The following is a 72,089-nucleotide window of genomic DNA, read 5'->3' on the forward strand; positions in this document are numbered from 1 at the left end:
ACAGAAGTGCCCGTGTTTCTGTGAAATCTGGAAGGTCTCAGCCTGCTCGTGGGTCTTCTTTATTTACTTAAGTTGCTTTAAGGTTCTTAAGTGGTGACTGCCAGCCTTGGGTAGCCATTCCGTTTGGGAAACAGAAATACGCTTGCTGATGGAGAACACTTTGTGTATTAGGAGAGCTGGCTGGCTATGTGACAAGCCAGTTTTATTTTCTGGTGAACTCGAGCTGTTTCAAGCTTTGCTTCAGTGGCCCTTTTGACAGCAGGGCTGCTGTAGAGGATGCTTTTGGTTTTGGCCCACCCTGGAGTTTCGAACATCCTTTGCAGAAAGTCACCTTTTTGGCCACATGGGCCATTAGCTTTCCTCTTGTGGTTTCAGCTTTTCTTCTTGCTTTTCCACTTGGGAATCTTTTCTTTTTCTTCTTCCAGTAGTTCTTTTCTGTTTTCAGTGGGCAGTTTCTGCAAATCTCTGGGTGATTTTATATAAACACCTTCCTTTGATTAACTTGGTCATTTATTTTTCAGTCCCCGTTTTTAAGATTACTATCACAGGGCTGCGGTAGTTTGAGGGGTGTTGGTTGCTGTTTTTATTGGAACAGGGAGGGGAAATGGGAGATGGAAGAAATTATATCTCCCAGGGAAGTTTTCTTACTAATTATGCCTGGGAGATTATTTCTCAGTGGCTCAGACGTAATTGCTATTTGATCAGATTTGTGTGTGCTATTTAGGATAAAATAAAGCATATCCTTCTGTATGACCCAAAGAAACCAGCAGTTACTTCAAATATTCAGTTTTAGGGGGTCAGGAAATTACATCTGTAATTCTTGTGCATCCTACAGACTCTGAACTTCTTCACACAGAGGCACCCCCGCAGCCACAGAACAGAGATGCAAAGGACGTCTTTTCAGGCAGCTGGTTGTGACTTTTGAGAACTGGTTAGAAATGTTATGTTGTAGGATGGGATTTTTAACCTTGTCCAGTGTCTTGGCTTGAGCTTCTGACATAAGTTTGGAAGAGATGGAGGTAGAAGGTATTGCTAAATAGGTCATGAAGGTAATAGAGACATGGCCAGAAAGGCAGAGAAGTTCTGGGAGAATGACAAGAAGGCCCCTTGGTTATTTTTTTCCTCCTCTAATGCTCACACTTTCACCACTTCAGATCCAGTACTGGTAGCAATACCACGTACCTCCTGGTGATGAGTGCTTGCTATGTGAGCTGGTCAGGCGATACAAATGTTGAGTCAAAATCCTCTAAGCTGGTAAGACTCATTCCCAGGTCTTCAGAGAGGAGCAGGTCTCCACAAGGGATGCAGGCTGAGTTTAGACAGTGTGTGCCCAAACCCCCATGCAGTCCCCCACATCCTCACACAGCTGCTAGATGCTGGATGGTTACCCAGACATCTGAAGCTCTGCCTTTGAGCGTGCCCAGAGACATGTCAGCCTCGACAGAGCCGCGCATCTTGGTGCCAGCCTCCTGCCCACGTTCTGTCCTGCAGCAGCAGATGCAGCGCCCTTCCAGATTGCACTCTGTAAAGGGGCTATTGTAGGCTACTCCCTTCACTTGAAATACAGCCAGTACAGGGATGTTGCTGCAATTCCCACTCTCCTTATCCAGCTGCCCGGGATGAGGATGCTTCCTCCCTGCACTTTGTTATTGGCTGAAGTCCCCTCTTTCACCCTAACCGACTCAAAGGACCTCTCCCCTTCTCTGGAGAGTGCCCAAGCTACTAGGGCTGTGTAACTCTTTTGCAATGGGTGACTTGTAGAGTTGGAGGGATTAGCACAGCGAGCAGAACCTGTGTGTGAAAGGTGGCTGTTTGTTCCAGAAATCATCCAGGTGGCTGATGCGTAACTTGTACGGGAGATACAAACAGACCTTGGGGTGAGCGTCACTGCCCAAAGGCTCCGGCGCGGCCTGCGTGTCCCCGTGGCGTTGTGTACAGGAAATGCACAGGAAGCATGGCTTTTGCCTCTCTGTCCCGGTCTGATCCTTCAGAAGGACATCACAAAGCCCACAGGGAATCTGGCTTCCAAGTCACTGTAAGGTAAATTATAAGAATGTGGAGTCAGCTGCTTAAATAAGCCATTGGCAGGGGGAGTTTTGCTCGACGTGCTATTTCTCAAGGGTTCAGGAAGCACTGGGCCAAACCAGGGCACTGACGTGGAACATCTCCTCCTTTGCTAAAGTGGAGGTCATAATTCTCAATTTACAAAGCTCGTGGCAAAGGCTCACCTAACACTGGAAAGGAGGTTCTGGTACTTGTTTCCCAGCTCTCTGTTTTTGTACAGCCTGGTACAAGAGATGAAGCATGATAAACAAAAACATTCTTGGTTGTTAGCAAAAATATTTGGTTGATTGTGCTTCACCCTGGGTTTCATTAACAAAAGCCCATTTAACGTAAGAAGAACAAGGCTTGTGCCTATTAGCTGCTGTCACTTGTGCACATAAGACTGATGAGAGCCATTGACTCCACATCACCAGTTACGACACACCTTCCAGAAAGGCACAATTTGAAGAAGTGAGTTATTCTCTGTTTACGTTCTTAATTCCAAATATAAAACCACCATAATGCCATGTGTGTTATTTCGAAGGATTAAGAATCACCCACAGAGTGTTTTATAAATTATTTCTCTTCAGCATAGCCTCATGTTGTCAGGGCAATTGCTTCTGCAGTCATAGTTCCAGTTGTCTCACCTTTTCCTGAGCCCACCTTTTTGAAATTCCCAGAATTTCCTCTTTAGTAAGGTTATTTTGAGACCCCACACTGCTTCTGTTGCCCCCATGCAAGAACTGCTGTTCAGGCACACTGCTAGAGGCTTTTTCCACTGTTTTGAGAGTGGGTGCCTGCATTTTGGTCCTAAACTAGAAGGCAGATCCCCATGAGATTGCCTACCCGTCCCCACCACATTTGCCCTGCCACCTGGTGAAGGCTGCAGCCTTAGACAGAGGGCAGGGGAGGCAAACACCGCACAGCCTGCCCTCCACTGTTGTGGAGGGCAGCAGTGGCCTGAGGGTTTCATGCAATTTACAGCTCTAATTGTTTGGGTGGATTTCCGACCACAGGAGCACTCCTCCGTGTGGGTGGGTTCACTCCTTCACACCCTTCTGTGAGCACGCAGGGGTTACCAGCATCTGAAGATGAGAAAGGATTTGGTCCAACCAATAATTATATTTAAATATCCTTAGTTCTGTCCCCTTTGTGTCATCTTGATGCATTAGTCATGAAACTGATGACCTGACATATAGCGTGTGGGCAGTGTATGTGTGTGTTTATAGTATCCTTTCAGAGGCATCTCCTTCTCCTGGGACAAGAGAATCAAGAGAAGCTGTCTTGTAAAACCGCTGTCCCTTGGGATATACATTGGATCACAGCCCAAATTCAGACAGCCCCTATTACCCTTGCTTACCCGGTGCCCAACTCCCACTAAGTATTGACCAAGCAGACCTGGCCTGCATCTCTGCTCATGAGGGTCTATTGCTGCAGGTTTACCAGATCTAGATGGAGGAATGACTGTGCACAGTTACCAACTTATTTTGGTAGGATGAGGTGGGAAACACTTTCTTGCTGTGTGTTGGTAGGCAGCTGCCTTCAGAAATTCCAAAACCTAGTGCTGAGAAATTTCTTGCGTGTGACCTGCGCTGAAACAGAACTCCCTGCACGAGGGGCATCTGGTCTCCTTTTACACACACTATGCTTTGGACCTGCCTGTGGCAGGGGGGGTTGGAGCTCTATGATCCTTGGGGTCCCTTCCAACCCAGACCATTCTATGATTCTATGATTCTATGACTCAAGGCTTGCAGAGAAAAGGGATGATGCTCATGTGCTGAGTGGTGTTAGCAGATTTTAACTGGTTGCTTCATTTGAGAGAAGAGTAATTTTTGTGTTCCAGATTTGGGACACTGGAGAAGACTTCAGATAGTCCATGAACCAGATGCAGTTTTCTGGGGTCCTCTGCTGGCGGGGGGGGTACTGGAGTAAAGTCACAGAGCCACAGCAGACAGGATGCAAAAGCAACTGGTGGAAGGTCTTGCCCAGAGGAGAACGTGCTGGCAAACAGTGACCACAGCCAGCCCCCAAACCACCTTACTGTCTAGTACACTAGCACTATGATTTTGGGGTAGAGATTATTGATTTTGGGCTACAGTATCAGAGAAAATGATGCTGTATACTTAGCACATGTGATCTCATAGGTCATAAACTGTGTGCAATTACACAAGCACTACTTACCAGTAGTTTCAACAGTGTTTGGTAGTTATTATCTCCCCCAAGAGATTACTGCTATTTCTGTCCATAGGCTGTGATTTACAGTAGTGTAATCATCTGAAAAGACTGGATTTGTTAAGCTTCTAAGATAATACAAACCCAAGTCAAGCAATCCTTATAGATACCCAATGGACTTAAACAAAATGTTTTTCTTGCCTGAAGATTATTATTCTATTATGTCCCACCCACTCACTCTCCAATGGGGAGAGAAAAGTGGTTTTTAATTGGGGGACACATAGTAAGAAGAGAAAAATACGAAGGGATTTCTGTGAATTCTGGTATGGGTGGTATCATCATCTCAGTGTGACTCGTGTTCCGTGGCAATACTAATGCCGCTTGACTCTTGTTCGAAAGATTACCGACTCAGGGTTTTTCCTGCAGAACCTGACATCAAGCCTGTGAAAGTCTTCTTCCCTGAAGTGATGCAGAAAAAATGACCTGTGTGCTATTCTGTCTTGACTACGTGAACCGCTGTACATTGTTAGGGACTGTCAGAAGCCTCAAAACCTGTTGGTTAGTTTCCTAGTAATAAATTATTGTTATTGTAGTAAGATTACTTGACCTTTCAGGAAAAAGATTGTAATCATGCAGGGACCTTGGGCTTTTTTCTTAAGAGAGTGGACTTACAGAAGCTTTTTAACCTTACACACATTAATTTCACTTTGATTAATTTCACCAGTAAAAAGGCCTCCCCTTTGCTTACCTCCACTGCCGTGTGCTTTGGTGGGGTTTGACACAGGCCTCTGTCACACATAATCACACAATTACAAGGTTGGAAAAGACCATCATCAAGTCCAACTGTTCCCATCCTAAGCTAAACCATATCCCTAAGTACCTCATCTACACCTTTTTTAAATACATCCAGGGATGGTGACTCAACCCCCTCCCTGGGCAGCCTGTTCCAGGCCCTGACAACTCTTTCAGTGAAAAATTTTTTCCTGACATCTAATCTGAACCTGCCCTGGTGCAGTTTTGTGCCAGTTCCCCTTGACAGCAGAGATCAAGGCACAGCTCCCTACTGCTGTCCTCAAATGTAACAACTCCATAAGGATCCCAAACACTATAGTGGGAGAAAGCGGGAAACACAGGAGAGTGAAATGCAGGTGCTCTGCCTGAAAGGAGCTGCCCAAGGACTCTCTGGATTGAATTTTGTTGTTTTCCAGGACATGGGGCCAAGGTCATTCCCAGTACACATGCAGCAGAGGGCAGGACGGTGGCAGGCAGTTTCCAGGGGTCCAGACCTGCTGCACTAACCAGCAGTGAATAATCAAGGCAAGAGCCCTGGCGCTTCAGCACCCCACTCTCCCACCCATTAGAGGGACTAGGAAGGGTGGAGGCAGCAGCTTCACTCCCCTTATCACCCCCAGCAGACCCCTTCCCTCCGGAGCAGCCATCCCCACGTCCTACAGCCTTTGTCCCAGCTGCAGCTCAGCGTCCTGCAGCACCAAGGCCTTGGCTGTATGAGGCAGTTCTGCTGCCCTGGGGCCCACTGCTGCACAGGCAGCTGCCTGCTCTGTCCAGGCACTCAATAGCAAGCAGATCCACCCAAAGCGTAAGATAAATACAAAACTACTGCAGTCTTAAAAAACCCCACACCAACCAAACAAGAAAAACCCAGTAAACCCCTTAGTAAGCTGGAGGTGATCCTCCCACTTCCAGTGTTTGCTGGCCCTGCAGCGTGTGGGGCAGGTGGCTGTACAGAAAAACAGGAGCTTAGTTTCTGGTGGATGTCCTCATTCTTTCTGAGGGACAGGACAGGTGAGGCAAGAAAAACATGCTTTCTACTCATGAAAAAGACTACTGGTAAAGCTTTGCCAGTTGGACTGTATCTTGTGAGTTGCTGAACAAGCTCACTTTCCATTAATCCTGGGGTGATTTCTATGGGATCTTAGCAACTGATGTGCTGTAAGCTGTTACACGGGGAACAGAAGGGGATGACAGGGGAATGAATTAATGCTGAAGCCATCCATGGTCTGTATTAAGTAACGCACCCAGGTGATGCTTCACAGATAGCAATGGTTGTACTTGAACAAATTAGTCCTTACCCTGACTGCTGGCTTTCTACTTTATGGATGTGGCAGTACTATCAGTCAAAATACATTCTCCTCAAGTCTGCAATGGTTATTGTTGCCACCTCTCTCTTCAAATGCCTTTCTTTTGTCCTCTTTGCACTTTGAATTAAAGATATTTATGTTTATCTAGGTAACATCCCACAAGTACCTTTAAATATGAATGTTTTCCTCAATCGTCACTCCTAAGCTGGCAATAATACACACTTTAAAGCTACTGCACAGCATGGCCTATCTCTTCACTTAGCCACTTCTTATATGCAGCAGGGTAGGTTCTGCTCCAGTCTCTTGTAGAAGGCACTGATGAGAGCAGCAGGACCATGTGCTGTTCCCAAAAAAGAACTCAAGTCTGCCTGAACAATGTCGTACATGTTGGCTGCTAGATCTCTTCTGTCCTCGGCTTCCTGCTAAAAGAAATTTGTTTTGATTGTTGGACATAGTGAACCGTTGTTGATCGATGTAAGGCTGAATGGTTCTGGTGGCTGACTCACCACTCTTGGCTTCCCTAACTGCACAGCCTAATGAGTAACAGTGAGGTACTACCGACTCAGGAAAAAGAGGTAGGAGCTAACAAAGGAAGAAACAAGGAAAGGAAAGGGAATCTGGCAGCTGTCATATGAAGAGAAAACATTGAGAGAACAGTCCCTAATGTTTTTGCTAAACCTAAGCTGTATTTACTTTCTGATGCCCATTGATTCAGTAGGACACTTAGGTTTTGCACATGGAATGCATAAACACTGCGTGGTAGAAATTAACTAAGAAGCAACATCTTCATATACAGCACAAGCCTGTGTGGAGCACTTCTGATGGTGAGGGAGCCTGGGTTCCTAAGCAGCCATTCCCAAAGAGCGTTAAAAGTATTTGTGAGAAGACGAGAAGCTGTTGAAAGAAAATTTTCTGAGCTGTTGTCTGCTTATTTAAAGCATAAATGGTCTTGCAGCATTATCTATGTGTTTTCTTTTCGTATCAATGTTAAGCTTATCTTATAAACACATCTTCAGCACGTAGAGTAAGCTGAAAACATCCATTCTAAAACTCGGATGCAGAGAGAATGTGGCTTGGATGCTTACTGGCATCAAGAGAGATATCCTGTCTTTTTTTTGTTCTGTGATACAGTTGTAGCATTATCTGGTATCCAGGGCTTTGAAGGATCTATTGTAAGCATGTCAAAGACTTTTTAAATGACTTTGGTTTTGTAAATATTAGATCACAGAAACTGAGGAGTGAGTCCCACGGACTTTCACTGAACAATGTGTCCCATTATTGTTTTTCCTGTTTTGGAGTCAAAATTAAACTAGCATTAATAAGACTCTGCATATTTATTCTTTCAGTGAGGAAAAAAAAATCCATTCTGGTAATTATCATGCCTACAGAAAGGTGCATTTAGGGTGCAGCTTCAACACTGACTAGTCAGCACTGTGTGCTGCTTGTGCATTTGCAGATAAGTGGTGCCTTGCACAAGATCCTTGTGTCTGTGATGGGGCTGGGGTGAGCCAGGACTGCTGCATTCACTTGTGAGGTGTGTCTCACTTCCTCAGTGGCTGGGCAGCCCAGGACTAACATGCTATGGGATGAGTCCTTGCACTGGGTAGTTTTGCACACAGGAGAGCATTCCCACGGTGCCTAGCCACCTTGCTGGCCAACACCCACCTGCTCAGAGAGCTGCAGGAGGCAAGTGCCACCTGAATATGGGAGTGAAGGCTGGCTGGAGCCTAGGAATGGTTGAACTTGGAGCCCAGATTGAAAACTTGCCAAGAATCTAAGGCTGGGACAAAGATACAGAAGTAGGAAGACAACAAATCAGTAGCTTGTCATGAGCAATGGGACAAAAAGACAGAATGGGCAGAAAACCCTCTGTCCCTTTGCCCCTAGACTTAGTTTCAGGAAATCATGGTCAGTCTGATGCTGGCATATACTTGTCAGTACCCCCCAGCAAGACTCCAAACACTCCTCAGTCTCCTTCCTTGAAAAGGTGACAATGTTGCAATCTGTTCTTCTTCTGGCACATCATGGTGCAAACATCAGTGTCCTGACCTAGGAGGTCTTGCCTTGCTGAAGAGCACCTGGGTGTCGGAATCTCACTGGACAGTGCAATTCCTCCTTTTTTTAGCATAATTTTAAAAAAATCTGGGCAATTAGTACTTTTTGGTACTAATAGTGTACTAACTAGCAAAGGTAGAAGAACAGTTGTGAAATGAAGCACTCAAAAATGACAAAGTGTCATGATTGAGTTACCTGTGATTTGATCCTGTTACACATATTCATCAAGATATTTTAAAATAACAAGTGTAAGTCCAACTTTATTTATGCTGACAGTTCTTCAGTGCAGCTACTTGCGTGAAACTGTTCATTTCCATGGTGCTCAGCACCATGAACAGCCATCACAGCAGCAGCACTCGCTAGCAAGGGATTTTACTTTCATTTTACAGACAGGACAAACTCCTTCACTGCAAGTGGCAGGCACATCTGCAAACAGGCTTAGAAGTTGGGGCATGTTTGTACCTCGTCCTTAATTCAAATGACTCCTTCTTCTGAGTCAGAGCAGTATGTAAAATACACAGGGTGGAGATGAAATCTTGTCTCTACAGAAATGAATGTAACTCTGACATTATGGTGCAGATAGGCCTCCTTAAGGCCTACGTTACTCTGTTCACCAAACCAAATTGCATACAAATTGGCAAACTAACAAATATCAGCATTTATCTAAATTAAATCAATCTGTTCTTCGAATCTACTTATTGTCAACTACTTCCAGATGTAAATATCCATGGAATAGTTTTCAGGAGCCTCAGACTCGCAGTCAGTTTCCATCATGACTCTCTAAAAGAGCACTCTTCACAAGCACATCAGTATCTGGTCTCTTCAGGAAACAATACTCGTCGCTTTCCTCAGAGCCAGGTATCCTGTAACCACATCTGAAGGGAGCATCCGAATATAGGCAAATTCTTCAATAGTACTAAATCTCAGCTTGCTCTGGGGATCTGTGTAATTTGCCTGAAAAAGAAACAATGGCTGAGACACTGTTTGAAGAACATCTTGAAACAGAATACTGAAAAAAGTATCTAATTAAAAGACCACAAAATAGTGATTTTCTTTTCCCAGTAACAGCACTGCTGTTCTACCATGTGACCAGAAGTTTGTATTTTTTTTCTTTCTCCTTGTCTCAGAACTTATGAGAAGTTAACAGATCCCTACAAAATCACATTAGAAATGCATTAAACATAACAGAGGGCTGAAATAGTTTCATACAAAACACGGTGCAAAAGAAATTCCTCAACTCTCTAAACTCACCCTAGCAACTCTGTGCCTCGTGCGGTCTCTCACAAGGCAGCTCTCCAAAGAGTCAGGCTGCTGCCAATAAATTACCCACAAAGAGGCTGAATTATGGGTGCTCTGATAGCTTTGGACCAATACTCGCTTCCTGCATACAACTTAGCTTTTAATTTACTTTAAAGTGGTTGTTAAGGCACGGGAGTCTCAGCTTATGGTTCTGTGACTGAACTGATAAGAAATTTGAAGGCGGTGCTGCGCTCTGCTTCAGACGCCTGCTTTCAGGGTAGCAGCCTGGCCAGCTGACCCCGGGCTACGCTGGTATCCTCTGCTATATTTGGACCCTGGGTGCCTGGGAGCAGTGCCAGTTTCCTTCCATCCTCTCCCCGTCCCTGTTGCTACAGAAACCTTGAGCTGGGACGAGGCTGGGCTGGAAGAAGGCAGGCTTCAGGGCATCGCCTCTCCACCTTCAGCCTCTAGGACAATCCCTGCCGGCTCAGCACTGGATTACCAAGCGCCTGCCGAGGCTCTGGAAGTGTCTTCCATACCTCTCTCTCACAGGAAGAGGTGGCAGCAGGCTGCAAGGCACAGGCGGTTGAGATCCCTCAAGACACTGCTACTGACAAAGAAAAGGCCAAGAAGAGCTGGAGCATTCCCCCCATCCAGACTGTTGAAGAGCAGAGCCCTCTACCATTTTTATACTGGAAAGGATCTGTCAAATGTGGTAACAAACCAGTTAATTGACTGGCCGGATAAGGCTTAGCAGAAAATTGTTATTTGTAGCTTGATTCTTCACAAAGAAATGCCACTAGGTTAATTAAATGTAGTCAGCTAACAGTCAAGCCATCGATTCATTTTCAAACAAATGGCAAAGTTAGGACATTGGGAGTAAATTTATCCCTGGTGGTAACTTCATGGTTACAGCAGGTTTACATTTATTTTTATTTCACACTTTAAATGTGGCCTCGTGTAAGAAAAAGCTAACCAAGCAGCCTGCTTCTGAAATGGGCATGATTCTCTAACAAGCCAGCCAGGAAAGATCTGCAGTTTGTGTTGCAGACCAACCCAGGTTAAAAATGTTACGGCAGTTCCTCATCCCTCTGATGCTTCGGACTGGGCTGTGCTGCTTGCACATGCTGATGTATGGGAACTACTCATTTATGCCATGACTTCAGTCTGAAAACGAGCTTTACTGCTACTTCAGCAGTAATTAGATGGGAAAAGTGAAGTAAGATGATTTTGCAGAGAAAAAACTCTGTCATGTTGAGAAACTAAGTCAAAGGCCACAGATACGTGTTCTTCAAATGCAATAAATTAGTTATCTCAATCTGTTTCTATAGTAACAAGGCTGATCCATTTTCAGAAAAGGAAGAGAAATATAAACATTTGAAGGTTTGTGTTTTTTTGTTTATCTGCTTTACAGTAAAATACTCTGTTTTCCCTGTTAAAATATCTAAATACTCATCTTGCAAGTTTGGAAATAAGAGTTTTATTTTTCAGTGTCAATATAGTAGATAATAGCTTTTGAATTCTAGGCTGCCTTACAAATATAAATTGGCTGCTCTGCCTAGACCACTGGTAAATTTAATTCCATTTGTGTTACACAGAGAAAGAGAAGAGGCTCAGTAGAATTTAATTGTGGCATTTAATATAACTGCAGGTATGCTGATGAGAGTTTTAATACACTTCTCTTTTTTTTGTACCTGCTAGACCATTTAATTCTTCCCTAAATGGGTACTGCTAAGGAATTTATTTTACTTTTTCTTTTTCCCATGGGGAATCCAGCATTCCCCCCCCCCAGAATATATATTCTTACACAAAAGCTTTCAGATTTTACACAGAAAATACAGGGCCATTTCCTTATACTAGATATCTAAAATATCGTATTACCCCACATATCTTCCTAATAGGAAATGATATTGAAAATATATTTAGCTCTTCTTGCGAACCGTTTCTAGCTTAGTATTTTTACCACAGTCTGGAGGACCCTTGCAGGCCAGGTAAAATAGGAAACGTGACTCATGATGTAATTAGAGGAAGAAAATTAAGAAGGGAAAAAAAAAAGAAAGTAGAAAGGAAAAAAAAAAGGGAAACAAAAGCAGCTCTGAATGGATTCACAGAGTGTTTATACTGAGCTAAAATGGCTACAGTACATAAAGCACTGGTGGGAAGGAGGTGTTGGTAAAGAAAAACCAAGCAACAGAGAGGAAGACTCTTACTTCCTATGGCAAAACTGACCCTTGGCTGGTAGGAACATGGACTTCACTTACACCTATAACCTGCATCATCATCTTGCTATAGGAGCGGCAACTGACTAGTTTTGAAATGTATCAAAGGCTGGTGCTGGAAAGCATTAGCTGGTTCTGGGGAGGTGGGGCAGTGGAAGGGACTTACACCTTCTGCCCCCCATAAATCCCTCACAGGTCAGAGATGTTGCAGCAGCCCTCATAACTCCTGGTGTGAATGCTACCAATACTTGGAAAGCAACGCTAAGGGGAGAGGATGGGAAACAGATGAACATTATTAAGTGACCCAGCATAGAATTTTTGCTATTTTGGTGAAATCTACTCATTGCACAAGTCCACCTTCCCCTCCTTTCCTCCATCTACTGCCTCTTTACATAGAGCAAGTTGCTATTATACCAAAGCAATTCCCATACACGACTGTCAGACTGCCTGGCCAGAGGGAATTGTTCTCACTGGATTTGTGAGCAGTCTCTTCTATTTGCTGTCTGCCAGTTCATCTGCGGGGGAGATGTTGCTTTCCCATCCCCTTTTGAACACCAAGGGTTACCAGCCTTGATCAGAGCAACCCAATCCATTTCCAAATCACGCTCAGGGGCACAGGCTGGAAACATGCCACCTCCTAGGTGCCTTATTTAAATGTGCTACTTAAAAAATAAAAGAGTCAAAGAAAACATATGCTACCAAATCAAGAACTCAAACGTCAAGATGTGCAGGGTTACAGTTGGCACTACAGTTATTCTTTGATGCCTTGCACTGTGTATCCAAAATAAGGCAGTCCTTAATTAAGTGCTCAGGGTTTTTTTTTATTCCCCAATGGGGACTTTGACTTTATGCAGCATACAGAATGTGAGGTGCTGTGTTATCCTGCATCAATGTAACAAATCTGTGTATTTACAGGCATCTCTACGATGTGATATCAAGCCTGTTAAGGTGGGCTAGCACCCTATGGATGAGAAACGGTTTAAACTGGGGGAAGGGACCCAGAAATTCTGTCTAAGGCTCTCTGACAAGTTTTTTTTGTTGCAGTTATGTATTGTAACCATTAGTTAGCTCTTTTTATAGTCCAAAATACAACATTCTCATTCATTTCAATTGTAATAAATGCATAGGGCTCTGCAAAATAAATCACTCCGGGCTGAAGGTGAAAAGTGAAAAGATATGCTGTTACTAACACCTGTTTTGTTTTAAGTAAAATTATTCATGTCACATAGGAACAGTGTCAGCAGCAGATACAAAATTTTTCTTGGGCAGAATTCAATGACTTTACTCCTGTTTTGTGCCAACAGAATCTCTGGGGATTTCAGGTGCCAAATTGTAACTACCGAGACTTTCTGGAGCATGTGCAAACCGTATCTAAGTCAAATGTGGTGGGGTTTTTTTCCCCTTTCCTTTTTCTGTTTGCTTTAACAAAACCATGTAAGAGAGACCATCTGTGACACACGGGCTCTACATCTGCCAAACTCCAAGATCCAGCTCTGAAGCATGGAGGTATTTGAAATTCTCCAAAGTCCGTGCCAAGTGTCTGTCTAAGGCTGATTTGTTTGAGGGGGAGTTTGGGAGCAACGAGAACAACTTCTTCGGTTGGTTGGTTGTTTTTAAGCCAGGCCAGTCAATATCATTTTGCCCAATCTCATTCTTAGAAGTTGCTGAGCTGTCTTTTTGAATCTTTCTCTAAAAGATACAGTGAAGTAAATCAGCCTCAGGCAAACACTCAGCATGGAAAGTTTTAGTGTGCATGGCTAAAGCTTGGCAAAGTTAGCAGTCATGGAGATTGCGGGCTACCAGCTAACAGTCCAGAGAATCAGAAGTTTTGGGGACCAGGGCAGACTCTACAGCCGGGACAGTGGTCTGATAGGATCCACTTGGCAGGATAAGGTATTTAATCTGTCCTGATGTCTATTAACAACCTAAGGATTTTGTGATGTAGCAACAGCATTTGGGACTTGTCCTTAAATCCCTGGACAGCTATTAAGCTCAAGGCTGACCAGGAACCTCGTAAAGTCCATCTTTTCCAAAAACATACACAAGCTTTATTTCTTTGTGGAAAGTGAGGGGTCAGGTTTGAAGAGAAAAATAAAATACTCACCGGGAGTCCTGAAATATCTGAATATTTCTTCGCAGGCTTAAAGGAAGGAGGAGCATCAATATTAAAATCTAGAGAGAAACAAACGGAAAAATTTTAGTGTGCTACATGTATTTTAAAACGTAAACCCAAAATGTAAATGGGCAACAACACTTCTTTGAAATGCTGCCTTTACTTTCTGAGGGGTCTACTAACTAGCAGCACTAAGGCAAAGAAATACGAAACAGAATTACCTCTGAAAACACTGAGCCTGTTGGCACTGTAAACAGCAGCCTGACTTCCTGCTCACCTCTCTAATACGAGTTCAGCAAACAGAAAAGATGCTACAGCGATTTGAAAAGTGTTGATTTCTTCTGAGTCTTAATGAGTTCCCCTCAGCTGGTTATTTGCAAAGAATAGCCGTTACCACACGCGCGCTATGTTAAGGCCACGAAATGTTGCTCAGGATCGCAGCTCTGAAATACTATAAGCCAGAAACACAAAGTAATCTTTTAAATCAGCTAAATCTTTAAGCATGTACCACTTTAAGCCCATTCAATGACCTAGAAAATTGTCTGAATGTTTAAATTAAATGATGGAAATTGCTGTTGTGGGGTGCCCTTTCGATAGCAACTCTCACTCAAAACCATAAAAACCGTGTCTTAAAAACGATTAAGCAGTTAAATCCCCAATTCTGGATGTTTACAAAAATATCTTGTACCTGACTCATTTCTTTCCTCCTTCCTGATCTCCCTTGCACCTCATTCAGACGCTATGATCAACACAAATGCCCCCTCCATATCAAATTTCTAACTCATCATCTCAGCTGAAAAGACACTAATGCCACAGACAGCTGGTTTTAAATATGCCACTGAATTTCTTTTCCCACCTTCTTAAGAAAAAAAATCCTGTAAACTTACTGTTGCAAACAGAACGCAATAGAAATAGCAACATCAGCAGATTGTCAGTTACAATAGCCGGGAACACACGGTAGTCTGCATTTTTCTGTAACAGTTGTGTCTAAAACACTTCAAAAAATGGCAGGCTATTTTTGGGTAAAGCACCCAGCCTGACAAAAAGTATATGCATATGCTCAGTTCTGAAATGCCTCCACGCCGGTAAGTACAGTCTGAGGACAGCGTTCTGCCTCCAGCTATGTGCTGATATTACCAGTAGACTTGCAGCGTATCTAGATTAGGACCACTGCTGTAGCTGTGCTCCTGTAGATGTAGACCAGCTAGGACCACTAATCAGGGCCGCTAATAGTATCGTTTCAGCTGTGCTGAACTAAATAGGGGATGTAGGATTTAAATCTCCCAGGAATCTAGGATAAGGAGCTGGATAGGAAGCTTGGGCTGAGGTCTAAGCTACTGCAGGTACGTGGCTTAGCAGAATCTATTTGAAAATAGTTCAAATACAGCTAATCGAGCAGCAGCCACCCCCCCCCCACCCCCCGTCAGAAGGCGTTTGGGCTGTGTGCAGAGGAGGAGGCTCCTCAGCGATGAAGAGGTGACAAAAACCTGCTGGGAATAAGGAGGTTCTGACCTGGTTTGGATAAACACAGTTCCTTTATTAAACTCTGCCCAAATGTATTTGAACTTTGTCACAATACTCCAAATTACTTGCTTCCCCCTACTTTCCACTTAGGGCTGCTGAGTGTGATTGTGCTGGTCTTAAATACACTACTGGGCCCTGTTCGGGCAGAGTGCTGCATGCACTGCTGAAATAATTTAGGTCTGTTTTAAAAGAAAGTTATTTGTGTGGATTTTATTATTTATAAATACATGCAAAGCGTCTAAGCAGCTTACAGCTAGGATCATTTAGTTGCCATGGCAATGCCCTTTCAGAAGCAAGAATTTGTTTTAGGTTCTTCCAAGTTCTGTTCTTCTTGCCAGCTGCTGCTCCACCAATGCCGGAGTGCTAGAATCAAAAAATACGGTGTTTAGAGGAAAAATAAATGGAGAATACTACTTCAGAGCATGACACTTCTATTTCATAGTCTTTCTGATACGTCTCATCTTGTCATGAGCCATTTGTTATCCTCACTTATTTCATCAGCAGGCTAATATACTGTACACTTTAATCTTGGCTGCAAGGAAAACAAAGCTTTTTGGACTGTGTCAAAGCTACTACATTTAGGATTAAGTGGAGGAAATGAAAATCTGCTTTTTACATGGAAATAGAAAATCAGTGTGGTTGGGTTTAGCCTGAGATTACAGGATTCTGTATGTACTTCCCGTCATATTAGAACTTATTACTACGAAGTTGTGTCTGAAATTGCGATTACACGGCTAGATTTCCTCTCTCCTTTTCGTGGCACGTCACAGGTGCAGCTCTAGCTCCTCTACAAATGATCCCTGGCTGCAGAAAATACAATGGCTCTTGCAACATGTAATGAATGCTACAGGAAACTTTCTGGAAATTTTATTTTTCTTTCAAAGGACAGAAGAACAGAAGGAGAATAATAAATAGAACGTTGGCTGCCAAGACGATTTTGCATTTTGAAAGGAACACTAATGGAAGGCTTGCCACAGGTACTGTAATGGTAGTTTCAGTTATCAAATGTGATTGCTACAGAGTAATTTATTTATGTCCCTCCAGAGACAGAAGCTGCACAACATACTGTACTGCTTCTCAGTGATCAAAGGACACAGATTTACAGCTTTACTTCAGGAAAGAAAATGTTCTTACGATTGGGGAGTTGTTGTTATTTCTGTTAATAATTACAACCTGCCACATCAGTCTCATCAACACTCAGCAAAGTTCTGCTAGCACGCTTCTCCTGTGATTGGCTTATAAATTAGTCTGTTAAATTGCTGGGAATGGTAGGAGGAAGGATTCAATGAGAAAGCTTTTTTCTGTAGATGTAAGACACATTCAGAAAAGATGCTCATGAGCTGATGACACAGCGGGTTTTGGCAGTGGGTGCCCAACATAGAAAGTACATGCAAATATTTGCTCCGAGGGTTAACACCTCAGTGATCTAGAGATCATTGTAAAATAGGGACTGCTGGAGTAGGCGATGAAAATACATCCACAGTACATGTGTGGGACACCTCACTGCAGCCTTCCAGTACCTGAAAGGAGCATATAAACAGGAGGGGAATCAACTTTTTAAAAGGGTAGACAATGGCAGGACAAGGGGGAATGGATTAAAGCTAAAGGAGGGAAGGTTCAAATTAGACATTAGGGGGAAGATTTTTACAGAGAGTGTGGTGAGGTGCTGGAACAGGCCGCCCAGAGAGGTTGTAGATGCCCCATCCCTGGAGGTGTTCAAGGCCAGGTAGGATGGGGCCCTGGGCAACCTTGTCTAGATCCAGGCCTGGAGGTTGGTGGCCCTGCCTGTGGCAGGAGGGCTGGAACAATATGTTCCTTGGGGTCCCTTCCAACCCAGACCATTCTATGATTCTATGATTACTAATTCAAATTCAACTACAGGAATTTTCCCTCAAATCACTGCATAATGAGATATAGGGTTTTTTTGGTAATCTGGTTTCTCAAAAGCAACTATTGAGTTCATGTGAATTTATGACTCCTAGGAATGGGGCTGAGCATCAGCTCACATGCCGACAATCAAAAGGCAACAGCTCTCAAACATGAATGTACCAAACTACCTCTGCACTAGTGAAGTTCAGGGAAAACTGAAGCCAGGACAAGTGGAGCTATTCGTTGCCCTACACAATTGTCATAAGGTCTTTTTTCCCTTCCCCACTGCCAAGGGATGCCAATTCCACTCAGGAAGTTTAGAAAAGGTAAATTCTTCCTTCTTTTCTGCTTTTAAGTCTATCCTCTGCAGTGAGCTAACTGCTCAAGCTTGGGCATATTTATGAGAGACAGACATTATTTGATGTCTTTTCTTCCTCTTAAGGCAAATTACACTGGAAGGCTTGGGCATATTTATGAGAGACAGACATTATTTGATGTCTTTTCTTCCTCTTAAGGCAAATTACACTGGAAGGACGCAAAAAGTCATCCAAATTGTTACTAGCAGTTCATTCTGACAAAAAGCTAGTTAAAACTCAATACATTTATTCCCAAATTAGTTAAACAATTCCATGTTTTTATTGTAACTGCCTATTATTTCTGCACCGGTTGCCGCAGTCCATGTACATTCACCATTATTTCAAGCACACAGGCATCAGTATTGCCTCTTTGGAAGTGGTCGTGTCCCTCTAAAACCTGAAGGATCAGCACAAGGCTTCATGGATATTTAAATCATATATGGAAGCTAGATGGAATGCCTCTGGGACAAGTGGAGCTTTCCCAGTATCTCCCATTTCTCTGAGACGCTGGTGCTCACTGGAGGATTAGAGTGAGTGAAGTATACAGTCGTTTGAACGCCCCTCTGGTGACAGAAGCCATCTGCAAAGCAGACACACAGAGCGACTTGGAAGTCAGGGATTAATTTTATACCCCCTGGCGAACGTGTGCTTAGTGAGCTGTGCGACGCCCAATTACTCGGGTTTTATGCTGTGGGATATTGTGTCTTATTCATACAGAAAGCAGCCTGGGATAAATCCTTCTTTCTAAGCACGGGCTTAGGACCAGCAGTCTGAGAAGTCTGCTTGTCTAGAAAGCATTTGTAGAGTGTGCCAATGAGCTGGCCCTGGCACACCAAGATAAAAAGATATTTAAAAAACCCCAGCAGTGACAGCATTACTAGCTGTAGTCTTCCTTCACCTTCTCCCCTAATTTAAGCCTCACAGTGTTTTTAGCAGCCTGTATTTCATCAACTGTCAGAGTTTACATGACTTCTGAACGCCAGCAGGCCAGGCTTCTGGGGAGCACAGAGCGTTTGCTTCTAAATCTAGCAATTACTGGAAGCACAGACACGGCGGGTCTGTTCGAGTTTCAGGGACCAGGAGAGGAGCGGAATGCCAGTGGCTAATGGCTCTCCGGCTGATTCCTAGTTCAATCGCCTCGCAGCCTGCCTCTGCCAGGAACTGGGAGATGGGATTCCTACACTCACTGCAGAATAAATCGTTCCTATCTAGCCGTGGCAGTCTGCGAGATACCGCACCATAAAAACTTCTGCACTTACCTTGATCCAGCAGGTTTTCTGGCTCTGTTCCAGAGCTTAATCAAATAGTTCTGCCTCTGGACCAGTGCCATTTCCATGCTGTAATTTAGCGTGCACTCTGGACCACAGCACGGCATGGAATTCAGCTGCGTTCCTTAAAAACTGCCCACCTTTTATTTGGCTGTTAAGCTGACTTTCTTAATATTTACATTAGCAATATGGTTCAATAGAACCCTAGTTAATGTTTTATTTGAAGAGTTTAGAATTTCAATTTGTTAAAATAATATACTTACGATGAAGTTCGGATCTTTAAATGGTAATGGCTTGACAGTTGTTTCCACTGACCCTGTGCTGGAGTCTGTATTCAGAAATTTGTTTTCACTCATGGCCTCTCCACCTGCACCCTGAAGAAAAAAACCACAATCTTAACTGCTTGTTACTCCAAGCAAGTTTAACCAGAGACCGAGCTGTCTGCTGTATTAGGTACCTGTTGCCTTTTTAGCCTTTCTATCTCTTCAGAATCTTTAAAGGTCTCTCATGGCAGCAGTGGGGAAGCATGAAAGATAATATTTGTCAAGCAGTTTACAACTGACACATAAAGGGGAGGAGGGGAAGAGTGGCCAAAGCCTACTGAGTAGAAACAGCATGGGGATTTTTCTTTCAGTATTAATGAAAGCCATCTCTATAAAGTGCAAAACAGCATGTGAAACCAGAAACAGCAGAAATGTGCATTGGATTTGTTTCAGAAGGCTCAGGATTAGAGCGTTAACGGGAATATATAAAATTTATAAGAAGTTTTTGTCAAGGTTCTAAAGAATAATTGATTAATCAGTTTATTGTTGGCTTATATTTGGCTTCAATCATGTGTGAGTGAGGACTGAGGGGAAAAAAGATTTTTATACATATCTATAATTTTTATACACGAGCCTCACAAAATCTGCATTGGTACTAGTTGCTGTTTTCTAGGCTTTTATCTTTATGGCTTGTTTATTTACTTAGCAGGAAGAGCAGCTGGCGTAGGTGTGTGTGTGATTGGAAAGCTAAAAAAGTTGCGTGGCAGTCTAAACAATTTCTGATAGTTCTGCATGGCTGAGCCTATGTCGGGTTTTTATTAATTTTGTGAGCTCCCTGTAAGTCTCCACACGACCAGAACTAGCCCCCACACTACATACATAAATGTTCCTCTGAAATACCCATCCGTACTGAAGCCAGTGAGAAATTTGCCATTGAGTTTGGTAGTTCAGTCAATCGGCTTTCATATTCTGGATTCTTTTTTTCTGAAGAACAAAAAGCTTGGCTAAAAGCTAAATCAATATTTACTGAACGGGCGGTTAAATTTTTTTTTCACTTTACCTCCAGACAGATAATACTTGGAACAAAAAAATATTTTCCTGTGAAAAGCTGCACTGCAAAACCTTCTGTGTTGAAGCAATGCTCTCTTAAGTAGGAGAAAAAAGGATCTTTATTATTACTGAATTATTGGAGCACCTCTAGAAAAGGAGACTATATAGCAAAGGCCATGACTCAGCATCTCCTCCATGTGATTACAAGGGAAGTGTTTGTATTCTTAACTACATGCATAAGTAATTACAGGATTAGGAACAAGGGGAGTTGAACTCTTCTTTGGGGAAATACATCGGTTATTCAACAGTGCCTGTTTTTAACACAGCAGAGAGACACCTTAAATATTCAAAGTATGGTATAAAGGTAAACCACATTTCTAGTGTCTTACTAAAGTATATGAATAGAGATCTTCAAAACCACAGCCAGTGCACTGTAACCTCGCAGCACAGAGGACCCTGCCACAACATCACCAGCGGAAGCAGCGCTGCATGTAGCTTAAGCTCGATCCTTCCCTTGCTGAGGACACTAAAAGGCAGCGACCGTCACAGAAATGCACACGGATGTTTAGAAACGTGCATTGTGCGACAGTGAGCAGAGGAAATAGTATCTTCAGCAATCCTGAGTAAGGTGGCTTTGTACAACGAGTTGCTAGGTTTCAAACTACATCCTTACATAGGCACATGCTTCCAGCACTTTGGATTTCAGCAGCAAACATTTAAGTCAATCTTGAGGAAGATAAGGGTTGAGATACAAGATTGTTTTTGATGAATAAACTATTGCTGATACTTCTCGTTATCAGTGTAAATTCTGTAAGTGGAGGAACCGGCACTCAAAGTATTCATGTCCCCTGCACAGTGGCAGAGACAGCAGGATCCGGAGCTGCAGCAGGATCCGGAGCTGCAGCAGGATCTTTTCTGGGCCATGGTGACACCCAAGCCACCCTCCAGCCCCACCCAGATGTAATGCCAACAGGAGCTTCAGGATCTGTCACGGACTATTTGAGAGGAGTGGTTTCCTCTCCAAGGCAAAGGATGCAGGCTGGTGTGTGGAACTGTAAAGCAGCTTGCATACCACAGTGGTATACAATTGATATTGTGACTTCAGAGCTCTGTGACAGACTGGGAAGCAAATGGGCCTGAGTACTAGGATCATCCCAGTTAAATGCTGGGAGCTGAGATGAAGTCATACTGTAGAGGCATACCAGTTCCCTCACTCAGCACTGCTTGCATGAAAACTCTGATTTTTAGCAGTAGCACTACGGAAGAGAGATACTCAGCTAATGTGCTTTTTTCTTTTTGGAAAAACATTAAAGAGTTGAGTAGGAGCACTGCTCCCAGAATAATGTGCTACTGCACAGAGGAGCGAACTCTGGCAAGTACAGAGCTTTGAACTGCTCTTTCTGTGCAGCCTGCAGAAGTCTCAGCTGATATCCTCAGCAGTTGTTCTGTCACAAACTGAAAGCGTCTCGACCATCTACAGATCTGTCCAGCCTGTTTTAAAATGCCGGGATTGAAAGCATAAGAAACATCATTTAAACTTTCCTGTTTGTTTTTTAAAAACTTTTTTAAAGGGAAGGGACAGATGCCAACTGAATTTTAACCAATATGGATCTACCTTTGCACTGCGAACCCCATGTTTCCTGAGAGTGAACAGTACAGCGACAATACAAAACATTATTTACAGCCTGACAGAAGATTCCTCAGTGGACAGTTACTGTACAGTAAAGGTAATCTTTAACTTTCAACAGCAGTTGAACAAATCTCTCCCAAATGTGCTCGTTTGCCTGGTTGTTCTGTTCGGAGGATAGTTCGTTCTTCACTGTCACGTGCTGGGGCAAACCCAGGGGAACGCATTCGGATCCCCTCTGGAGCCCTGCGAAGCGACGGCGGCTGTCTCGTGAGCACCGTGAGGAAGCGCCCGTCACCAGGGAACGCGCACAGCTCAATGTTTGCTGTAACCCCGGTCATGTGTGGGGCAACTTCCCCTTCCTGCCACATTCACCACCCGTCGTCCCCAGCACGTTTTTCTGACCCCAGACAGTCTCTTAGCTGCCTCCCTCATGCCCAGCGTCCTAGGGTAATCCCAAATGCTCTGCAGCAGGACTAGAAAGGAAGTGCAACCACGAGCTGAAATTCTCGATGGCTTCTTTAAAGCTTCTTTTTTATAACTGATCTTGTAATGTAAACATCCTTTACAGGGAGCTCAATATACACTTCAAGGAGAGAGATGTTGGAGTGGCTTTTAATGTGCACTTTATAACTATTGGCTGTTGCACGGTGGTTTATGTAACTCGGGCTACAGGGAATTTGTGCTGTGACAGTCACTAAGCAGCCTGTATTCCTCCAAAGGCCCTTGAAGATTATAGCAACACAGACTTTGGAGTGGCTTTACATTTACAAGGCACATCTGCACTGGCAAATGAAGGTGTGATTTCAGTACGGCTGAACATGCTTACACTAGTTTTACCCCAAATAATAATAAAAACATTAAAAAAATAATAATAAAGTCTTTACTGCAGCTAAGCCATCAGAAACTATATTCATCGTTTCCCACTGACTCTTCCCCTGGCTGTTAACCTCCACAGAAGTCCATGCTGCCACCACTTCTTACCATACTTCTCTCTGCCCTCCTCCTCCTCCAAGCATCCTCCTTAGCCAGGTGTAAAGTGACCTTGACTGGAATGGCATGTTTTAAAGTTTGTAGACAGTGGGTCAAAGGCTCCTTATGGGACTCCTTGTGCAATTTTATCCCCTCTATAAAGCTGTGTTTATGTGCTTTAGCTGAATTTTAACTACAACCACAATGAGACAGGTTGGTCACCACTATCCCTCCTGGGATAGACAGGAGCAACGCGAGGGGTGCTGCTGCTTTTTTGCATTTCTTTTCACAAGTCCACCTCTCGAGTACTCAGTGTATCCCAGCTGGGTGGGACACTGTCTTCCCCGCTACATACTAGGGCTGGGTGACAGCTGCCGAACGAGGAAGCTGGCTGAGGACTTCACTTGGTTAGGAGACAGCAAAAATTCGAGAGCTAAGGCCTGCTGCAAACACTTGGGAGTCCGAAAAGGTTTGCTGTAAGAGCAGCCAAGTCTGGGGAAGGGACCTGAGCTAAGTTTTGCTACCTTAACACTGGCTTCTTTTGAGTAAAGCCAAACCCCAGGAATGAGCCTAGTTTGGACCTTTCTGTGTATGCTGTCTGTACTGGGAGAAAACACACGCTGGGAGGCTGCCTATTCACATACTAGTTTCAATCTTAGGTTTTGGTAAGTCTACTACCTCTTTCAATATATTCTGTTCCAAATTCCCTACCGCAGATGCATTGGTTTTCACATGATTTCCAAAGATTTCTCCATCCGTCTGGTTTTATTTAGGGAGAGGACAAGCAATACTTGTAGACCATGGAAGCCGAATTCTTTGGTTTGGCTGTTTCTAGGTGGAATCAGCATTATGGGGTTGGGGATGGGTGTCTGTGATGGGACTAAATACCAGGTGGAATTAGCTTATTATGAAAGTGCTTGTCTGCATCATCTCTTTTTCTTCTTTTTTTTTCCTTCCACAATGAGGATTAAAACCAACAGGATTACTTGTTTATGTTGAAGTATCATTTCTTATCTATTTACTTTTGGGTGATATTCTAGATTACTTTAGACTAATATGATTTTACAAAGTAAAAGAAACATAGAAGCCAAAGATGTACATTTGTGCATTTCTGGCATCCCATCAGTGCATACCACGCATGTCATGGCTTAGAAAAAAAGGATTTGCATATCACTGAAGGCACACTAAAATTGTCAGTGGCCATTTTCATTAGTCGTTACAGCTTTACACAGTAAAACAAAATTTAAAAATAGAAGGTGTGCTAGTTTTGGCTGGGATAGAGTTAATGTTCTTCGTAGTACCAGGGGTTAAACCACGACAGAAGGTAAACTGAACAGCCTGTTGGTAAAGCAAAGCTGGAATGCATAAATAAATTCTCTAAGAACTGGAAAGGGATTTTCTAGTTTAAGGGAGCAAAACCAATAATGTAAACATTGATTTTTTCTCTGTTTTGTTTTCTGCAAATCATTCATTAGTTAGCCAGTTTTAACATGATATTGAGTACAGCAATTGTAGATGAAGGTGATTACAGATGTAGTTTTTCGGTTTGGTTTTGTTTCTGTGCTCAGTATTTCTGATCCTCTGGCTTTGTCTTAAAGTGATGACTAGGAGGCTGTATGTCACTATTGAAAAATTAGCGATAAGAGGGATTTGGTTCTAAATCACACCTTCACACTTAGTGATAACTTTGCCTGAAGTACCAAATTGGGCTTGCTGAGGAACCCCCTTATCTCCAGCCTTTGTATGTGAAGCTCAATAAATAGCTTAAATTATTTTTACTTGCTTCTGGCAGATGATTTCCATAATCACAACAATACCACAACGACATCCTGAGTTTCCTTGACACCATAGTTTTAACTCGACCTCAATAATGGTATTTGTCTAATTATTCCTGCAGCACATCGCTTCTAAAGCAGCAATATCCAACTCGAATCAACTTACCTAGCTAAGTTCTGTGTCATCCTGACAAAACTGCGGCATGCAGCCAGGGAAGAAAATGGTAATTTCTGAAATAGATGGATAATACCTGTATTTTCTCTAGCAGCCAATTACAGAGAGTGAGAATGACATGTGGAAACAGAGCACGGATGTCACTAGATGACAGCACCAATGATACGAGCAGACTTTTCAAAATTGGGAGTAGACTCTGAATGTCAGCAATTTAATGGAGTCCCAGCTAATGCTGCTCATACTGGAACATATATTAAGCTGTTTGATTAATACATTAGCTCTCACTGTATAACAAGCCTGGTACAGGCTCTTACACATTCTGAATATTTAATTCATTTAACTTTGCATGATGACATGACAGACGACATTAAAACTTGAACGCATACATTCTGGCAGGCAAAAATGCAGCCCTACATTGCTGGGAACAACTCACAGGGAAAGGTGTCAGAATTTAGAGCTGCTTACGCTCAAAATGATAGCTAAGAAATTTCTCATCACCAACATTATTAGCATAGCGCATTTCTGAAAGCAAACTCGGAGAAGACTCAACATAAGACTGAAGAAACAGCACTCTGGTGGAAAAGATTAACTCTCTCCAGGGCTGTGATAAAAAGCTTTGCTGGAAAGACTTAGTTACATGTCTTCCCCATCTGGTTATATTTTACCCGCAGGAAGAGTCCGCAGGAAGAACTTTTTCCCTCTTCCTTTCCACTCACTCAAATGAAGCCGGATAAAATTCCCCAGCCTTTCCTCCCCGAGCACTCTGGCACACGGCAGCACTTTAGGAACATTTCCGCCTCACAGGATGCATCAGAAGAAGTATGACTGGCAGGTCACAGGAGGCGATTCTACCTCTCTACGCTGGTGAGACCTCACCAGGAGTACTGGGTCCAGCTCTGGGGTCCCCAGTACAAGACAGACGTGGGCCTGTTGGATCAGGTCCAGAGGAAGGTCACAAAGGTAATCAGAGTGCTGGAGCACCTCTGTGTAGACAGGCTGAGAGAGTTGGGCTTGTTCAGCCTGGAGAAGGCTCTGGGGAGACCTTATAGCAGCCTTCCGGTACCTGAAGGTGCCTACAGGAAAGCTGGGGCAGGGCTGTTAGAAGGGCAGGGAATGGTAGGACAAGGGGTGATGGCCTTAAGCTGAAAGAGTGCAGATTTAGATTGGATACTATGATTAGATGTGAGAGCGATGAGGCCCTGGCACAGGTTCCTCAGAGAAACTGTGGCTGCCCCCTTCCTGGCAGTGTTCAAGGACAGGTTGGATGGGACTTTGGGCAACCTGGTCTAGTGGAGGGTGTCCCTGCTTATGGCACGGGGATGGAACTAGTTCATCTTCGAGGTCCCTTCCAACCCAAACCTTTCTGTGACTCTGTGACTCACAGGAGGTCCTACCTTATTTTGAGGTGGGTCACAAAAACATTTCAGCTTCCAGGAAGGAAGAAAAGAAATCTTGCATATTCACAGCAAATTTTGTTCCACGGGGTACTGAAATCTCAATTTATGAAACAAAAAACCTGATAATAGCCAGCTGAAAACAGGTATTAAGTACAGTGCAGATCACTGTCCTTGATTTAAAGCAGCTAGTACGGTCGGCAACACAGTCATGCATACAGTGTAAATTGGGAATATTGCCATTTAAGTAAATGGGTTTTGTCACTGCCAACTCATCTAAAAAGAAGAGGTTCCTGGTATTGGTTTCTGCTTCCATTGGTATCAAAATTAAATCTCCCAAATGCCTAACTACAAAAATATTTTAGTTTAATTGTGACATAGTCCTCAGTTGCTGCTGTTGCTTTCATTTATAAAGAAAGCTGAAGGAGAGTTGTTTAAAACAAACATAACAACACAAAGCTTGAAATGAGATTGTTGAATTATTATGATATTAGCTTTGAATCCGCATGTCACTAAATGTACTTCAGCTTTTTCTAAGTATTCCCCAGAGATCTTCGGAGTCACGTGTCAAACCACTTTTCTGTGCCAGACTTACACAATCTGCCTTTGTTAAAGCAGCAGTGTTTTCCCTCTAACTTGCCAAGTACTACGCTGAGCATCAAGAGTTAATCAGCTATGAAATTAACTCCAAACATATGACTAAAGCATAGAAACAATCTCTCCTGTTGGGTACAGAGAAGGGAGGAGGAGGTGCCTGAAGCAGGACAGGGAAGGTGTTTCCCTTGCAATCCTAATAAAGATAACACATGAAGACACATAAGCCACCCTGAAAACAATCTGTACATTATGCTTTCAGACTTTTACACTGCTGTTTTGAGGTGAATCAAGACATCTTGTACTCCAACCGCCTTAGAAAGGCTGCATAAAATTTTACTCATGCACTAAAAGATTGGACTGTCATGCAGTGATGGATGGCTTTTCTATGTTCTCTGTAGGGCATTTCAATACCATAGGCTCCAAGTGCTCTTGATTAAAAGGCGACATTCTCATTTAGGGTCCCGTCACTGCCTGAGCTTCAAACCATTATCATTCACCTGCACTGGTGCTTCCAGTGACAAAATACTTACCAAAATGTATAAAATACTAATTACTTCGGTCACTTTGATAGAGGTATAAAACACCCTCAAGCAAAGCTCTATTACACCGTGTGAGGGTTAGAATTCAAAATTAAAAATGCAGCCAAAGGGAGAATAAGATTTTAATTACATTCCCACCTCTCAAACATTTACTGAGAACCTACAGGAAAAGGACCTAGCAATTTCATGACATAAAAACTTCCTTATTGCTGGTACTTCCCACTTAAGATTAAAAAAAAAAAATCCAGAAAAACTCAAATTTACTTCGCTCTCTTCAAAATTATTAAACTTGCAAACACAGAAAGAGTCTAACAAGCTTCAATAAAAAACTCTTGATTTCTTCTCAAGGGATTTCAGATGCCAAACATGTTTTTCCATTTAAAGACTTTCAAGCACTGTGATAGACAAAGTTTTATAACTTACAGATAATATCAAGGAAAAAAAACCCCAACCCGATTTTCTACGGGGAAAAGCCTCAAATAAAATGTAATTGGGACGCCACAGTGAATAGCTTTACACTATCCCAGAAAAGGCTGGTTTAATTTGCATTTGCCACAAAGCTCCCTTCGGCTTAAATAATTGCAAAGGATCTCTCACTTTTAGATTTCATTTGGTGGATTGGGACTATTCCTTGTTTATAACATTTGACAGTTCTCTTTATTAAGAAAATTGTAACTTGGACAAATTCATGAGCTGAACAGCATGCTGAAGCAGCTCTGGAACTAAAAACTTTCGGTATATACAGAATGAAAAAGCACGTGTTAGTTCATACTTTCACCAAGGGTAAAACTGAGCCCAGCTAACAGAATATTTTGATTCCCCAAAAGAAAAAAGTCTTCTAAATTGATGGGCCCTAAGACTGAAAATGGATGGAAGCGTAGTAGGAAAAGAGACTAGAGTGAATCACAATTGAATTTTCCTAAAAGCTGAAGTACGTTGCTTTCTCTATCAGGAGGAATTCAGTTCAGTCAAGGACTTTGGCTAAACTGCTGCCTGAAGTTTAAAATCCATTATTTGATACAGAACAGTTAAGGTCAAAGTATTTCAGGAGAAAAGACTGGAGGAGTGCAGTATGCTCGTGAGCTGTTAACACCGTAACGCTGCTGGGGGAGCAGAGCAAAACCCCTCTGCTGAGCATCGGGCTTCAGCCAAGGGAGGAGAAGTATCCACGTCCATTCATCTGCACGTGACTGAGCCAGGGAGGAGGGAAGCAAAAAGCCATCGGCTCCCACGGCTGATGTGAAAAGGAATTCCATTCTGCAAAAATGACTCAGTTTCCCCATTCTAGTTTGTTCTGTAAAGCGTTACCCATTTTGACAGGAAACTACGTTTGAGTAGCAAACAAAACCAGAACATGTATTCAAGGAAAGCCAATTAATTAGTTTCAAGTAAAGACAGGGTGTGTCTCTCTTCCAGAGCTCCTATTACATCTATTTTTCTTAGCAAAAATCGACCTGAATTAGAATAGCCAAATGTTAATTTCAGGTGTTACGGACGAACTGGTAAGCTGATAGAGAAAACAGTACTTGTGCATTTTCCTGATTTCTTTGCACGTTTTAGCGCTTTCTTCTGCCTTGCCACTTTAAGTAGATAAAAATTCAGTGGCTGTTAGGTTTCTGCTAATGACAGGTAGTGCTGCAATGATGCGCTGGTAAACACCAGCAGCCGTACTGCAAAGGCTTAGTGCTACAGTCTAAAGTTACTCAGAAGGCGGCTTTCCCACTCACGTACAGGTACCTGAGGCTGTCATACCCCAGCACAGTGTCAGAAGAACTAACGTTAGGTACAGTGACATACAGAATATGCCACTTCTAAAGCAACTGAGAATAAAAAAAAAACATTCTTTCTACAAACCTTCAAAAAGCTATCAAAGGCATACCGTATCAGAGAGTAGTAATTCTATCAGATGCTCCAAAGGTCTTGGAAAAAGGACAAGAAAAAACTCTATACCTTAGTTTTTCAAAATCTGAAGACTGCAAATTGCTTATTGCTTGTCTCGTATTATGGGGCCAAGAAAGTCTGGCTGTACATGTCCTGAATATTATATCCGCTTTCCTTCATCTAGCAAACTCAACACTAAGCACTCCTGCACTGAACAGCACGCCAGGTCTTCCTGCACTCAGCAGAACTGTAGGTACATTATCCTATAGATACATCCATTTAACTGGATAATGAAAAAAACCCTGATGACTGAACCAAAATAAACATACAGCAAATTCTAATTTAGATGAAAATAAGGTAATACAAGTATCCATTGTAGACTTTTGAGGCTGCTCAGGAGGAAAAGGGAGGAGAGAGTTATATAGTGATGCCAATTTCAAGGCAAATTTGTGAAATATTTCTGCAGAAACATTTGTACAAGTAGGTGGTTGTTTACTCAACTGTGTAAGTTCTGTGGCCGTACATGTCACCCTGATACTATATATTGAAGTTGAGGAACTGCAGAACATCTGAAGAGTGCCAGACAGTTCAGTGTTTTGCATGTAAACTTGCATCCAGACTGCCTTTTTTTCTGGACTTGAAACAGAACAGAACTATTGAAAGACTCGATTTTTCCACTAGATTAGAATTAGTGAACTTTTGGTATCACATCCCCAATCATAAGTCAGAGAGAAACACAGGATCTAAATGGGGTATTTTAAACAGGGTATTTTAAGAAGTTTCCCACAATGAATTATTTAGCAGATAAAAAGATACCTTTTGGCCAGGTGGGAAGGAGGATGATAAAAGGGCAATTCTGTGGCTTCAACAAAAGGCAGTCCTGGCTGCAACAATTAGTTTTAATGAAAAATAAGGAGAAAATGGCAGTTCTGACTTGGAAAAGTTTAAGTACTTTAAGATGAGACTCAAACTAGCATTGCTAGTTCTAGACTATGGAAACAAAGATAATCAATTTAAGGAATAAGGAGTTTCCAGCATACTACCTTGCTTTGAGGACCCTGAAGACACTGGGTATGTGTCAAGGAAAAATGGCCTACTCCTATTCCAGTCTGCTAATTTTAAGAGTTAATTTTGCTATAAAAACACTGTGCTGTTCCACGTCAAAAGGAGTTCCACTAAAACATAGTCACTGTTACAGTGTAGGGAGAATTAATACTGTCTAAATAAAATCACCTGGTTTTGGGCTTCATTAACACACGACAGGGAAAGGGACCCAACTGAGGTACCCTGACCTGCCTACACACGACTGTTCCATCTTAATCTCATAAATCAGACATCTGAAATGAGACGTGGGAACACTGATTCACTGAGTCTGGGAGGGGTCTCAGGAGGTCAGTAGCCCACCTCCTGCTCAAAGCAGAGCCAACACTAACCTTGGACCAGGCTGCTTACAGCTCTGTCCCAGCAGGTCTTGAACACCTCCAAGGACAGAGATTCCACGGCTCTCTGGGCAACTATCCATCTCCCTAGTTAGAAATCAATATCCTATAAAATAGAAAATACTGGTTTTACGAACAAAAAGCTCCTTTGGTCATGAGCAGTCATATAACTCATGTTAATTACTGCCCTAATTTCTTCATGTTCCATTTAAGCAGTATTTTGCAGTAGTCCTGACAGCTTCAGGGCATAAATGTAACAAAGATTCTAGGCAGAGGGGTCATCTTTTATCAAATGTATATGTTTATCTGAAAAATTAAGTCAAGCCTCTGGATGGACTGCATACCAATATACCACTGACTCAACAGAAAGGCTGTTTTCACAGCACATAACTTTCAAGCAGTTTCCTACAGGGTTTTAACTCCCTCCCCCTTTCTCCTAGATGATGAGTATCTTCATAACAGTCTCTCCCTTCCCTGATTAACACACCCTGTACTCCTGGGATGCCACTAACCTTTTCTTTAAAGATGGTCTACTTGATACAAACCTAATCAAACTCTAAGCAGTTGTTCTGTATTTAGCTTAGGAAGTTGCTAATTCATTTTGAGATTTGAAAGAAGAGTTGTATGCTTGAAAGCTAATTTGATTTTTCCAGCTGTACCACTTAACTGATGCTATCCATACCTGTAAACCTTGCCTTAATTTATGCAGAAACAATCACAGGCATCTCAGCCTTCTCTGCCCTTCTTCTCGTTCCTCCACCAACTCAGAAAAGCACAAGCCTGAGGAAGCAGTAAGTACGTCTGTGGTGATAAGCACGTGGCATCCTTACAGACACAGGGGTAAGCAGTGCTACAAGCATGACCACATTGCAAGGGCAGAAAAGTGAAAAAGTAACTTGCTTAAAACTCTGCAGAAGGTTTCTCCTCTAGGCCAGTGGATGTTTGCAAAATCAGGTATCTTTTTAAATACCTCTGGTATTATGGAATTCATATATTAGGCAGGTTGTGCACCGAAGCACGTGAAAAGCGATCATTCTGTCTGTTTAATCAAAATTAAGGACATGCAATTTCCCACAAATAATTTTTCTCTGTTTAATAAATGATAAAAAGGTCACATATGATACTAGAAGTCTCTCTCCGTGTGGTAAATCCTAGCAATGTCCTGCAGTGTTTTACAGAAGGGTTTTTCTTTGAGTTCCCCAAAATGCTTGTTATCCACAGCAGGGTCTTTGAATCGAGAGGGACGTGTTTTTTTCCCTGAGTCAGTCAGCACTCACATCCCGGGGCAGGATGATTACAAACCATGTAAGTACAGCTATTCACCCCTCCCAGAATGATGGACTCACTTACAGATTAATTGCATATTACTCACAAAATAGTTTCCTTCTATCCATTTCCAATTTGTTTCTTAACAGTGATGCACTTTTATTACAACATAAATGCATGTTATTAGATGGCATGACTATATAGCTCTTGGCGTGAGTCTTGGAGGGAAAGGATTTCTGATCCCTGTTCGCACGACTGTGTATTCTGCAGTGAAATTATCATCAGGCAAAACACGTAACAGAAACGAGCACCTGGAAGACTTGCTTTGGCAAGGGGGTTGGACCCGATGGTCTCTCGAGGTCCCTTCCAACCCCTAAGATTCTGTGATAAGCAGACCATTCTGACAATATGCGCAACACCCGACCTCAGAGTCCTTCTCCTTGAAACAGACAGGACTTCCCTCCATCCTCAGCTGCTGAGGAGAAAACATTTCCACCCTCGCCTCCCAACACGCCAGGCTGGCTTCCAGCCGGGTGGTTGGGGGGGGAGTGTGAGGAAAAGAGGCTTTGAATCCCCTCAGGCACTGGCAGGAACAGGACTAACTTCAAATGGAGGACATGGCAAGCACTTGTAAGGACACATGATATAAAAAGCAAGTCTCAGTGCCGTAAGTGTGACTTCTGTTCTAGTTCTGAAAGAAAGGATTTAATAGCTGCTTTCAGAGAGGCAGATGTTCATGGTTCTGAATCCCAAGTGGAAAGAGTTGCCTAAATATTCAGGGAGCGGTAGAATTAGGACTAGCCCTTAGTATTTCCTGCTAGCTTATTTTGGTGGCATCTCACAGAGCTTGCTGGAGTTTGTGGTATCAGTTCTAAGGTACTTAGAGACTGACAGGCAGGCAGTGTGACAGCTGAAGCTGTTACTCCACAGGTCTTCCCACAGGCAGGGACACTGGACCTACTAATGAATCAGATCTGTTCCTGTTTTCATTCAGTTTGCTATGGTAAACTAATGAAACCTGCAGCTAAGAGTGTGAAGAAGCTTGCTTGCAGTGGAAAAGTGGTTATCCTTCCCACATCACATGGTCCTGCTTCTTCCTTGTGCTACCTCAGATGCCTGTTAGGCCTCCCTGTGAATCAGTCCAGTTTCACCAGCGCAGATTCCTGGGAGAGGAGGGAGGTTTGGAAAGTTAGTCTGGTGACCTCTATCAGTGCCTGAGCAGGTCTGGTGAGTACCAAAGCTGACGTGATGCCGGCAGCATGCACAAAGAGATTTGTGGAGGTGGGTAAGAGTGCAGATGGGAGGAGACTGGGACTCTTTCCTGCACTCTTTCCTCCTTGATCCTGAGAAGCTAAGATGCCTGACTGTGCCTCTTGAAGTTGCAGGTGTGTCTGCAGTGAGGTGTTGTTCACGTATGTGAACTCTGCCAGGAGGGCCAGGTATATTGCACAACAGGCAGTGCCACAACTTTTATGGCATTCTGTAGGTCTAAATGAATAGCCAATGTCTCCGTTCTGCTTTCTTGGAATGCTTAAAAATTGTGTTCTAAACCCTCCCAGGCTACCAAATTAATATTTCTACTAGCCTTTCTAATCCAAAATTACTATTTATATAATGCCTTGCTAAGGCAAGAACTGAAGTTATTACCTAATACAAGCATCACACTTTAGAAAAAAGTAGAAAACATCCAGACACCTCTCTGAATCTGCAATATCTAGACAGTTAAATTATTCCAAGTTTTCTTTTGTTACTCTGAACCTGTCAATGTGCTAACTGGATCCTGAGATCCCTTTTAAGGAGCCCTGCCTCTCAGACAAAACGTAATGCTAAAGTATTTTAGCTTGCTCTTTCTCTTTCAAAAAACAACCTGTCCTATACAGAACCAGTGAACCATCTTTATTATCTCTCCTAACCTCCTTGCATGTGTTTATTATGAATCTTGGAATTAAGCATGATCAGAGTAAGGCTCTCCATTTTCTGTTAGCTAAAGGAAAAAATAAAATTCTCTACTAGGATAAGGGAAGAAGGGTATAAAAACCATGACACCAGCATACTGACGCCCACACTAAAAGTCAATACACATATGCTTTTGCCTTTCTACGACATAACACATCTGTGTTTACTCTAAATCTAAAATCTAATTACATTTGGTTGGGGTGCTGGTAATTCTCTGAGACTGGCATAGACTGGTTTGGAAATTCACATACTTTTTATGATTACAGATCATCTAAAGCCTTCAATATGCGACAAATGTCAAGCAAAGTCAATCCTTAACTCTCAGTTTTGACAGTTTCCCTTTTAATCTAGATTGCTCTATAAAAGCAATTAAAACACAGATAACTTTTGCCAGATTTCCCTACAAAATCTGCTAATTGTCTTTTAATTATATTTTTCCCCCATCAGGGACTGGAGGGATTCTGGTTCTTAACAGCTTTGGCTTCAAATGTGCAAGTAACAAAACTGGTACCTTGGGATAATCCTGGCTGTCATTAGTGGACTGCCTCAAAATAAGATGTTTTTGGGGAAGAGTACAAAAAAACTCCACAGAAGAAGAGATGCTTAACGTTTCAGCTGTTCGCTGTCTGCTTTGCTCCAGAAAGTATCTTTGTGTTCACGTGTCTGAAAGGATTAGGAGATGTAAGCGGTGACCCTCTGAGTGCTTCATACAGCAAACTGCACATTCAGGGGATTTGCAGTGCTCTGTGATCTGGTGACACGCAGCGTGACGCCAGAGCTCGTTACTTCTCTGTGGGACAGCTACCCCGACATAAACACTACCTGCTAAAACTCTTGTTAAGCCATGGCAATTCGATTTACACTGACTGAGTTGGCTTTCTAAGAGTCAAGACTCTCGGGTAGGGTTGTGAATAAGCGTGCAAGTGGCTGAACTTGAAGAGCTCACCTCAGCAGTTCTTACCAGTAACTGGCAACCAACTCCGCCCTATCACGATACCTATTACTTTACCCAATGAAAGTGTCACTTAAATAAATTAAATTAGGTTTGAGTTAACAGCCCCTGGGAGCACGTTACATCTTTTGAAGACCTCATTCCAGGCAGGCACTGTCATCAGACTGGCCATGCTTCATTGGTTAAATTCATGCATTTTCAGTTACTGTCATAACCTTAAGGGCTGAGAGATGGTTAAAAAAACCCCTAGTCTAGAGCATAACGACGTGATAGCTTTTCAATAAACTGGCAAATGCTTATGCACAGAGAGCTCCCTACTATCATGCTGTCTCAGGGTACTGCTGTCTCTTTCAGGGTAGGAAGACTGGTAGAAACAGCCATTTGTTTATTAAATTTCTAACTACAAAGGAAAACCATGCTTTTCTGTCACAGGAAGTCTTACATGGAATAGTGTTACAATAATTAGAGTAAGTTTAGTGTTAAACCATTGGAGTAAGTCTCCTAACAAGGTCTGAATTTCTTAGTAGGTAACTCTTAATTTCAGCTCAGAAAGTGATTATACTGTGAGGTACTAGAGGAGGTATTCACCCCAGAATATGATGAGAGCAGCAATTCGGCGCAGTAGCTGAAGCAGTGCTCACCAGTTCTGCAGTTAAACTCATTCTCCCTAACCTCATTTTTCAGGAAATTACAGCCAGATCAAATGGACTCTCTAAAACAAAGTTATTTTAAAATTGATTTGATAGTTTCCTACTTACAGTGACAGGCTTGGTAAAATAGCAGAACGGGAGAATTGATTAAATTTACTGATGGCGTACGGGCAACTCCATGCTATTTATGTGCTAGGGTAAGCTCTCTGTCTTCCAGGGACAGATTCTGAATATGTAACAGTAACAATGTTAATACCTATATTTTTAACTCCTTTTCTTCAATGTACAGCTGTCTATAAGAACACTACTCTGATGATCTTCAGTTTATCAAATAAACCATCATTTGGTTACACTGAAAATAAGAGTTCTACCTATCTTAGTTGCTCCTTTTATTTTCATGTTGTGCATGAGGAGCCTATTTAAGAGGATGGTAACTTGAAACTATTTTGAGTTTTATATTTCTAATACAGATGTACAGCTTCTGTTTTCAAGCACATTACAAGAAATACCAAAGGTGCTAAGAGCTAGTTACATAGAAAGACGGTGGCCAGTAGCATTGCTGCAATATTCACAATTAGAGATAAAAATCAATATATTTAATAATCTAACTCTCAAATACCATTGCAGAAGAGGAAGTGCAGTCTTTATTTTCTAAATTGTACCAAGACCTGATGCTACAATGACGAAGAGGAAGGAAGCAAAAAGCATTCTCTGTGCATTGCTGTAGTTTACAAGGCAGTTTACATGAATGCAAAACATAAGATGAGCCATGATGCAATTCTCAAAGGTGTTTACCATGCTTCATCACATATGTCTGAAGTTGTTTCACAAATATTGTAAGCAAATACGCATTTACCATGATATTTACCCTATTTTCTCTCTTTAATTGTCCTCTGACAAATTCACACCCACCCACCCATGCCATTCTCTTCTTATCTCGCTTCAAATTCTGTCTTTTAAGCTTGCCAGGTGTCACGGGCAAGCATTATCTCTCACCAATTACATCTTCATGTAGAATATAAAAGCTTCCTGTTGCTGAATAATCTATAAAAATAACTGTGAACGTTAAGGTAGAGGAACTGGTGGCATTTGAAGATCAGTGTCAAAGATTCTATCCCAGGTTAAGTGATAGCAGTTAAGAAGACAGGACTCCTGGAGACAGATCTGCACAAGAGACAGCGATGGAGCTGAACCTGCACAGCAGCTGTTGGGAGCCACTGGGCAAGGACATCTAACCGAACAGTGCCTTGTGAACCAGGAAACAGCGCTGGTTTTGACACATGAATGTTACCATTTAAGATAGGAAACCATCCTCAGCGTTAAAAATCTGCTGCTGCAGCAAAGACTGATGCTTATTTCAGTGGCAGAACTGCATGGGAGGAATAATTGTGTAAGGCTAACGAAAGTGATGTAATCAATTTGCAATCATGCTTTCCTGTAAGCTCGCTTTTAATTTTACATTTGGTAAATACAGGCATTCTATCCAAAAAGCTTATGTCTCCTCCCGTAGACATGACTGACAAGCCCTACGTGCAATGTGCTTCCAAGACAAACATGACTCAATACCTTTGGGTCGGTAATTCATACAAACGATGAAGAATGGTTTTGGTAATGTTCCTAAAGTGTATCTTGGAGAAAGCAGCAATACATGTGTCACAGAAACGTCATCAAAGTTGGGTTCATACAAATCTGTATGCTGTGTGACAACCTTGCCTTCTTGTGGGATACACACAGCTACTCAAACTGGATGATTACATTGTTATACTTAAGCATATTTGTCATATGAAAAAATAAACAGATTTCTGAAATCTAGGGGTTTAATAGACTGGCGTGTCTTTCAGGGCAGGCACTGTGATAGCTACTCCCATCATAAAGCCTATGAAAGAAAAACAGCTTTGTGGAACTTAAAAATAGCCCTTTTAGTTCAATTTCACAGTGATGGAGTCGCAGATGTGGGCAAGTTCACAGTTGGCACCACATGAAGCGTATTTTCACGTGGGCCAGACACCAGGTTCTCAGCAGAAGTTACCAGCTAATACAGCGGGGAGTCCCCAGGTCCTGAACTGACAAACCTCTCGGCAGGGAACCTTGTAACTACCATTTGCTAACTAGGCAAGGAAACAATGCACTGTTTCTCTATCAGAGAAGTTTCAGGATGCCAGTTTGCGTAAAACAGAAACCATTTTGTGCTGAGCTGTGGCACAATATACTTGACTTCTGAAAGACTGAAAATAGGCTGTAAAAGGCTGTTATAAAATATTGAAGGGGTTGGTTAAAAAAGTGAAGAGTCAAAAGTGCTGCCTCCAAACCTGTGCTGAACGCGGTGTGCGTTAAAGGCGTGTGCCTATCACACTGACAGGTGGCTGTTACTTCTTTGGAGTTAAAAAATTAAAATAAAAAATAATAATCCCACCATAATGGGTTACTCAGCATACAATATATTCAGAAAAAGTATTCATGGATGACCTAGTCCCTGATTGGCTGAGCCACTTAAAGATTGGATAAGTTATAGAGCGTTAAGTGTTTGTTGACTGGCAATATTCTGAATAGCTCAGCAGACTGGAATTATTAAGTGTTTCATCGTGTCACCAGTTTCTTTATCCAGAAAAAGTACATTACTCAGCAATTAACTAAGGACTTTATAGGGACTTCTGGAGATTAAGATTAAATAAGGTACCTCAGAAGAAAGTGCCCAATGATCAATGTTTCTAACTTACAAAATGCAAAGCCCCCACTTCATTTCTGTTTCAACTGGCTCAACCCAGAGCTAGTCAGCAACATTGCTAGAAGATCAACGAGCTGTTTCTCGTCCCATTCCTGAGGTTACACATTTTCTGAGACTCATTTTTTTTCTTTTCCTTATGGGATTGATCTGCACTGCTGAAGTCGGTGAACATGTACGCTGACTTGGACATAATGTTGAGAAATTACTCCTTTCTCCACTGAAATCACTTGTGAGAAGAACTGCAAAAACCATTTATCACACTCTATCAAAACCCAGTTTGGGTAAGAAATCGTGGATTGTCTCATAATGCCTGGAAGCTGTCCACAGGTTTAAGTTGAGCGTGAACTTCAGAGAACAGTTTTAGAGGCTGAAGGGTTTGTGGAGGTTTTTTTAAATATAAAAGATTTTATATTCATTTAAGTTATATATATAAAGTACACACACACACAAGCCCACATGCAGACACACACAGAGCAGTCCTCTCTCCATGATGGCAAACCCAGGCTGTTATCTCTAGCAGACCTTGAAAAAGTTGTCAAACGTGATCATGCCAGGCAGTAATTTTTCACAGCTGTGAAGCAGTTTGTTAGCTACCTTAAGCACTACAGTTCATGTGCTCTATCTCCTAGGGATAAGCCCACCAGAAATAGACAAGAAACCATGTAAATGCCACAGGGTGAAAACAAGTGTTACAGGAGCATCACTCAGGAGGAGGGCAGGCTTGTGTCTGTGCCCTGGTGCATGCACAATGGCTTTCAACTGTCTGGAGAAAAGATCTGCTGAAAAATGCAGAAACGTTCCCCTGATCTGATGGCTCATGTGAAAATATGCATCCTAACCAGCAGTGGGGCATACTTTGTAGCTATGCTGGTTTTGAAATGGAGAGGAATCTTCTGGCGGGTGGAGGGGAAAGGCAATTGTTTTTTCCAACCCTATTTTGACCACTTTAGCTACTGAAATCCCTCTAAAACAAGAAATCCAGAACATACTGCATCTCAACCCTATAGCGTTTTATAGACTGACTCTGAACCTCTTCCAGGGATTAGTTTTAGAGCATGATCAAGGGGCATATGTCATCAGCTGGGTATGAGCTTGGGGAGCTACACAGTTGTGCCACACCATGCAGAAGTAGAGGCTGCACCCTACCCACTGCAGCTGAGGGTAGGAGGATAGGAGATACTCAAAGAAATAGCATTTCTCCTTCCCCCTGACCCTGTTCCCCAAAGCTCAGGCTTTGAGGTTACATCTTCATTTAACTTCCAGGTCCACTTGGCTCAACTGTGAGAAGGCCATAACACAACACCCTATTTGAGCTGAGCCAAACACAACCAGCAGCTGTTAAATTGTGCTCTGCGATGCATCAACTACCTCACATTAAAACCATCATCACACACATGTAAGTTTAAGCGTGTAGGTGTACATACAGCACCCAGGTATGGTGCGACATCAGTCATGAAGTCATGAGGCAAGCACAGGGAAAAATGAACTGCAAGATGGCTTGATCGGAACGTGTCAACACACACGACACTGGTTTTAAGGACGAGTGAATTTAAAGACAACTTTACGTGAATCACGCCTGAGTCACAGACCGGACTAGAGAAGGCGCGGGAGCTGCACTCCCGGCCCAGCTGCATATACAGAGGGGGCACACCCTCCGGGCGACTGGGGGACGAAAGAAGAGGCCTGAAACTCGGCATTCACACCGCCTGTCTGAAGGCCACCGGAGCCCCCCGGCCCAGCGGGACACACCCAGAGGCCAGCTCTTCCCTGGGGCTGGGCTGGGCTGGCGAGGAGGAGGCAGAGGGGCCCGGGGCCGCTGAGCCGCGGCAGGCCCCACGGACACACCGGCACGCTCCCGGGCACGCGCCGGCCGCCCTCCACAAGCGCACGCGCCCACCTCCCTCGCCTCCCGCGAGCATGCGCAGGAAGGGGTTGGGGGGGGGGGGGGAAGACACGGTCATCTCCGCGCATGCGCGCTGGCTGCGCCGCGCCCGTTACCTGCGAGCCGCCCGTCGCCGTCGTTTTCTTTTTCTTGGCGGGGCCGCTGCCGGTACCCGGGCTCGCCGGGCGCTTCTTGCTACGGGATGGGGCGCCAGCGGGAGAAGAGGCCGCCGCGGGGATCAGACTCGCCATTTCTCCTTTCCCCCCCTCCCCTCCCCCCACCCCAGCCCCTCCGCGCCCGGGCCGAGCACGCCGGCGGGGCGGAACCGGGAGAGAGCGCTCCCCTCCCCCTCGCCGGGCGCGATGGAGACCCGCGCAAGCGCAGTGGGGGAACCCGAGCCGAGCGGCGGCGTTGGAGGCGGGCATGCGCAGTAGCGGCGGCGCGACCCTTCTGCTGGCCGGGCTCTGTTAGGGAGGCTGTTAGTGCGGGGGGGGCGGTCACGGCGGTTTGGCCTCCGCTTGTGGAGGTTTCCATGCCGGGCGTGTGAGGTCGGCGCTTTAGCAGCTGCGGCGAAGGTCGTAGGAAGCAGCCAGTCTCCTCGCTGCTTCCCCTGCGGGCCTGCGGTAGCCTGGGCCCCTTCTCGGAAGCTCGGCTGTGGTAGCAGGGCCGGCCCCCGGGGGAGCTCACCTCCCCTGGCTGCGCCGCCCGGCCTCGGGTTTGCCACCGTGTGCGTGGGAGGTGACGAAACGCGGCGTGCTTTGGGTTTGCTACCCGTAGGAGGTAGTAAGTCTGCGAGGCTGGAAAGGGCGCTGCTTCCGCGTCCCGTACATCACGGAGGCTTTTGAGGCTTGCAGTGTGTTTGGGAGGTGTAAAACAATAACCTCTGTAAGGCTTGACCGGATGCGGATTGAGGTCTGAGGCATGAGGGGCCTAGCCCATGCAGTGTGAGCACTGGCGGATGGTGCTGTGCTTGCAGGTAACTGCTGTCTTAAGCCTGCCCAAAGGGTGGTAAAGTTTATGCAAAATGCTTTCAGACTAGAGTAAGGTCTGCGACTTTCAGATGTGTCATCTTGTTCCGGTTTCCTTGATAAAATACGCAGCTGGTCTTAATAGCTCACTTCAGCTCTAAGATCGTGAGCTCCAAGAAGCCTACCGAGAAGTGTGCTGCATTACTGTCCACATTTAGACAATATAATCTTTCTAAATGCAAATTTTAAGTGATTACAATTGTCATTAAAGATTGCAAAATATGACTACAGATAACCGATAGTGTATGTCTTTCTGGGTAATTCATATTGTTACAGATTTCATTGCTTCCACCCTGTTTGATATGGCTAGTGAGCAATTTTTACTCTCTTGGGAATAAATTTGCACTGGAGCAACACTTCAGAATAGACTTATGGTGATTCAGACTGTGCTCTAAAGTGTTTTCACAGTCCTCTTGCTGTGTGTGCTGTTTCTTACCCTACACCAGAGAACTGGTTGGTGGTAATGTGAGGTTGCAGACAGTTCTCAAACTGCTTGATAGCTGGTAGAACTGTGTTTAGCTTGCTTTATGCTTGCATGCACTTAAATTCAATGTAGTGGTCAACTTCCTGCCATATTTGAGCTACCTCTCTGCAGTGCCTGCCTACTGGGTTTCTGGCTGCAGCTGCATGAGATCCTGCCCCAGTGCATGCCTTGTGGAGAGGCAGAACTCCAAGAAGTTGATATTAGGACATAAAAACTAGGTCGGGTTTGTAGACTGTGCTGTAATGAGGACTGAGCTTGGTCACAGTAGGGGTACCAGGCGATGCTGTGTAGAACAAAAGCTTTGAAGGTCAACTGAAAGAGAGCTGAGGACAAAAGCCTGGACTTCCAGGCTGTGTTCCAGGCACCTGTGTATGTAGCAGAAAAGCAGGGCAAGGTTTGCTTTCCAGGGATGTAAGCAAGGCCATGCACAAACATCCAAGCCCCATCTTCTCCTTCCCAACTGTAGCTGCCGTCTTTCTGTCTGAGCATGCAGGCTGCCAGCAGCACTGCGGAGCAGACTGCTAAACATGATTGTGTTTGCCCTCAGTGATTGTTTTAGGCTGTTGTGTGCTGCTATGCAGTATGTGTTTCTTCTCGCTTTGGATGACAGCCTCCCATCGCACGCTCAAGATGGTGACCCGAGTTTAAAATTGGCAGGGGCACTGGTAAATTGCAGGGGAGTCGTGTCCCCCAACAGATCCAAATCTGCTTTGCTGTGTGCTCAAAGCGTTGATCTCGTCTTAGTCAGCCTTTTTTTGTTCCCAGGGCTGGGTCCCATCTCTTTCCCACGCACATGCTGTGTGCTCAGCTCCCAGGCGTGCCCGATTAAGAAGGCGGCATACCTTGTCATAGGAATGTTGCTACTGAGAGGAGCACCTAACGCTACCGCAGCGTAGATGTTGCATGCCAATCAGGTGGAGAATTAACATGCTGCAACAGGCAACATTTTTAAATAGCACTTAGCTGAGTGTTTTCTTATCTGTGCCCACTTTTATCAATTGGTTTACTAAAAACGAAATCAGAAAGCCCATGTGTATTGCAGCAGTATTAAGTATGATGTAATTTTGCATGATACTGAGTGCTTTATAATCCCAGGAGAACTACAAGTCACTGGGAAATAGCAATAATGGCAATGTAAACATTGAGAGTGCACGCAAGGGATGAGTAATAGAATTCAGGATGTGGGAAGGGCTGTGGAGTGGCAAAGCTGCCTTCTCCCTACTCCTCGAGTGGCTGTCCACACCCAGGCCTGTCAAAAATTAGGAGGTGGTGTTGTGGTGAATAAGTGCGAGATGTATCTTGCTAGGTTCCTGTTACACACTCAGGTGGGCAGTTGCTGTGTGATAGAGACGAGGACTCTTACCTGAGTAAGTGCAAATTGCAATTGCTAGCCTGGCTTGGCATGATGTGGCTCTTCCTGCTGTTGCTTCTGAAACGAGTTGGAGGTGAACACAATTTCCATCATCAGTACTGCAAGGTCTGTTTTTTATATACTGCCTCACTAATAAGGAAATGAAAATAAGGCTCAGCAGCAGCCCTGCGTGCTCTTTGATGGGAGCAGTCATCTACCTGCCTGTTCGTAATTCTCTCAGTGAACTGGAAAGGCTCCTTGATAATACGTGAGGAAAAATACAGCAGTTCTCTGACACAGGGAAGGAGATCTTAGACTCCTCTTGCAGGTTTGTGAGGTGAGGGCTTGGGGTATGTATGTTGTTTGGGGTTGTAATTTTCTCGTCATGCAGAGGGGATTACTCCAGTGTGAAACTGTTCAGGAGTGTGGAGGGTGGTGGCTGCCTCATGATTAGGGTAATTTAAGAATTCTTTTTCTTAATGGAGGAAGAAAGTGATAAGAAAACGTTTGTAAAACCATCAGCAGAAGAATCTTTAGTATGAATTAGAATTAAGCAGAGTAGAGCGAGCGAGGTCCCCAGCAGCCAGATGTTGCCCCTGCACAGGCTGTGCCCATGAGCCGTGGGGTCCTGGGATGGCCCTGCCATGCACGTAGTTCTACTGTGGGCTGCGAGGTGTGACACCAGCTGCCCAGGACAGCAAGGTCTGACCTGAACTGGATGAGCATGGCCTACTCTTATGATGAAGTAATGTATTTCTGGAGGTGCAGGGACAGCAGATGGAGAAGGTCCACAGCCAGAAATAGTTGGGGTACTGTACGCTCTGTCAGAGCTGCTCCCTGCCCCAGGAGAGGCTTCCTAGCAAGTAGAGTTGTACTCCACTGGCCTGTTGGCTGGTGAACTGGCCAAGCAGAGCAGCTGGTTGCGGTGGGATGCCCTCCAGTTCCCCTATTCAGACTGTGCGGGAGCAGATGCCTTGGATGTTTTCAGCCCAGATGTTTTGGTCCTCGTCTGCTCCATGGAAAGGAAGAGGCCAGTCTCCGCATCTACGAATTTATTCCATCCAAGCTTTGAAATTAAATCTCTTTCAGTACCTAATTTACATCCCCCATGGCTGTTTAGCTTTCTGCATTCCTACTTCTTACTTCTGTACTGCCAGAAAAATGGAGGGCTTAAAAATGAGATTGTCTGTGGCTTCACTCATTGGCCATATTGAAGTTTATAAGATTATTAGGTATCTAATATGGTGTGAGGGAATATACATAATCCCTCTGTATACCACTGAATGAAAATGAAGGTTTTAAAATTCTTTCATAATCTCTTTCTGCATTTGTTTTCATACCTACAATATAGGGGCAATTTTTCAGTAGATGGTAGGTTGAACTCAGTGTAGGAAGTTGTGGCAATTGGGAAATAACTCCCAGTGATGGTTATGTAGTAATTGGTACCATTACGATTTCCTGGCAGCAGTATCAAATGACTCTTCTGTTAATTTATCTATCTTTAGGAACGTTGCACAGGTGCAATTTGTGCTATAATTTTGAAGTTTTATACTTTTTAAAGAGACTTAAGTTTGATTAAAAAAACCCCAAACAGTTGTGTATGTGACTATGTGACTGCTGGGTGTCATTTGCATTTTCACAGAGATTCTGGAATAAGGAAGGATTGAAGTTCTTAGCTTCATCACTCCATCAGGTGAAAAGCAGTGGATTCCTGCAGGGTAGCTTGTGAGGTCTGGTGGCATTTTGTATGTTATTCTTTAAAAGTACTTGGAGGCTTTGATGACTTTTCAGAGCCTGCAGTGTGAACTCTTGTGATTTGCATTTGTTCCCTGCAATTTGCAGCTGCAGGCATTGCACTGGCTTTGTTTAAATATAATACCAAATGCCTTTAAAATAGGTATTTGAACTTTGGATTAAGGAGACTACTTTTGTAATATTAAAGGCCTTTTTACTCCACACATCAAATATCTAACTTTCAATGCAATCTTCCTGTTAGAAGTTTTGAAAAAGCCATTTCTATATTCTTTGTAACATAAAAAGAGAAGCGGGATCTTTAGAAATGCCTTTTGTGTCATTCTGCAAGTAGCCTTCCTTCTGAAAAGTTTATTTTAAAATGCAATTAATTTGACACATCACAAATGAGCAGTAGGAGAAGAGTCAAAGTGCTGTTCTGTTTGCATTTTTTCCTTGTACTTGATTTGAATTTTTTGCTGCTAACTCAGAAAAGTTACGTTGGCAGCACCCTTGCGTGGACTTCTTACCAAGAATTCGTAGGCATGCTGTGCCTGGAAAGCTTAACCAAAACACTGCGTAAGCAAGAGAAGCCTAACCCAAAAGGTTATCTTGCATACAAATTTCACTGTGGTAAAATAAGAGTTCTACTCTGAGGAAAAAAATAATAATTGCATGTAGTGTTTGACTTTGATTTTTAAACATTATTCTGATTGCATACACTGAAAGGAAGAAATGCCATTGTGTGGTTAATGGAACCCTGTATTCTATATATCCTGGGTAATTATTTATTATGCAGTGTTTAAAATATTTACCCACTGTCTCAAAAGATTTATGAATTAATGTATCGTATTAGATTTAATCTTATCTTTTTGAAAACGAAAATGGGTTAAGAATTTCCCTATTTAGTTTGCATTCAGGCTCTGATTAATGTTTTCGGCAGTTATTCATGTGAACGAGTTCTTGATTTCTGAAATGCTCAGCTGAGGAGGATAAAAATGTCATGATACTCATCTGCATAATCTTTAATGCAATAACCACCTTGAAAATGCTGTAGGTTTGTAGACTGAAAAAAATGTGGATTAGCTGAGTAAGTAATCTGATTTATGAACATAAGATCTTGGTGGAATGGCAAATGGTTTGCGAGCAATCTAGAGACTGAATGTGGTCATATAATTATTAATAACTCTAAATAAAGAATAAATTCACAGAAATAAAAATGTCCCATTGAATTCATTAACATAACAGGGGTTGTAGTCACTGAATAAATTGCTCACAGGGATTAGCTCATGCATCTCTGCTTGTTAGAGCAAGTCTTCTAGTGCTATAGCAGTTTCAGTTCTATAGTAATTTTGTATTTGCTTGTAGATTAAGGTTGTGGTATTTTTATTGCAATTAGGATACAAATTTAAGTAAGTTAATATTGCCAACAGTATCTCTAGGTGTTAGTGGGCCATCTGTGAATGTTATCTGCTTTGCTCAGTGTTACTTTCTCAATGGTAAAAAAAAAGATGCAAAGTGCAACCAATACGTGACATCTGCTCGATAACATCTTGACGTTGGTGGTTAGTTGCCAGTCTCACTTTTTTTTTTTTTAAATGCAAAGTAGTAATTCAGGTAGTAGATAAACCACCCTGGTGGGTACAGAACTAGTCAGGCTGCACGCAGTGTCTTAGCTGAGGTCTGTGAGAGTCTCTGCTGAGTTGCTGCCGTGCAGATCACACGATGGGATAGACAAAAACCCCCACGTCTAACTAAACCTGCAAATGATACCAAGACAAGAGGAGACTGTAGTTGGAGCATAGAATTTGGAGGGAAGGTGTTTGTTTGATTTTAATAAATCAGCACAGAGAAGCACACATTCATACTTTGTTTTTACAGCCAGTGGTCTTGAGGCATCTGTTCCGTTGACCCTGGTAAATCTGTGAGGTGACCAAGAGGAGCAGATTGATACCACTTCGCATCAGTGTCATTTTTATGCAGCTCCCTAAAAGGTCACCCCTTTTTGTGGGGAAAAGTGGATTACAGGGCAGAAAAAAATAATCATTTAAATGATTGGAACAACATAAATAATGGGATGGGGTAAAAAGGAGTGGGTAACAATTGCAGTAGAAGCATTGCAGAGCCTGGGTGAATTATGAGCTGTGTGTGAATCAGCGGTATTGCAGTGCCTTGAACAGAGACGTCACACGGGCAGGAAGCCCGCGAGGCACATGCTGTAATCCCTTCACTTGTCACAGCTTTGGTTAGGCTCAATTTGAATGCTATGTCTAGCTTTGGGCATTATACTTCTGGACTCTCTCCAAATCTTCCCTGTCTTTCTTGAAGAGGATAAGGGGATGCTCTGAGGCCTAGGAAGCACAATCTCTGAAGAGTGATTGAGATTTTGTGTTACACATGTGGCATAAGGAGCAGAAGGGGGCTGGGGGAGGTTTCTGTTCTCAGCACCCATTGTGGATGAACTCACCTGACTGAGCACTGTAGGCCATTTTTTATACAGTAACCACCACCCACACTTTGGGCTTGGTTTGTACCAGAATAATGTGTGGGTAATGTGTAGAGGAAGTCTGGTGTTTGGGGGTGGGTGGGTGGGTTGCTGTATTTCATTGGGGTTTTTTCTTCTTTCAATGATTAGCTGACTGTTATTTGAGAGGGCTTGGATTGTCTTTCTAGGTTTTGGTAGGTAAGTCCAAGGCCACTGCAAGTGGGGAGGGACCATCTCTTTCCATTTCTGTAGCGATGAAGAAATAAAGGGATTAACTTTTCAGCAAGGAAGATTCAGGTTATATTACAAAGAGTTTTTTTCAAGGCAGGCCAGCTTTACAGTAGAATAGCTTGCTTTTGAAGGTTCTGAAAAGCAGGTTAGACATCTGCCACAAAAGATCACGCGCAACTGATTCTACCAAGAGACAGGAGAGTAGATTAGATGACCTTTCAAGAATTTTTCCAGTTCTGTTTTCTGTGATTCTGTCAGTGCCATCATCGTTATTTGTAAAAGGCATGTGCTTTCACACAGAGAGTGAGAATGTGAGGCTGGCCGTACGGGGTCAGACTGCTTAACCCAGTGCACTGTCCTCAGCGGGAGCTGAAAGCAGATGTGCAGGGAAGACTCTACAAGCAGGGCAACTACACGGGAGGATAATTGTTCTGTAGGTGGTTTGTTTAGTGGCTCTTGGTAAATTCCAGTTCTATGAATTTTATGTTGTGCCCCTTGAACAAGCCTGTGCTGTTGGTAGTCACGGTGTCCCACAACCAGAAGTTCTTGCAGCTGAACCACCTGTGTGAAGACCCACCACTCTCTTGGTTTTGAACCTGGCTCCCTTCTATCTTCAGTTGGTGCTTTTTGGCTCTTGTTTTTTTGAGAGACATTAAAGACCCACCCTCTCCATTGCCACTAAAGACTTTATAGACCATTAGTTAAGTCAGTCTTAAACATTTCAGTTTTTAGACTGAGGAGTCCTATCTTACTTAGCTGGGTTTTTTTGTATGGAAGGCGATGCTTCGATTCTCCTTGTTGCCCTGCTTGGAACATTTTCAGCTCTACTATATAATCTTTGAGATGGAGGGAAAAAATTGCACACAATATTTAAGATGCAGGCACTCAATAGGTTGCAAAGAGATGTTCTCTGTTCTGTTTTCAATTACTTTTCCAATAAATGTTTTTCTCTTTTTGACTGCTGTTGAGCATTAAGCTTATGTTTCCATAATCTGTTACAACCTCAGGGTCTCTCTTACTGAGTAATACTCACTGTATATTTGAAATTTGGACAGTATATTGGGTTTGTGTGGCAAGGTTTTCGTAGCAGGGGATGCTACAAGGGTGGCTTCTGAGAGAGAAGCTGCACGAAGTTTCCCCCATGGCTGATAGAGCCAATATCAACCAGCTCCAAGACAGACCTAATGCTGGCGAAGGCCAAGCCCATCAGCCACAGCAGTAGTGCCTGTGAGATAACAATTAAAGAAGGGAAAAAGAAACAAACACTAAAGACAACTGCAGCCAGAGAGAGGAGGGAGAATATGTGATGGGAACGGCTTTGGAGACCACAAGGTCAGTGAAGGATGAGAGGATGGTGGAGGTGCTCCAGGTACCAAAGCCGAGATTTCCCTGCTGCCCTTGGAAAAGGTCATGGTGAGGAGGGCTCCTTGTAGCCCATGCAGATTAATGGTGGAGCAGTTTGCTGCTAGGACTTGTCACCCTGTGAGGGACCCATGGTGGAGCAGTCTGGTCCTGCAGGACTGCACCCTGTGGAAGGCACTCACGCTGGAGCAGTTTGTGAAGAACTGCAGCCCAAGCCAAGGACTCTCACTGGAGAGGTTCATGGAGGACTGTCTGCCATGGGAGGGACCCCAGGCTGGAGCAGGAGCAGAGTGTGAGGAGTCCTGCCCCTGAGGAAGGAGCGGAGAGACAACGTGCGATGAACTAACCATAACTAACCCCAGTGCCTATTCCCCTGCATCACTCAGGGAGAGAAAATTGGGTGTAAAGTTAAGCCTGGAAAGAAGGGAGGGGTGGAGGGAAGGTGTTTTTAAACTTTGGGTTTATGTCTCATTACTTGACTTTGATTTGATTGATAATAAATTAGATTAATGTTTCTAAGTTGAGTCTTATTTGCCTGTGACAGTAATTGGTGAGTGTGATCTCTCCCTGTCCTTATCATGACTCATGAGCCTTTTTTCTCTCCCCTGCTCAGCTGAGGGGTGCAGTGATAGAGTGACTTTGGTGGGCACCTGACCTCCAGCCAGGCTCAACCCACCACAGACAGCTTTATTCTCCCATGTATCTTTTTCCATTTATCTGTACTGAATTTCCTGTGCTGGTTTACAGCCTACTTACCAAGTCACTTAAGGTCTGTATGTAGTTCCTCATTATGAGCCCCCACCTTCACTACCCTAAATAATGAAGTAGCAGCAGCAAAGTTTGTCACCTTGCTCCACCCCTTTTCTAGCTTGCCTGTAAATACATTGAGCAGCACAAGTCCCAGGACAGACCTCTGCGAGCAGTGCTGCCTTCCCTAACTCTTTCGGACGATTATACCCTATTTTTTGACAACTTGTCTTTCTATGCAAGAACCCTTATTATTTCTTTGACAGGTTGTATCAACTGGATTTCTGCTGTCCATATGTGTGTGGGCATAGCTCTATGGCAGTAGTAGCAAACAACATGAGAAACTGTTCTGTTCTCCAAATACAAATTTGTTGGTTTAATCACAATACTACATTCCTAGTTGTGATACACAGACTTGATGTGATTTTTAATGCCCAGAATACAATGATTTCATAATCTGTGTCTTCATTTTTTGAATATTGGAATTATGAAAGGAAGTATTTTACTACTTGAAAGATTTTCATGAAGAACATTGTATGGTTGGGCACGTCTTGTTATACAGTAAAAAGATTCACAAATGTATTTGAAGCTTTTAAATAGGCACCACTAGGATTTAAACAAACTAGATTATTTTTCATCACTGTTAAGTGTTATATTATTGCTGAGATTATTGACAAAAAAGGTGTCAGCCTGTAGTGTCCTTTCCCCCCACTCCCACCCCCCCCCTTAATTTGTAGCTGAATACGGCTCAGCAAACTTGAGTGAAAGGAAAAAGAAAAGGTAGTTTCAAGTCAGGGTTGTGCTCCCCTGGTCTTGCACTTTGGCAAAAGGACTGAGTTTACTTGCTTACATTGGATATGTGTATATATATGTATATTTGTATGCAAACAAGGAATTTTGCTGATTATTTCATTTTTATGAGCAAGCCAAGATCCCTGCTCCTTTAACGGAGAGGAGCCCATCATTAAAAATGTCATGCACGTTTTTGTGTAATTAAAAATGATGGTGCATCCGAGTACTTTTCAAGGTTTTTTCCCTTCCCCCAATTCCTTCCTTCCTCCAGTGCTCTTCTGGCATGGGGATGTGTTGTTTCCTGCAGCAAATATTAAGGGCCGACATGAACAGAAGGTACTGTCTTTATCACCTTTCATCTTTTACTATTGAAAGCAAATGCATGCTGCCTGATTTTGATTTAAAAAAAAAAAACAAACAACCCTACAAATACCATTTAAATTCCTTTCCTGAAAGGTTCCAAGGAATCTGCCTGCTCCAGCTAAGGATCTGAGAATGCGTATAATTATACCTAATAATTTCACCACTGTCAGATTAGATTGATTTTTAGTCACTTGTGTGCAGATCAGATTCAACTCAGGTGCTCAAAGTGAAAGAAAGTGCATTAATCTGCAGTGACATCCTGTCTCTGCCAATTAGCGAGCTTTAAGAGACGTCAGAGAATGCGAGTTTGATGGTGTGAAGCAGTTTTGTTCTCCCACGGACTTTACTGCAGTTAAGAAGGTTCAGGCCTTCAGGAGCAACCATCCGGCCTTCAAAAAGAGTGTGAAAAACTATTGGAAATCAAGAATATTCCTGACAGATTTCAAGGCTGGGGACAAACGGTGGTGTTTTAAACAGAGAATTTGAGGGAGGTTTAAAAAAACAAAAACCCCAAACAAAACCTGCAATGGAAGCCTGTAGCATACACATCTTTGTGCAATCGTAGGAGGCCTTTCAAAGTTCTGGTGAGTGTATTGGCATTTCTAGTGTGTGTAAATCTGCATGCAGCGGTTTATCGAATGCTGCGTAGCCTCGCTGCCTGACAGGTGTGTGTTTCTGTGTGATGTCAAAGGACACCCACCTATTTCTTCAAGCTGTGTGTGGCCAGACCGCAACATTAATTATTTCCAAAGCAACAGTACCTCAGTGTTGCAGAAGTGAGCAGGGAAGGACAAAGTACTGCAAAACAAAATAGAAATAAATGACATTGCAGTGTGTGTGTGTCTTCTGATTTGGCAGAATTAATGCTGGCAAGGCTTTGCTGTAGCTCAAAGTATATGTTTATTGCTTAATTATCTCCGTTACTGAATATGCTCATTGCATAATCTGGGGAAGCAGTAATTGAGTCCATTACTGAAGATAAACAATTGCCAATTTATAGTACTTCAGAAAAAAATCTTGACTGTAAACAGATGTTACAAAATCTAAAATATTGATGCTATCTTACTTTTACCATGATGAAGCTCTGCCAATGCTCGTTGAAAACTGTCAATATTTTATTTTTCTTTCTTGGAGAAAGAAGTCTGCTCCAATTATATTAAAATACTTTTTTCCTCTTTACATTTGTCCTTATTTTTGGATGAGCTCTTCAGTTTTGTTTATTTGTTTGTTTAATGTTGGTATTAGCTAATGTCAAGAAGGCAGTTCTTTTTAATAACTTAAGAAGATTGGCTTTTGATTAAATGAGAGCAATATGGGATGTAATTTTAACTGATGGAGCAATGATGATTTTGTAGGCGTGTAGGCAGTTTTCAATCTCCTACTTAAAAAGATATAATAGGCTCATCCTATTTCAGGAATGTTTGCATAAATCCCAATTTAGTGTTAAAACAAATGAAAAAACAAACCTGGTAGGAGCTCAACATTAATACCAGAAACTAGTTTGAATAGTGTGGTGAGATGTGGGGGTTTCCTGCAGATCATAATACATTGTAATTTTGAGGCTTTATTCCTCATCTCTTTCCAGACTGTTCCAAAACTGTGGTCAGTGTCTACCTTCCCACTTTCATAAAGCCCTAACTGATGGCTTAAAGCCATACCGTAGGTAGGAAAGGGAATTTTGCTACATCTGAAACAATCCATATGAGGAACAGGTTTGACTGGGTGGGATTTTTCTTTGTGGGATGTTTCTTTCTTTATTGATGATTATGAATTCTCCAGTGCTTTGAAGTATGGAACTATGAGGGCATCAGCATAGAACACCATCATCTTGTCAAATGATTTCTGTTGCTGATTCCTTCTGGAAGCAGAGGAAAACTCCCAGTATACCATAGCAGGAGCTAAAGTTCCTCCAGAAAAAGGACTTTGCTTCATAGACTCTGGAAGATTATGGGATTCTAAACGGGAAATGGGACCTTTAATGAGAATGAAGTTGCAGCCTGTATGAAAGACTTTGTCTTCTAACCACCCCCTTGCTTTCTTAGCTTACAAGCTCTTGTATTGCAATATATGTACACAGCAGCGATTGACTGGCTCTTCTTCCATCTGTATCATATATATGTATGACTACGGAGAGATTTAAGTATTTATCACAGAATCACAAGGTTGGAAGAGACCTTGGAAGATCAAGTCCAACCATTCCCATCCTATGCTAAACCATATCCCTAAGTACCTCATCTACCCTTTTTTTGAACACCTCTAGGGAAGGTGACTCAACCACCTCCCTGAGCAGCCTGTTCCAGGCCCTGACAACATTTTCAGTAAAAAAAATTTTTCTAATATCCAATCTAAACCCACCCTGGCAGAGCTTCATGCCATTTCCCCTTGTTCTATCTTCTGTCACCTGGCTGAAGAGACCATTGCCCACCTCTCTACAACTTCCCTTCAGGTAGTTGTAGGCGGTGGTAAGGTCTCCCCTCAGCCTCCTCCAAGCTAAACAGCCCCAGCCCCTTCACCAGCCTGGTTGCCCTTCTCTGGACTCGCTCCAGGACCTCAATGTCCTTCTTATGGTGGGGAGCCCAGAACTGGACACAGTACTCAAGGTACGGCCTCACCAATGCCAAGTACAGGGGCACAATCACCTCCCTAGACCTACTGGCCACACTGTTTTTGATACAAGCCAGGATGCCATTGGCCTTCTTGGCCGCCTGGGCACACTGCTGGCTCATATTCAGCCTGCAGCCAACCAACACCCTCAGGTCCTTCTCTGCCTGACAGCTCTCAGCCAACCTCCCCCAAGCCTGTAGCGCTGCATGGGGTTGTTATGTCCCATGTGCAGCACTCTACCCTTGGCCTTGTTAAACTTCATCCCGTTGGTCTCAGCCCATCGGTCCAGTCTGTTCAGATCCCTCTGAAGAGCCTCCCTACCCTCAGGCAGATCCACACTTCCTCCTAGTTTAGTGTCATCTGCAAATTTACTGAGGGAGCATTCAATCCCTTCATCAAGGTCATTGATAAAGATGTTGAACAAGACTGGACCCAGGACTGAGCCCTTGGGCATGCCACTCGTGACCGGCCTCCAGCTGGATTTGGTTCCATTCACCACCACCCTTTGGGCCCATCCATACAGCCAGTATTTAACCCAGCTGAGGGTCCACCTGTCAAGGCCAGTGGCAGCCAGTTCCTCAATCAGAATGCTGTGAGAAACCGTGTCAAAGGCTTTACTGAATTCCAGGTAGACAACATCCACAGCCTTCCCCTTGTCCATTAACCGGGTCACCTTGTCATAGAAGGTGATCAGGTTAGTTTGACAGGATCTACCTTTTGTAAACCCATGTTGACTAGGCCTGATCCCCTGGCCATCACACATGTGCTGCATGATAGCTCCTAAGATGATCCTTTCCATGATCTTTCCCGGGACTGAGGTCAGGCTGACAGGCCTGTAGTTCCCCAGATCCTCCTTCCAGCCATTTTTATTTATGGATTAAAGCTAAAGGAAGGAAGGTTTAAATTAGATATTAGGGGGAAGATTTTTACAGAGAGTGTGGTGAGGTGCTGGAACAGGCTGCCCAGAGAGGTGGTGGATGCCCCATCCCTGTAAGTGTTCAAGGCCAGGTTGGATGGCGCCCTGGGCAACCTTGTGTAGATCCAGGCCTGGAGGTTGGTGGCTCTGCCTGTAGCTGGGGAGTGGGAACTTTATGATCCTTGGGGTCCCTTCCAACCCAGACTATTCTATGATTCTGTGATTATGTAATGAGAAGTCACGGGGACACACATATATATAGATAAAGTTTATACATCCATACACAGAAGTGGGTGTGTGTGGGTGAGGACATGTCAGCAGCACCCCAGAGGGCTCCCCCCCCATCATTAAGGTTTCGTTATTGAGTATAGTAGGAGTGAGGGCCTGCCTCCTGTTACTCAGAATTGTTCTCCCAGTCTCGGGGGGCAATTTTGTATCTTACATCTGCAAAATGAAACTGATATCACAAATACTTAGTCCAGAAGTGTTCATTTAATCTTGGAAGTAGTCCCACTGAATTTAATGAGCCTTTAGATGGTAAATTCTTTGAGGCTCTTATTTTCCTTTGTGCCTTATTCAGTGGTGAGCACAATCTCCATTAGCTTTTACATTAGCATCTACTGTTACAGCAAAATGCTTTTAGGTTTTGGCTTGAAAATGACAATCCAAACATATAGGCACAAAAACTCTGAAGCAAAGGACAACAATTACATTAGAATTATTCCAAAATTGCATTTGAAGAATCTGGGTTGGCTTTGTGAAATTTTGGAAGTTACATTTTGGAGTGCTGCTGCAGGGGTCATCTCATTCGGCCTTAATTGTAAAGAGAGTCTGACAGGCATTGGGATTTTTGAGAGAAAGGATCGTAGAGCTCAGACAGTAAAAGCTCCAACCTGCTGATCAACACTGATAATCAAGGTAACTCTGGCTTCTAGGTAGCATGGGGTAAGTTTAGAAAAGCACAACTCTCATGAACTCAGGTGCTGGCAGCCAGAGGTGCCTGGCTGTTTCCCATCGGGATCCCCTGAAATCCAATCAACAGCGCTCATCCAACTGACTGCACCGGCTCTGGGCGAGCCTTAGCTTCTGCATGCTTCCACATCACCTGCTTGAAATAAGCTTCCTGCACGCTGGGTTTGCTTGGTGGGATCGATGTAGTCTGACTACATATTAATAAGCTATAAGTAGCACACAAACTCATTTTAGATAATTGGGACACGGGCTTTTTTTTGGGGGGGTGGGGGGTTCTCTCTCTCTTTTTCTCTCTTTTTCTCTCTCTCTCTTTCTCTCTCTCTTTTTCTCTTTCACTCTCTCTCTCTTTCTTTCTTTCTCTCTCTCCTCTCTCCTCTCTCCTACTCTCTCTCTCTCTCTTTCTCTCTCTCCTTCTCTCTTTCTTTCGTCCCAGATGGTTTCAATCTTTAGTTTCAGAGCAAAGGACAAACTCAACCTTGCCAGCAGAGAATTTCCAAACTTTGTAAGCTTATAAACTTTGTAAGCATTTTTTGTTTAGTTAGAACAGCATTTCTATTCTGCTGGTGTAAAACAACGTCCCACGCTGACCGGAGCTCAGCAGGAAGCTCACAGTGCATGACCGTATTCCTAGGGCATCACGTTTTGAAAGAATTCATGGGAAATTGGGCATGGTTTTTCAGCAGGTTTTTCTGAAAGTCATTCTGCTAGCATCCCTTTTCTCTTATGAGAAAAAAAAAAAGAGGTAGGGAGGAAGACAGCAGTAATAAATACAGATGTAGGCATTGAAACCAAACTAGTCTATCACTGTTACGAGAAAATTAGGTGAGATGAGGTGATTTGTGTACTGGTTTCCACTTTTAAGCTGTGTTTGAAAGACACATTATCTACTGCATTGGTTTTCATTTTAGAAAAATGGTATTCTGGCTCAGCAGTACTGTCAAGAAGTACAATATGTCCCACCTCATTAAGTACCATCTTTTTCCTCTCCATCTGTCTAGAACAGCAGGAAAACTAGTTTTCAAATAGAAAAATAATCAGGTTTTGTACATTTCCTTCCTTCACCTCTGTATCTGTATTTATCTAAAAATTCAATCAAATTTCCAGGGAAGTGCCTCTAGGACAGCCATCCTAATAAAGGTGCCATTCAGAACATCTGGGTCTGTTGTTTCGGATGTAGCAAGATGAACAGCTATGAGAGCTCAAGCAAAAAATGTATTTGATGTATGAGGGAAAGAAGAATCTGCCTATTTCATAGAATCACAGACTGGTTTGGGTTGGAAGGGACCTCAAAGATCATCTATTTCCAACCCCCTTGCCAGGGACAGGGACACTTCTCACTAAAGCAGGTTGCCCAAAGCCCCATCCAACCTGGCCTTGAACACTGCCACAACTTCTCTGGGCAACCAGTGCCAGGGCCTCATGGTAATGAATTTCTTCCTTATATCTAATCTAAATCTGCCCTTCTCAGCTTAAGGCTGTCCCCTTGTCCTGTCACTCCCTGCCTTTGTAACCAGCCCCTCCCCAGCTTTCCTGTAGGCCACCTTCAAGTTCTGGAAGGCTGCTATAAGGGCTCCCCGGAGCCTACTCTTCTCCAGGCTGAACAACCCCAACTGTCTCAGCCTGTCTTCATAGGAGAAGTGCTCCAGCCCTCTAATCATCTTCATGGCTCCTATATGGACTTGCTCTGATAGATTAATGTCTGTCTTGCCCTGAGGACCCCAGGGCTGGACCTAGTACAGGTGGGGTCTCACGAGAGCAGAGTAGAGGGCAGAACCACCTCCCTTGACCTGCTGGTCACTCTTTTTTTTGTTGCAGCCTGGGATATGGTTGGCTTTTTGGGTTGCAAGTGTGCATTGCCAGTTCATGTTGAGTTTCTCATCCACCAAGACCCCCCAAGAAGTCCTCCTCGGGGCTGTTCTCAATCCATTCTCTGCTGAGACTGTAGCTGCCTTTAGGATTAGGAGGCATAATCTGCATTTCTGAAAAGGGAAAAAAAAAGGAAGACCCAGAGAACTATAGACAGGTCAGTCTCACCTTTGTGCCACCATAACAGAAGTGCAACTTGCCAGTCAAGCAACTTGCCACTTGCTTCACTGAGCAGACAGCAACAAACTGCAGATCCTGGCTTTGCTGTTGGAACTAAGAGAAAAACAACTCCGAAAGCCAGGAAGAAGAGGCAACAGCAGAAGCATGAAAACTTTGCTTATGTTATCAGGTAATTGCTTTCATCACTGTTCAGCTTCTGGGAATTCCAGCATTCTTTAAGTTAAAGTGATTGTCCTGATGGGACTCATATCAATGCCATCTCCTTATTTTTTGCAGCAGCCACTCAGAGGTCCTGCAAGAAATCAATTTTAAGCCTGTATTGTCTTTCTGGAGAATACTCCTCAAGACTGAATGAGGGACTCTGATTAAACCTGTTGCTTCAGAGGCCTCAGATCGTATGGATACTGTTCAACTAGTTGGAGCAGTGATACTGAATGAATGGAACAGCGTTCACTTAAAAAGGTCACTCCTTTGTGAAGTCAGAGAGACTGGCTATTGGCAGAAGCTGTCTGCACATGAGGTGAAGTCCCACATCAGAGGTTGGTTAGTAAATTGTATTTTGCAGCTGAGGTAATACCAGAGGATGTGTAACCATGTGAATGAGTATTGTTTGCAATACAAAAAATGTCATTTTTTAAAAAGTAAATAAATACAGGTTTAGAAAAAAGCAAATAAACTAGCATAATTTATTCCCTGCATCCTAAAATACCCTTACCTTTAGTTCTATTGTAGGCACAAAAGGTATTGTTAAGCCCAAGTGTGTAACAAAAGTAAGGATACAAATCAATTGCAGGCAACAGACATCAGTTACCAATTTGCCAAGAGGTGATGTTTAACAGTCTGAGGGTAATGAAAGGAATGTTCAGGGAGAATAATTTACTGTGTTCTGGGCTGTACACGTGCTAGGGGTGATGTCATACCCTGAAAAAATAACTATGCAGACCATAAATAGTTTTTCAGCTAGAGAGATTTAACACTTCCTTTGCAAGACGGGAAGGTATCTTCGAAAAAAATCACTTTTCTCTTTATCCAAAAAAGGAAGTTTCAAATCATAAAGCAAGTTTCACTGTTAAAAATGGGCTAAATGGTGGTAATGCAGTAGTGAAGAGTGAGACACATGTAACTAAACGGGAGCGTGGCTTAATAATGAAGCACAGGAACGAGAGAGGGGGGTAAGACCTTGAATACTTTCAGCAACATGTCACTGACTTGCTTTGCAACCCCAGGCCAGACCACCATTTGCCTCTCAAAAAGCAGGGGTAGCCTTACTTGCATTGCAGGGTCACATGAAGTTTGCTTAGGGTTTGGTGTGGCGGCTCCTGGCCTTGGTGCAAGTGAGGCCTAACAAGAATGGGACTCAGACAGTTGTGTCCTCAAAAGCTGTGAGAACCTCAGGTAAAAAGTGTGGCAGATGTACAGCGTGTTCAGTTACCTAAGACATGTGCTAACCGAAGTGCCGGTGCTCCCGATAGTGAGTAATACTCAGATCTGCTGTACGTCCAGACAGTTAGGTGAAGAGCGAGGCCTTGTCTAGCTGCAAAGATGCGACTTCGAAACAGTATTTTCGGAACAATGGTATTGTGCTTACTCCTGGCTTTGATGTGAGCGATGAGCCAGGAGGCTGTGGAAACGCCCCAGAGTTAGTACAGGGCACCTGTAATGCAGTTTATCTCCCCAGGCAGGTACTGTTACCTTCTGTGTGAGCTGCTCCACACCGCGTCTTGCTGTTGACTTCGTCAGACTGACAGGTTCACACAAAGGTTTGAAAAGGATACATCACATTCCTGTGCTGGTTTTGACTTTCTTCCATGGCTCTTTTCCATAACAGGCTTCAAGATCCCACTGGGACTTACGGTATTTGGGCATTGTATTAAGCACTTTACCTAAGCTCTCTGAAATAGCTACTTACTGAGCTCTCCGCTCACACACATCTGCTGCTCGCTTACACTGGGAAGCTCACAGACTTTTCCCTTTTGCATTATGGAAAACTATCTCAGAAATGGCACTCTGGAGAGTTAAACCTTGGTGGTGGTTTGGGTTTTTTTTTCTTTAGAAAAGGCTGGAGGAAAAGTATGAAAATAGATTCATATAAAATTAAATACATGAATTTACTTTAATGCTGCTGTGCTGGTTCTAGACTATATGCTTCAGCTTTTTCTCATCTCCTCCTAAGTGTATCACTCTGCTTGCACGGTCTCTGTGCTTGTTATGTTTGATGAAGTGGTCTTTTCTGTACTATCCACCTCTGCTAGGATGCCTGAGCATATATCCAAGAAATAATGTGGCTTATTTTCAATCTAATAACACGATATTGGGGTGGGGCTAAGGGAAAGGGAGGGGAGGTTTCGGTGGCTGTACTGTGTACTAGGGATGAAAACACAGTCTTTTTCCTGGATCCACAAGATTAGTCTCCAGGTAGAACTCTGCACCACATAAAGGAAGACTTAAAAAATGTGGGCAAGGCCAGAAAGTGGGAAGGAGATCAACAGTTCAGGCAGATCTTTATTTTGTCTGTTCCAAGCAGTGCTGTTTTGGCTGTGGCAGCTGCTGTAGCTCTAGGGCTGAAACAGCAGCTGCCAAGTACTACCTTGAGGTGCTGGATTTTCTATTTATTTAATTTTTTTCTCTAATCCCTCCGTGCTGTGCTCTTCCTTAGCCACAGTGTACTCTGTACTGGTGCAGGATTTAGGAATTGGGCAGCAAGCATTGAAAGAGCTTCAGATGGAGTGATTTCATCCACCTTGTCTAAAATCAGTGCAATCCTGGAAGGAAGACAGTGAATGTATTAATATCAAAGATCATTGCTACACAGCAAGACTTGGTATGTTGCCCTTATTATTCAAATGTATCCTGGCTAAACCACTTTATGCTTGCATATACTTCAAGATTGTGGGGTAGAAGGATTTAAGAATAAGAACAGAGCTGCAAGGATGTTAGACAATTTCATAATACTTGAAAACTGTTAAGAAGTCTGACTGATGGATTATTCCTTGGTTTTACAGAAAAGACTCTTTATACTTTGGATAAATGATTTGACCTAACACACATTATCCACTGGTTCCAGAAACCAAAACCCTAGGGAAAGTATATGAATTACTCTAGTCTGTGCCAGATCATAAGGGAGAAACTGAACTAAGACATGGAGGTGATACCTGTCTTTTGCAGTTGCCAGCAGCCCGCATGTCCACAAGGCTCACCTGTAGGAATTAAGGTTTGCCAGTACATTCCAATTAAGCACACGCTTAAGTGGAGACCTAGCTAAGGAGGATCATCTATGAGATTATTGCCTCTGCATGTTATAGAAAATAAGTGAACTGAAAATCTCCTTGGTATTGAAAAGAGAAACTAAGCTCAAGTACAGCTGGAAGCCAAAGAGGTGCCATTGTGTGTGACTGTAGTGACCCTTGCCATCTTTCACTGGGTACCCACTTTGGGGATGTCAGAGATTGGATATGAAGCTAGACAGACCTTTTAGTTTGACCCAAATCATCCATTCCTGCAGGAATAGCTCATCTGCAATGTCATTTAGGTAAATGGTAAATGTAATTAAATAATTAAATTGCAGTGGGTGTTGACCATTTTAAACCCTTAATTGGGCAATAAAACTGGAACCTGGGTTATGGGAGGAGTACTTTGATTGTAAATAACATGTGGAAATGCTAATCAATGCACACTTTATGGTAGGTACAGCAGACTAATGGGAAAACCTAAGGGCTTGTCCTACCTGAAAAGTAGGTGGTAAGTACTGTATTTTTACCACATCAGTCCACTTCCTTTACCTGCCAGTAACTTCTTCTGATGCTTGCAACCAAGAAGAAACATTCCTGCTTTGCTCTGCCGCTTGTGCTTCACAAGCCATATATATAACAAGCAGCGCTTTTCTAGCGCGACTGTTTATTAAGTTCCAATCGTTGCCTCCACTAGAAACCTGCTGAAGGCAAATGGACTGCTCAGTTGTCACTGAAGGCATAATTTAATGATGCCACATATCCCTACACTGATGAATTCAGCCTTTTTATTGCGGTTAATGTGTGGAGCAGGCGGTACCTTCCTTTTGCAGAACTGTCAGTAGGAAGCCTGCTTCCTCTTCTGTGTCGATAAACAGAGCCAATTTATTGTAGAAGCCACCAAGGTACAAAGTTGAAGCCCTCGGGTGCCTCTTTTACAGTCCCTTTTCAGAAGGAACCTTCCCCTTCAAATAATTGGTTTCCAAGTGGCCTCCGGCATCCCCTACAAAAGTGCCTCGTTTGACATTTGGCAAAAAACCACATTGCATTGCCGACCCACTGTGTTAACAGGGATGGTAAATAGCCAAGGATAGATGGGAGCATTTGGGTGAGAAATCTGTGACAGGCTTTTATGGGGAAACATTTAGTATCTGCTCTCGCTTTAATCACTTATTGTTTTTAAGTCAGTGACAAAAACATCCTGCTGAAATAGGAACACTGGGATCCCATCTGTGGGAAGAACGAATGGCGTAAGACAGGCCTTACTATCGTGGAGACGCGACAGTATATCAGGCAAACGTATTAGTTGCTGGTTTTACTGCTGTTTTTAAGACTGCTTGAGAAAAGTTGCTTTAACCAGGCTTATGAACTTTCAAATGGCTACATAAAATTATATCTTGTCTTTGTTTATCCATAACATAAAGCTGCTCTGGTAAAAATAAAATAGAGACTTCATCTTTTAGAGGCGTACTATACCTTTATGTTGCCCCCAGGCCGCTTCTGCTTTACTTGAGAGAAAGCTCATTCATATTTCTTCCAGAATAGGACCAGTCACTTTCACTTTGTAAAGGCTAGTGCCTTTTGTGATAAATCCTCAGCCCTTTCGGTCACACAGACATTTGAATGAAGTGTGATAGTTATTTTTTTCCCTTGTGGTTTAACCATCCACATTTTGTGGTGGTGGATATTCTCTCTGGATTGTTTTGTGATAACACTGAAACATGTCATTGCTGTGACAGAAATATCCTGGAAACGTTTCGCTCTTCTCTTTTCCTGTAACAGAACTTAGAAATGAGTATCACAACAAATTATGACATATGGAAAAACAACAGGCTGTGTAAGAATGATGAATATGCTCCAGGTTTAATGTAGATGGAAATGGAAGCACTTTCATACCTGCCAAAACCTTTTAACAGCGTTTTGAAAACTGGTGTTTACATTCTTTGAAATGTTTGTATCTGGAAGCAACCTCCTTCTTTGCAAACTTGGTTTAAATCATCTTGGACCTCTGACAACCAAACTGATGAAGATATGGATATGCTCTGTTGTTGCCCGGAAGCTTGTTTTCAATAGGAGTTAACAGAAGTAAAAATTAAGGACCAGGATTTGAGAAACCAGCTGCTGACAAGGCACTAAGTGTTAGCCTCCAGTGCGTTGTTTCAGTAGACCCAAAAGGGAAAGTATAATAACAGTCAAGGGGAATTTTAGGAATACTGATAAAAAGAAAAGAAAAGGTTCTAGAGTCTCCAACAACATTCTCTTTGGCCAAATACTCTCCTTAAGGATTCCTGGTCTCCTGCAACTCTTGACCCTTCTGTGGTGCAATCCTGCAGCAGGGATGGCAGCAGCACAGTGTGGCTGCTATTCAGCTTGCATGTGGTACGGAATGATTCAACAATTATGAAGTTGTCAAGCTCACATGATGTCTGTAGGTTTAGGCTTACCCAGTCCGGTTTTGCCAGTCCTATCACACTGCTATTCTTCCTCCTCAGATACAGGACAGCATCCTAGTTCCAGTCCAACACAAGGGAAGAGATGGGGTGAAGGAGACCAGTTTTCCCTCTTACTTCTCCCCAGCAAAGGAGCAAAGTAGACAGGAGCTGTGCACTCATGGGCTCAGGAAGTACCCATGGGAAGTGAGAGAGCTAGGACCCTTGTACCCTGGGAGATGAGAAGGTGCCCTACCCTCCACTTGGGGGTTCCAGCATAGACACCCTGCTCTCTCCTCCCACCCATACCAGCGAGGTGAGATCTGATCAGCTGGGGGAGGAGGATGGGATCAAGTTCATGAAGGACAGACGAGTTCTTGCAGTGCTCTCTTACTTTCCATTTGCCCCACAGGTTATTTTTATTATTACCAAGAAAAATTCGCCCAGCACAGCTGCAGCTCTCTTAGAGCACATCGGTGGCATAGTCGAGGAGTACAGAGATTACCTGCTCCTCTTGGCTTGGTTTGAGCAAACGAGCTTTACCCGCCTTCATTCACTGCCTGTCACCTGAGCAGAACAGAGGGCATAAAGTGCTCCGCTCTTCCCCAGGCTGGAGGGAAAAAAAAGAAGTTGCATGTAATAGGTCTTGGATCCTGGAGTAGAAGCCGTGCATGGCTACCTCTCAGATGACACTCCAATTCAGGAGAAGTGGTGAAAGGACATCTGTTGGCAAATTGCCGTTCTGCGTTATTGAGAGCAGCAAGCTGAAAGCAGGAGAGATGAGGATACGTGGGATCCCAGCTGACCATAAGAAATCAAATTGCACTCTTTAAAAGAAAACTGATTACCAGACATATTAAGCTTTAATCTTATTTGCAGTTAGTAGCCCCAAAGAGAATGCTTTGTTGGAGGCCTTCCAAGAACAGTTCTAGCAGGCAGCTTGTAAAACAAAGACAATGCCATGGAAATAATGCAAATACAGTTAAACATGGGCTATAATAAAGTTAGTTTATGACACCCTTTGTAACAACCTCAACTGTAAGTGCCAATTTCTTCGTTGGCAATGAGCTCTGGTGGGACAAAATCTTCCCTGAGGTTGATGCGAAGACAGTATTTACATAGTTCTTTTTACAAAGTGGACTGTATCTGTCATCTAAATACACCTTTTATATCCAAGGTTTTCTTTTAAAGTGAAACCCTGAATGGGTGCAAAATGACCTCTGTTAAGGTACTGCTTGTTTGCATTCAGTTCAGATGGGATGCTGCTTCACATTCCGATGCAGCAAACTGCCAAGCCCCGGCACAGTGACCTGCTTCAGCTGGGGAACATGTTAATCCGGGTTCTGCGAGGATTCTCTGGCAAGGCTGCTCCTGGCTGTTGCCCTCACCGCACTAAGCCAGGCTGCCAACGTGAATTACAGTTACACATAACCCCACCTGTGGGATCCAGCCCCCTGTGCCTCTGTTTTCCTCACGGCTAGCCTGAATTTAGGCTCCCTGTGCACCATGAGCCTGGCACCTTTGGGATTGGGTTTGGGCAGTCCTCCTCTCTGCAGCTGCAGGTGGGCCACACACATGGGATGGAGATCTTTGCAAGCATCGGTGCCCGTTAGTGCCTGCTGCAGTGCAACTGACACAGTTGTTTGCCCCAGACTTGGTATTTTGTCGGGTTCTGGGCACCTCAGAGTGGCAGCACATCTCAGACAAACATGTAACCAGAGAAAGAAAAATCCTTCCCCCTCCACTCCCAGTAGAATGTGTGTTTGAGAAATTTCAGGGTCTCATGAAATCAGGATAGCATTCACTATAATTATAAACCTTCACAAAGACTTTTAAAACCTATTTATTTGTTCTCATGTCTTGAAAATGTACGTATGTTAACAGATCCCTCCAATAATAGTAATAATAATAATTTGCAAGTTGATTTAGTAGTGCTCCACAATCCACAAACCTGAATATCAATGTACTTCTCTTAATACAAATGCCATAAAGTTAGCACTTAACAGACTACATTTTTGAATGTATGCTTACTCCAAAATGACATCTTTTTATCTACAAGGTTTAGTGAATTCCTGTCACTCTCAAAGTGTCTTTGGCTGTATCTAGATGTCTCACACCAACTTCTTCTTATTATTAAATTGGTAATATTTTTGCTAAGTGAGTTTCCTGGACTCAGTTGCAGTGCAATAGAATAGATAATGGAGGTGTCATAAAGACACCAGGCAGGTTTGGGATCCATCCTACGGCATCATCAATCATAATGGAACAAGTGCTAAGCTGCTTGCATATGGTAAGCTGCTTGTACACAATACATCGTTCCTGCTAAAAATTTTTAGCATAAATTGAAAACACACGTTTTTGGCATCGGAAAGCCTGAGTCTTCTTGTACTATCCGTATGTGCATACACACACACACCCCACACACGTTCAATCCCCAGCCTACAGAATGCTAAATGAAGGCAGCTCCATCGTTCTCGCAGCGATGTGCATTACTTCTGACAGGGAAGCTGCCCGTCGCACTACAGAGTCTCTGATGAACCTATCAGCTGAGCAGTACAGCAGAGCTCAAACATTTAAGTTGTTTAAGCAGACAAGGAATCCCATTCAGCTCACTGAAGGTGAACGTATGCGTAAGTCCTGTGCTGGGCGAAGAATGCCTCCTTGTCCTGCTGTTTATGGGTTGGCTACCGCGGTATTTTTACGTGTGTGTTTACTCTGTCACCTCACTACAATTTTAAGCAGTTTTCTAAATGTTTTTTATCAAGACTATTTCAGTCAATGTTAGTCAAAGCCACTTTTAGGCTAATCCTCACTCAGTTTACCCTGGCTAGATGTGTCCTCAGGAAGCCATTGTCCACTTTTGACTCATCCCCAGTCAAAAGAACAGGCTGGAGTCCAAGTGCCACCACCATGCTGCTGTCTGTCCCCTCCTGCTTAAAGAGGCTGGGCTTGAAATATATTCTTTAATCCTCACAAAAGTAGGCAAGTATACAACTGTCAATATACACATACATCAAAATATATGGAGAGCCAGGACTCTGTATGCTCTGTACCTGGCAAACCAAGTACTCATCTTCCTTGACAGATCCGTGGGACACAGGATTCCAAACAAATGGTTGGGCCATTTGTTGGTTTTGAGGGAGGCAAGAGCAGCATCTGTGTATGTGGCAAAGAGAATAAAAAAAAAGATCAACCTCACAGACTATATTAAAACCCCCGTGGGGCTAGTGGATTCTAAGGGAGTTCTAAGCGTGTGGTGGCTAAAGGACTAGAACCAGTCAGTGTCTGAAGAGAAAGATCTTTCATGAGAGAAATAAAAAGAACAGCAGCAAAATTCCCCAGAAAATTGTGGGGCATCAGTCTGACAGTATTTGGCACTCACTTAACTTTGTCTGCAAACTTTTATTTATTATTTCCCTACCTTTCCACGTTTAAATTCTGTTTATAATGTAGGGTTTTTGCCGGGGAAGCAGTTAAATACGTTTATAATGAGCACAGCATGATTTGGGTGGTTCTGTAAACAAATACCTCTTTAAAGTTATACATAATTTCAGAGACGAAGGTTCACCCGTCAAGGAAACCCTGCGTTTTCTTCACTGAAACTCTGCGAGTTGAGACTTTTTTAAAGAGGGCATAGAAACTTTGATCTATAAACTTTTAAAACCCTGAATTTAAGAGCAGGCAAAGATAAAAAACTTCCCAGAATTCAAGTGTCAAGACACATTTTTGTGGGGGATTCAAAGGAGCGTTCTAGCCGTACGAAACAGCACACCAACGTTGTGACAGAGCACATGCCTTCGAGCACCGTGCTGCTGCGGCAAGCCCCGTTCTCGCGGCCTGCTGCCTTGCTCGGGGGCCACTGCGAAGAGGAGGCTTGTTGCAGCCCGATGACCCAACGCAGCACGGCCCGCAGCCGTGGGTCCAGCAGCCGGCACGCCGCGTTGGCGGCCCAGCACGGCGCTGGGAAGCGGTGCTGCCGGTGGCCGCCATCGCAAAGCCCAGGGAGGGCAGCTCGGCAGGCCGTGCGGTTTTTGCGTGCCCTCCTAGGCCAGAGCTACTCTGACGGCCACGTCCGGAGCGGAGGATGAAAAGAGGGGAGCACCACACCTGCTAGCTCACCGCAACCCCCGCGGCGCCTGGCGAAGCCGGGCGCTAACAGGCCCGAGTGCCACATCGGAGGTCCAGGTGCCGCACACCCCGCCCCTCAGAGGGCTCGGGGAGTGGGATGGGGGGCGGGGGGGGCGCGGGCCGGCAGGGCTCCCACCCGGGCGCTTCCACCCCCCAACCCGAGGGCACCAGCGACCGCTGGCTCTGCTGTACCCCGGGGCGGCAGCGTCGGGCGGGCACATAGACACGCAGCCGCCCACCCCCCAGCGCAGCAGCCCCAACCCTCCGCCGTACCCGACCCCCGCCCGCCGCCGCCGGGCACGCGCGCCCCCTGCACATCCGGGCTAGCAGCTGGGCGGGGCGCGCGAGCTCCGCCCGGGGGGAGGCGGGCGCGGGGGAGCGCATCCCCGCGCCGGGGCGGTTCCCGCCCCTCTCCCTGCGCCCGCCCCCTTCCCCCTCACCCCCCCCCTCCCCGCGCCGCCGCCGCCGCCCCCGCGCCGGTGATGGAGGCGCGGCGCTGAGGAGAGCTCGGGCGGCAGCGGTGCACGCGGGAGAGCGGGCGGGGGCGCCGCCGGCAGCAGCAGCGGTTGCAGCAGCAGCAGCAGCGGCAGCAGCGGCGGTGCGCGGAGGACGGGGCATGCCGAGCGGGCGCCGCCGGGGGGCTGCAGCTGCGGGCTCCGAGGCGCTGAGGGAGGCGGCGGCGGCTCCTCCGCGGGGCTCTGTGTGACCGCGCCGCCGCGCCCGGAGCGCGGTTCCCGGCAGCTGCAGGAAGCGGGGGGCCGAGGCGGCGGCGGCGGCGGCGGTGGTGGCGGCGGCGGCGCGGCGCCCCTTCTCCGGCCGCGGTGCGAGGCGGCGAGCGGAGGCGCCGGGTCCCCGTGGCCGTAGCGGGAGCAGCCGCCGTAGGCAGCCCGGCTGCGCAGCGGCGACGGCGGCCGCGCCTCAACTTGGTGCGAGGCAGCGGCCGCCGCCACGAGCGGGCGGTGCGCGGATCGTCCCCGTGCCCGCCGCCGCCCGGAGGATTTACCCTGCGGGACTCTCCTCCCCTAGGAGCCCGGTGACAGGCACGGCAGCGGCGGGGCCGGCGGCGCCCGTTGCCTCCCCCCACCGGCCGGCCGCCCCGCAGCGACAGGAGAGGGCCGAGGTGAGTGCGGGCTCCGGGCGCTTCGGGTTCCGCTTTTCCCCCCTCGCTCCCGCCCCGCGATGGGGCTCGGGAAAAAGGGAAGCGCGAAGTTCGGGCAGCTCTGGGGCTTCTCCCCTCTCCGTCCGCTGGCGGGGGAGCCGCTGGCCGCTTCCTCCCCGCCGGGCGGCCGGGGGATTGAGGCGGCCCCGTCGCGGTGCCTGCTCGGAGAGCAGCCGCTGGGGGGGACCGGGGCGGAGAGGGGGGTGGGGGACGGCGGCGACTCCGACGGGCAGACGCAGCCTGCGTGCTGCCTTCCAGCGGCTCCCCAAGTTGCTGCCCGCAGGGGAAGAGCGGGCGGGAGGTCTGGCGGAACGTCCTGTTGCAGCTTCCAGGGGTCGGGGAGCTGCTCTGTGTCAGCAGCCTCCGGCAGCGTGTGTGTGTGTGCGGGGGATGGGGGGGGGGAGGGTACCGGGGCAGCATCCCCGGCTCTGCCTCTGCGCCGCTGTCACATCAAGTTCGATCAGTTAATGGTCATTACATAACATGTGACTAATATTTTAGACTTTCTCTTATCTGCTGGAATCCGGATCAGCCTTATTTTATTTCCTTTTAATTCATAAAGCTTAAGAGGGTCGGGGAAGCCAAGGCTCTCATTCCAAGCAGTTGCCTAAAGCAACTTAGTTTTCATGTGACTTTACCCCCGTGTTAACCGAGGCTTATTACCTTCTTGCAGCCCAAGAAAGCAGAAGTGTGTGCCGTGCTTCTCCCCCCACCCCCCACTTAGTACAAGTTTCCTTAGATCCGACTTGTTTTCTAGCAGCCTCTACTACAAACCTGCTACTTTGTAAACTTAACGGGGAAAGATACTGAAATAGCAGCCGCTGAGAGAACTTCTATGGTGATGAACAGGAGCGAACCAGCCTCTTCTGTTTATATAAATGATGTTGGCACTACAGGAACTGTAAATGAACATAGCCAACAGCTGTGCAAACCAAAACTATGTAACTAACCATGTATTTTTTATACCCTACTACTCTGCTTCTTTGCAGAGGCAGTGAAGATCATGTACTCCGGGCACTTGGAACACCACAGAACTCGTTTTTCTTGTAAATACAAAGGATTGCTTATATTGGAGAAAGCACTTCATTTTCTAGTGCCAGCTCCATCGTTTTCTGTGACTTGGAATTTTATCCGTGTTCTCCTGTGATGTTGGCCTTTTTTTAAGTGGTATTGCTACTGCTTTGAATTTGCTGCATGTTTGCAGGCTTACCTTATCTGTATAACAGAAATGTGCATCAGAGATAAATGTTCCTCAAATGATTCTTGATAGGGAGATTGTGGCAGCGAGATCATCTTTAGAAAAATGATACAAACGGTACCTGGCAAGGACACCATATACCAGCCACCCTTGAGATCAAGGTGATAATGATAACACTTGGACTATTATTGGATGCTGCCTGGCTTTTCAGAATTGTAAGCTGTGTGAATGAGGATACCTTATTCTTCATATACTTTGCTTCTGTAGGAGTAGGGCAATTCAAAGACACTAATGAAAGTCACAGAAATGTTTTAAAAATACCATGTGACAGTCATTAGCATCTCACCACTAGGACATGCACTGTTTCACTTTTATAGAAAAATTCCACACCTCTTAGCCCCCCATTTTCACCCCGCATCCTTTCCAACTGGAGTTCAGATATAAGCCATACAGAGAAAGAATGGAGGTAATTTAGAATAAATTCCATTGTGAAATTGTTGCTTTAGTGAAATAGTACCTTGCTGTCCTTTCTTTGTTGCATACCTGTTTGTAAAATATGTAATAGCTGTAAACTTGTTAAATATTTGTCTTTATTCTGCTACAGACAGAGCCCAGTGTTTATCTTTGGGATGAGAACAAAAAGTAGCTCCAGGGACACTCATCTAAAAATAGGGTACTTCAAAATACTTAACTCACTTGAATGCCATTTACATTATGTTTAGTTCAAGAGATTCTTGATGGATTTTTGCATTTTATATTTTGTGATTTGTTTTTTTGTGTGTGTGTGCATGGTCTCAGGCTATCCACCTGGCATAAAAGTTTGATTCACAGGACCCCACTCTATTTCCTTAAGGGTCTTCTACATGGAAGTAACAGAACTGTAAGGGTTGGAAGGGAGGTCCAGAGGTCTAGTCCAACCCCCCTGCCAAAGCAGTTTCCCTAGGACAGATCGCACAGGGAGGCATCCAGGCGGGTCTTGAATATCTCCAGAGAAGGAGACTCCACCACCTCCCCGGGGCAGCCTGTGCCAGGGCTCTGTCACCCTCACAGAGAAAAAGTTCTTCCACATATTGGTGCGGAACTTCCTGTGCTCCAACTTGCAGCCATTGCCCCTTGTCCTGTCCCCACAGACCACTGAAAAGGGGCTGACCGTTTCCCCCTGTGTCCCACAGGTCAGATATTTATAAACATTAATCAGATCCCAACCATTTCTAGGTACAGGTTGGCCTGTATTAGGAGCCTTCAGCCCTTACAAGGGAAAAGGACTGGCTTACAAATTCAAATAGTACTTTTTTAATAAGATACATTAAAATACCTTTTAGCATCTGGAGTGGTGCTTTTGAGAATGGTGCCATTTCACACCTATAAACCAAGCACTAGACCGAGAATTTTTGGGTTCTTTTGTCTTAAGTTATTAACCAAAATCTGGAGAGTCTGTCGTGCTGTCCTTTAGGCCAAGTTATAGTGTATGTTTTGCATTCTAGTGCTGCCCTTCAGGATCTTGATTATTTTTTTAAAAGTTTGTTTGGAAGGTGGTGGTGATTTTTGGATGTGTTCCCCCTTCTCAGGGCCAGCATGGTGACTTTAGCATTGAAATTGTGCCAGTGGAGCTTATTTGGAGTTTATCTAGATGAATAGCCTGTGGAAGGTAATGCGATGTGTTACAGGAGGCAGATGTTGAATACTTCTGTTATGGTATGTGTCTTATACTGGTACTTAATAGAAGGAGACTTGGATCTCTAAATGTGATGTTCCTCATCCTAGTCCTATTTTCTATCTTCCTTTGAGTACTGGCAGGTTCTTTATTAGATATACCAGAAATAACTTGGACTATTTAATTAGGTGGTTTATATATATATTAAATAAAGGCATAACTCAGCACTGTATAATTCCCACTTTCACTGAGAAGTATCTTAATTTTTGGTGTGTAAACTATTTCCCTTCTGTTGACGTTGTTTAGTTTTATTATACCTGTGTAAATACTGTGTCTGGCTTTGTTATTCTTTTTATTAACAGTATTAATTTCTAATTCTCTTTATACATGTTTTCCAGACACCTACTGTGTAGTTGGGCAGCAGCCTTTTTTCAGGTAATGGTTGACAATGAAGCACTAGTTTTACATGAAGATACTGCAGTTTTGCTAGTGCTTGCCACTGCTGCTTTTACTTTCTGATACTACTTAGTTTTCAAAAGCTATGTTCTTATATTGAACTGACATCTTCCTTGAGTTCCACAGGGGTGCTTGTAATTCTCTTGTTTATACTGCGTCTACCTAATTTAGAAGGTTGCTGACCACACTAATAATTTTGTCTTTAATTTTCAGTGACACTTCTGCATTTATTAGCATTGAATTTTATTTGCCACTGTGTCACCTGTACATCATGGTTGATTAGCTCCCAGTTGGTTCCATTTTTGGTCTTCTGTACTTGGCTAACCTACATAACTGCTAATTTTTCTGCTTTCTTTTTCAGATCATTAATGAGTGCCTTTAAATGTTACTTGCTTTATGAATCCTTGAAACATCCTGCTGTTAACCTTTTGCCATGTTGAAGCTTGACTACTTATTCCTAGTCCAAGCTTCCTGTTTCTTAGCTAGGAATAAAACAAATTATTTAAAGCAAAATATAACTGAAATCTGCAAAATGTACCTGCAGTGTGGTAATCATGGCTTTTACTCAACATTTAGCACCAAATCTATTCTTGACAGTATTACTCTAAATTTAACACCTAAAAATA

At 43.9% G+C, this 72,089-nt stretch overlaps 1 protein-coding gene across 1 annotated transcript; it reads right to left on the reverse strand.

The window, feature by feature from the left end:
• Nucleotides 1-9,023: 9,023 nt before the first annotated feature.
• Nucleotides 9,024-40,351, reverse strand: INO80C (INO80 complex subunit C; the record flags this gene model as incomplete). The annotated part of the gene is made up of 5 exons (XM_084280344.1): nucleotides 9,024-9,323; nucleotides 13,932-13,999; nucleotides 15,716-15,827; nucleotides 19,221-19,331; nucleotides 40,217-40,351. The coding sequence occupies 5 exons, from the start codon at nucleotides 40,349-40,351 to the stop codon at nucleotides 9,192-9,194; spliced, it is 558 nt and encodes a 185-aa protein (XP_084136470.1). The 3' UTR covers nucleotides 9,024-9,191.
• Nucleotides 40,352-72,089: the final 31,738 nt, after the last annotated feature.

This window comes from Gallinula chloropus (assembly GCF_964237585.1).
Source record: "Gallinula chloropus genome assembly, chromosome: 2".
NCBI classification, from domain to species: Eukaryota; Metazoa; Chordata; class Aves; order Gruiformes; family Rallidae; genus Gallinula; species Gallinula chloropus.